The sequence below is a fragment of the Xenopus laevis genome, chromosome 2S (assembly GCF_017654675.1).
Source record: "Xenopus laevis strain J_2021 chromosome 2S, Xenopus_laevis_v10.1, whole genome shotgun sequence".
NCBI classification, from domain to species: Eukaryota; Metazoa; Chordata; class Amphibia; order Anura; family Pipidae; genus Xenopus; species Xenopus laevis.
The window spans coordinates 7592513-7664601 of NC_054374.1; the positions used below are offsets into that span (position 1 = coordinate 7592513).

The 72089-nt window shown below is 39.8% G+C and overlaps 2 protein-coding genes across 10 annotated transcripts; both read left to right on the forward strand.

The window, feature by feature from the left end:
• Positions 1-10270: 10270 nt before the first annotated feature.
• ap1s2.S (adaptor related protein complex 1 subunit sigma 2 S homeolog) lies at positions 10271-50130 on the forward strand. Of its 9 annotated transcripts, XM_041583204.1 has the most exons (7): positions 10288-10427; positions 14944-14965; positions 15480-15658; positions 23159-23267; positions 25158-25295; positions 43781-43789; positions 49610-50130. In XM_041583204.1, the coding sequence occupies exons 3-7, from the start codon at positions 15480-15482 to the stop codon at positions 49655-49657; spliced, it is 483 nt and encodes a 160-aa protein (XP_041439138.1). In that variant the 5' UTR covers positions 10288-10427; positions 14944-14965; the 3' UTR covers positions 49658-50130.
• A 15439-nt stretch (positions 50131-65569) lies between these two features.
• On the forward strand, positions 65570-69893 carry LOC108708856 (collectrin-like). Its single transcript, XM_041583286.1, has 4 exons — positions 65570-65810; positions 66106-66222; positions 69255-69347; positions 69683-69893. Exons 1-4 carry the CDS (start codon positions 65689-65691, stop codon positions 69771-69773), a joined length of 423 nt encoding a protein of 140 aa, XP_041439220.1. The 5' UTR covers positions 65570-65688; the 3' UTR covers positions 69774-69893.
• The last annotated feature ends 2196 nt before the right edge of the window (positions 69894-72089 follow it).

Here is a 72089-nt window from a genome sequence, read left to right on the forward strand (position 1 = left end):
AAGACAATGTTTCGATGATGCCTTTTGTGTTTTTTTGATAGTCTATTGATTAATGAAAAAACTTTACAGATAAAAAACACTTAATTGCATGCACTTCTACAAGAAAAAATTACCGATTTTTAAGGAGACCAATTGCAAATTGTGCTTCTGTGTGACTCTCCTCTGAAGAGTGACAGCATGGGATCCTCAAAGCAACTCTCAAAAGATCTGAAAACAAAGATTGTTCAGTATCATGGTTTAGGGGAAGGCTACAAAAAGCTATCTCAGAGGTTTAAACTGTCAGTTTCAACTGTAAGGAATGTATTTACACTTACGTATAATTCCATTTGGATGACATAACTGAATAAGTAAAACCATCTCATTCATAAGTATGCGCATCTTGTCGCACTGGAAAAATTTTCATTAGTGATGGGCGAATTTATTCGGCAGGCGCGAATTCGCGGCGAATTTGCGCGATTCGCGTCAGGCGAATAAATTCGCGAAACACCCGCGAAAATTCGCCGGTGTCAAAATTTTTTTTCGAAAAACGGGCGCCGGCGTCAAAAACGAGACGCCGGCGCAGTTTCGCAAATTTTTCGCCGTTTCGCGAAATTCGCAAATTTTTCGGCGAAGCGAAACGGCGCAAATTCGCCCATCACTAATTTTCATGATTTACATTTTTAGTGGATAGCATTTGGGGGGGCCTTATTTATCAAAATCCGAATTTTTTTGATTATTTCAATAAAAAAAAAGTCAGACCAAACTAGAACCCATGATTGAACCTTATTTATTATTAAAAAAATACGATTTAAACAGAACTGGGACAAATATGAAAAAAACTAGCAAAATTCCAAAATGTACAATTTTTTCTGAGTTTTTCCCCAAATCGCTTGATTTTTTCTGGGTTTTTCCCGAAAATCCAATATTTTTCAGATTTTTGCCCGAACAAACATGGAAAAAACATTTTTTCTATTTTTTCAGACTTTATCCCATAGTCCAGATCTTTGTCTGAAAAGCCTGAAATATTTAGATTTTTGGACTAATTCCAGCGCAAACCACAGAGACTTCCAAATAGGATTAGGACCTCTCCCATTGAATTATATGCAACCTCAGCAGGTCTGAGATGCCGGATTTTTCCCATCTATGGGGTTTAATACATTTTTTTCCCCAATAAAAATTTGGATTTTATATTTTAAAAAATTAAAATTTTTAGATTTTTTTGTCATTCTGACTTTAATAAATAGCCTCCCTTAAGTAGTTTCTGCTTCCCATGTGTTCTAATGGACACTTTAGTCATCTAAGACTCTCCTTCATTGGAGGTCAAGCCCCTTTAAGATGGTTAAGTTCACACGTCACAAAGATTGGACCTCATAAGTCATATGACCGTGGGTCCTCACAACCTTAACTTACCTGACATAGGGCTACACCTCTTATCGTGCACTTAACCTTCAAGACTATCTCAGACCTTGAGCTCTTGAAGTTTTTGACAGGGGTCCACAGTGTCTTACATTTACTGTTAAAGTGATTTTCTGCATTTCATAACTCTGCGCCTTATTTAATTGTGGAACAAGACCCCAAATTAATGAGTTTTGAATACCAAGGATTAAAGGCCCTGGAAAAAAAGCCAGACCAATTTTAAGTTCTTCAATGAGGATTACATTTTCCATTGCCAAACTTTTTCCACCTTTTTTCTATCTGGGTTCCCAAAATTTCACCATTGTAATGATTTGCAGTTGCAGAAGTACAAATTGCTGGACAGGGAATACTCATTACAAGGGAAGAAATATTGTGCTTTTTATGTTGCACCTGTACACTACAAAATAAACATTTGTTAGCACTATCTTTTGCTGTTAAAGGGGTGTCCCATTGAGGATAATGGAAAATGTCAATTTGTAATTTACTTTTCTACATGGACTTGCACAAAAATGTTGTTTCACTAATATTGTTGAGCAGCTCAAACACAATAAAAAGCCTCATGCTGAGGAAAGGGAGTGTTTTTATATTTTCTCCAACGTGTATACAATTTACTCCTGATGAAAAAAGGGGTTGAGTCTCACTGCACAAATTAGTTGTGGATTGAAATAAAAGGAAAAGTTCTAGAATAATATTTGAGAGTGCTATTCCTGTTTTTACTTTATGAATCTTATTTTTTCATTTGACTAACCTTTCTAACCTTAACATGAAATAAACATGCCGACCCCTTACCTTACAACAGCAGTGTTGTAAGCTCCACTTTCTGCAGGTCCCCTGATACAAGATAAATAAAAGACTTAGAAGAGACCTGACTGCTGTTACAGAGTCAGATCCAGAAAATTGATTTTTGATTCCATGTTGCACACAACTTTAAAACTGGAAACCGTAGAGGACATCTTTAATTCACAAAGAACTCCCAATGCCCCCAAATAAGATATTTGCAGTGTGTTAGGTAACTAAAAGGAGGACCCACCTAAAAACACACACACTGAGAAATACCCAAATTTTGTGTTTGATTCATTCCCTATACTCCTTGTTTATTTGATGGCTCTATCTGAATGCATAGTTATTTGACATCAATTTTCCAGATTAGTGGTGCCCCATAGGGGTTTGGAAGAAAGTATCCTATGTGTGCTGTATAGACCTTTCAATGGCTCTGATAGGTGCACATCAGTTACCTGCTTGGTTCACTGCAAATGATTAACACCCTTTTTTATGAATCTACAATGTCTTCCTTTACCCCACGCCCCAAAAAAAAAGATTAAAGCTTATTATTAGAAAAGGGCAACATCATAAACTAATTTCTGCCAGAACATTTTTTTTGCTCTTAAAGAATAACTTGCTATTACAGATAGTGGACTGTTAACCACAATGCTTGGGACCTGGGGTTTTCTGGATAAGGGATCTTTCCAAAATTTGTATCTTCATACCTTAAGTCTACTAGAAAGTCATGTAAACATTAAATAAACCCAATATGCTGTTGGTTTTGCTTCCAATAAGGATTCATTATATCTTAGTTGGGCTCAAGTACAAGCTACTGTTTTATTATTACAGAGAAAAAGGAAATCATTTTTAAAATCGTGGATTATTTGATTATAATGGTGTCTATGGGATATGGCCTTTCCATAATTCCAAAGTGTATGGAATAGATCTGTTTTACAAATAATTATTTTTCTTACAAGTGTTATATATATATATATATTTAATGATTTTTTAATTCAACAGCCTAATATTTTTTCTTGGCTGCAACCTACACACACATGCTGTGAGTCACTAACAGATTTCACCTGTTCTCATTGGCTGATTTCAACTTGAGTCACCAATCTGCAGTACACAACTGGCAAACATCATGCTTCCATTGTCTGAAGTAGGAATTCCATTTATATTTTAAAAGAAAAGAAGAGTCAGATCCAAACAAGAATGATAATTTTGTTTAGAATAATGGGGTAGCATATACATGTATATGTATGCTAATTAGTAGTAGGAGGTGAATTTATTTAGCGTTACAGAATTTTGGCAAGAAATGAAAGATTACTTACAATGCAAAAACAAAAATTTCCTAGATGTTATCAAAAACAAACACTGTGCCTGGAAACTGAAGCCCAAGGATTGCATTAGAATTTTAGTATGATATATAGTGTACACAATATTATAATAAAACCCATAAGACCAACTAAAGAAAATACTTGAATATTGCTCACCATGAAAATTGTCTGTGAGCGTGAGTCCTACTTCAGTATATTATTCATTTATCCAAAAAATGGGGACTATCAAGATTAGAGAGTGCTAAATTTTTCAGGAAAGCAAAGTGAGATGTTAATGCCATAAAAAAAGTTTACCAATGAGACAAGAAAAGAACAGTAACATAGTAACTCAAGTTGGAAAAGGCACACGTCCATCAGGTTCAACGGTTTATGTTTTGATAAAAATGGGGTTAATGCTAGCTGGTCCCAAGGAAGGCAAAAAAAAACTCCATCTGAAGCCTCTTCAATTTGTCTCAGAAGGAAAAAAAATCTTCCCTCCGACTCCAACAAAGGAATTGGACCAGTCTCCGGAAACAATATCAATGTATTTTCTAACTTGCCATCAAAGCCCTTCTTAAATGGAATTATAATAAGAATGGATGCCCTTGCGTCTGCTGGAAGGACCTACTGGTAAATGAAGAAGAAAGTTTTTATACGTTCCCCTCATATAGTTATACATAGTTGGCATATCTGCCATAAAGCACCTCTTCTCCAGCAGAAAAGACCCCAACTTGGCCAGTCTTTATAACTGACACTTTCCATACCCTTGCCAGCTCATTAATGGACACGGATACTCTCTAAGTCTATAATATCCCTTTTGAACCCCTGGAAACATACTCTAGATGGTGCCTAACCTGTGCTCTATGAAGGGGAAGAATGACTCTCTATTCATGAATCTATACATCTTTTAACATAACTCAAAACCTTGTTTGCCCTTGACTGCTGACTGGCATTGCTTTATACTTACTTCATCATAAAAAAGCAATCAAATTTGTCCTGGCCTATGCTCCATAAAACCATGCCGATTCCTACTCATTATGCTATTCTCTAGAACATAATCTGGAATGTGATCCCTTAAAAGACCTGCAAATGACTTGACCACCACGGATGTCACACCTACACTACTATAATTGCCAGCCTGAGATTGCAATTCCATTTAAAATAATTTTAAATAGTGTAATTACCTTAACTTTCCTCCAATCCATAGGTACCATACTTAAGTAAAGTGAGTTTTTTGAGTAAGAAGCCTGGCTAAAATGTAACTACATTTTCTTGTACAAGGGTGTAGTGCATCCATCGCTGAAGGGAGTTGAAGAAGAGTCCACCAAATTTCCCCTGAACACCAATGATGTTTTTTTTAACCCCTGTCCATCCAAGTATTTTTTTTAACTTTTATGAGGGACCCTGACCACCAATTTCTTTACTTTTATGGGGGGACCCTGACCACAAATGTTTTTTTATTATTTTAAGGGGGGGCTCTAACCACCAATGTTTTTTGTAACTTGTGGGTGGGGCCCTGTCCACACTTTTTATTTTTTGTAACTTGTATGGGAGGCCCTAGCAACCCTGGCTTCCAATGTGGGCAGCATTGATCTTTTGCCAGGACTATTATTAACTCCCAGTCTGGCCCATGGGATTGTGTCACAATTAGTGCCTCGTTTTTATTTTTGCCTTCCAGACTGTGCTGAATTATGGTGTCTCAGTTATTTAGTAATCCATGCAACATAAAAAAAATATGGAGCAGGTCATTCCCTAAAGCAGAGATTCTTAATCTACAGATCAGGAACTAAAAATGGGTCCCCATGCTGCCTTCCCGCAGGCTAGAATCTAAATCGCTGGCGGGATGGCACTCGAGCGATTTGTTTTTCTTAGTCGCCCGAAATTGACACACGAGGAAACTTCAGGTAACTTCGGAAAACAAAGGGCTCCGAGTGCCATCCCGTCGGCGATTTAGATTCTAGCCAGCGGGAAGGCAGTTTGCAGAGATTAGTCTCCTGAAGAAGACGCGATTTGTCGCCGAACGACTAAATCTCCCAAAATCTTTATGTGTGTCTTCTGTCCTTAGGGTGGATCACCATCATTTTCTAAATACAGTGAAATTTACTTCTACAACAGAAAACAGTCATTACAACCAGGTAAACATCACTAAACTAATTCTTAATTTGCGTCACCTATAAAAAGGTTAAGAAACTTTGCCCCAAATAGAACATTTAAGGCAAATGCCTTCTCAATACCACAAGCTCTCAATGTTCTCATGGAAGACACTGAGCTGTAGTGAAAATAAAGATTTATGTTCCTATTCATGCATCACCCCAATGCCCTTATCACTGGTTAATACATCACAATTTAAAACAGATCATTTTGTAGTCGGTTCCACTTTAGGAAAATGAAACAAGAGAAAGCATGAGCTCACTTGTGCATTCCTTGACTGAGACAGGCGAGTGCCTCTCAAAAACCAGTAGGCTTAGATTAATGTAAGAAGAACACTCAACCGTATAACGATAATGCTGCTATGCACACGGTATGTTAATCAGGACTGAAAGATGAAAAGGCAGCTTGGTGGGGGGAGTGTGACATTTCTATCAAACGAATGCCTTTTTATATAGTGTATATATTCCATATTCTCAAGAGAAGACAATTTGCTTGAGCACCTCTGTAGGAGAACACACCAGGCAAGAGCACAGGTACATGCTCACAGATGCAATGATTATCTTCTAACCCCTGCTGCTTTGTGGGATTGCACAGATGATTTAACAAAGAAAATACCCACATGCAAAAAGTCACAAAATGCCAGACAGTGTGAGACCAACGCACTCAACTGTCATGTGAGTTGTATCATGCCCGACAGATCTGCCTTATGGCTAGCAAAGGAATGTCTATTATGTGACCTCTCAGCTGTGGTTAAATCTGGCAGATTAAAATGAGGCCAGATTCTATAGATACAAACTGCTCTAAATAGAGTTTCAAAAACAATTCCTTTTTTTGTTCAATTTATTAAAGATGAGGGTAGCTTGAAGCACTGTAGATATTAATCTTCCTGAAGTGAAATGTTATACATAGCAGGTAAGAAATCGAGACAGGCAGATTTTGTCATGTGAAGCGACTGAATTTATCACGATCAGATAAAATTGTCTACTAATTGTTACATAGATGGGGCGTTAACAATCTTATCATTCCAACAAAATCTTCCCTACAGTCGATTGGAAAGGTTTGAAAATTTGTGTCAGAAAATAATGAAATTGGTCAGTGGACAGTAGGTTCAGATATCGTTGTTAACCGTTCATTTACTGTGCGTGCCTTTTGCAAAAGTTCTTGTAGCCTACATGACAGATATGACGAAAGTCTCCTCACATATTGTTTACCATGGAAAGGTAAAATATTTTAGAACAGGTGGCAACCCTACGTGTGGAGGATCTTGCAGCTGGGGTGTGAGCCAGAGGTGGCAGCCCCAATATCCCAGTCCAAAACTGGGTGAACTGGTAAAGAAAAAAAAAATTCCAAATTTGGAAAGAGTAGGGGTTGCAGCTGATGCCATGGGTGCATTGCCAGTGGTAAAACTAGATATTATTAGTACTATAGTGCTGCGGGTAGAGTCCTGCATGGAACCAATTACTAAGACCCGGAAGGATCCCACAACCCGAACCGCATATTTACCCATTTTGATCCACTACCCGACCCGGAACTGCAACTCGACCCGCAACCCGCTGACCAACATCAAACAGGAAGTGACATCATCAAAAGTGAGCGGGACAGAAACAAGCTTTGTAAAATTTAAAAATGACTAAAATATATACAATATAACATAAGAAACTTAGATGATGGGTTACATGGGTTTATCCTATAGGCATAGTTGTAGTTGGGAATCTGATCAGCTATTATCCTGGCTTCTGCTTTAAAAACCCAGTGGGTGAGCTTTAGCCTATAGGATAAACCCATGTAAATGGGATTTTCTTGGAGCTTGTTTGGAATTCATTCCCAGGATTCCTTTTGTTTATTTAAATCTGTATGAGGCAGTCTGCTCAACCCTAGTGACTTGTATTAGATGAGACCCGCAACCCGACCCGGATTTATAGACGCACCTGAAAATCCTACCCTCACTCCGCAGGGTACCCGCTTTTTTTGCGGGTATCCAGCAGATACCTGACCTGCTGCTGCACGGAACCAATTTATAATACCAGAACCTGACCCGGCATATTTACCCACTTTAATCCGCTACCCGACCTGCAACTGTCTTATCGGCAACCGGAAGTGATGTTGCTGCAAACCCGAAGTGACATCATCAAAGGTGTGGCGGCAACAATTTTTTTAAAATGAGTAAAATATAGACAATATAACATAAGAAATTTAGATGAGACCCGAAACCTGCATCTATACCTGCAGGGCTGTTCCTGCCATTCGGCTCTGCTAGTGCAGAAAGCGCAGTACGTGCTTCTGCGCTAGCGATGCAGCCCCTTTTGACCTGCTCCGACGCTAAACTTTTAAGCGGGGGGCGGCATCGGGGGTTGCTGCCTCAGGCGGCAGCAGCCCACAGATTGCCCCTGTATACCCACACCCAAAAATCCTACCCTCATCCCGCAGTGTACGTTTTTTTTTGTTGCTGCTGCTGGACTCTGCTAGGGTTGCCATCTTTCCTGGAAAAAATACCGCCCTTCGTATATATTGTTGCCGTTTTTGTGCAGGGTGATGGTAGTGGCGTTGGATTTGCCATGTGGAGGATCTTGCAGCTGGGGTGTGAGCCCCAATATCCCAGTCCAAAACTGGATGAACTGGTAAAGAATGTAAAAAATAATAATCTGGATTTAGAAAGAGTAGGGGTTGCACCTGCTGCCATGGGTGCATTGCCAGTGGTATTACTAGATCTTATTATTAAAATGAGTAATGTTAAATTATTAAAATGAGTAAAATATAGACAATATAACATCAAATAAGAAATTTAGATGAGACCCGCAACCCGCATCTATACCTGCACCCGAAAATCTTACCCTCATCCCGCAGGGTTAGGGTTGCCACCTGGCCAGTATTTTACCGGCCTGGCCGGTAAAGATGATGGTTGATCCCAATGTTATTAATAGTGAAAAAAGATAAATATATAGGAAGGTCAGTGATCCCAATGTTATTAATAGGGAATAAAGATAAATATATAGGAAGGTCAGTGATCCCAATGTTATTAATAGGGAATAAAGATAAATATATAGGAAGGTCAGTGATCCCGCAATGAAGATAATATATAGGAGGTCAGTGACCCACTGTTATTGATGAGGGATAAAAGGGATAAATATATAGGAAGGTCAGTGATCCCAATGATATTAATAGGGATAAGAATAAATATATAGGAAGGTCAGTGATCCCAATGTTATTAATAGGGAATAAAGATAGAATATATAGGAAGGTCAGTGATCCCAATGTTATTAATAGGGAATAAAGATAAAATATAGGAAGGTCAGTGATCCCAATGTTATTAATAGGCGAATAAAGATAAATATATAGGAAGGCCAGTGATCCCAATGTTATTAATAGGGAATAAAGATAAATATATAGGAAGGTCAGTGATCCCAATGTTATTAATTGGGAAAAAGATAAATATATAGGAAGGTCAGTGATCCCAATGTTATAATAGGGAATAAAGATAAATATATAGGAAGGTCAGTGATCCCATGTTATTAATAGGGAATAAAGATAAATATATAGAAGGTCAGTGATCCCAATGTTATTAATAGGGAATAAAGATAAATATATAGGAAGGCAGTGATCCCAATGTTATTAATAAGGGAATAAAGATAAATATATAGGAAGGTCCAGTGATCCCAATGTTATTAATAGGGATAAAGATAAATATATAGGAAGGTCAGTGATCCCAATGTTATTATAGGGAATAAAGATAAAATATATAGGAAGGTCAGTGATCCAATGTTATTAATAGGGAATAAAGATAAATATATAGGAAGGTCCAGTGATCCAATGTTATTAATAGGGAATAAAGATAAATATATAGGAAGGCCAGTGATCCCAATGTTATTAATAGGGAATAAAGATAAATATATAGGAAGGCCAGTGATCCAATGTTATTAATAGGGAATAAAGATAAATATATAGGAAGGTCAGTGATCCCAATGTTATAATAGGGAATAAAGATAAATATATAGGAAGGCCAGTGATCCCAATGTTATTAATAGGGAATAAAGATAAATATATAGGAAGGCCAGTGATCCCAATGTTATTAATAGGGAATAAAGATAAATATATAGGAAGGCCAGTGATCCCAATGTTATTAATAGGGAATAAAGATAAATATATAGGAAGGCCAGTATTTTTTTCCAGAAAAGGTGGCAACCCTACGCAGGGTACCCACTTTTTTGGCAGGTAACCTGACCTGACCCATGAGGCCCTAATTAATAAAGAAATTTCAATATATATTTGTAGAACAGAGCAACCTCTATATTGGGGGCCCTATATATTGAAATTGCTTATTAATTAGGGCCTCATGAGGCCCCTATACCTCCTGGTCCCCCCTGTAGCCCAGGGCCTGCTCAGTCTGTAATGCAATGCGTAACACAGGGGCACAGATTAGTCACGATTTAGCAGGTCACGATTTTTTTCAATAATGCCCAGGTCTTGTAACTATGGAAACGTGCCCCGGTCACTCAGTTGCAAGCGTTTAGAATTATAAATGCGACTCCGTTTGGATGGAGTCTTCCTACTTATTGCTACTAAAAGAAAAGCTCGCAAAAGAAGAATACCACCCACTAAACGTTCCAAAAACCACCTATTGCTCATGGCAGGAAACGGGGCACAAAAAACTTGAAGCGCAACGCAGGAAGTATGGCGAAACCGGAAGTGGGGCATGTGTGAGTGTAAGCGCGCTGCCTGACAGGGAGGAAGAGAGCTGGGATATGTGCTGACTGCCCCGTTATCTTATATTTAGTCCATCTCACCGGAGCACAGCCTGGGAAAGTAAGTAATATCGCTGTGACTGTGCGTGCTGACATTCTCTCATGTGCAGAGTTACTTATCTTACTTTATAACGTTTGCATCAAACCTAGGAACTCATATAAACCAATCAGGTGCTTGCCTTTACACACGTGACCAGCTAGTGGCGCCTGCTGATTGGATGCTCTTGCTATAAACCATGTAACTTGAGCAACAGTGCTGCCGCCTTCTTTAATACTCAGCATGTGATCACGTGTTTAGCCATGATGTCCATTCTGTTTGATGGGGGCTGGTGTGTTAGTCTGGTCCTCCATCCTTGGAACTGGACGAGCCCATCTGCCATTAGCTTTAGGGTAGCTCAGAGAGGAAATGTACCTTATCCCCCTATTGCAGGGCTCATGGTTGGGGTGGAGGTGTGATTAACTAGACAAAGGGAATATTATATTGTGTGACTTGTTACATATGAGGGAAATCCAACTTGCAGCCCTCCAGCACTTTTGTTTTCTGCCTGTTTTGCACTTGTTTCACTATCTTTTGTAATCAATTCACTGTCTGTATGTATAGCACATTAACCCTCTGTGTAATCAATTCACTGTCTGTATGTATAGCACATTAACCCTCTGTGTAATCCACTGTCTGTATGTATAGCACATTAACCCTCTGTGTAATCCACTGTCTGTATGTATAGCACATTAACCCTCTGTGTAATCAATTCACTGTCTGTATGTATAGCACATTAACCCTCTGTGTAATCAATTCACTGTCTGTATGTATAGCACATTAACCCTCTGTGTAATCCACTGCCTGTATGTATAGCACATTAACCCTCTGTGTAATCAATTCACTGTATGTATAGCACATTAACCCTCTGTGTAATCAATTCACTGTATGTATAGCACATTAACCCTCTGTGTAATCCACTGCCTGTATGTATAGCACATTAACCCTCTGTGTAATCAATTCACTGTATGTATAGCACATTAACCCTCTGTGTAATCAATTCACTGTCTGTATAGCACATTAACCTCTGTGTAATCCTGTAATGTATAGCACATTAACTGTCCACTGTATGTATAGCAATTAACCTCTGTGTATCAATTTGTATGTATAGCACATTAACCTCTGTGTAATCAATGTCTGTATGTATAGCCATTAACCCTCTGTGTAATCATGTCTGTATGTATAGCAATTAACAATCCACTGTCTGTATGTATCACATGTGTAATCATGTATAGCACATTAACCCTCTGTGTAATCCACTGTTGTATAGCACATTAACCCTCTGTGTAATCAATTCACTGTCTGTATAGCACATTAACCCCTGTGTAAATATTAACTGTGTATGTGTATAGCACATTAACCCTCTGTGTAATCAATTCACTGTATGTATAGCACATTAACCCTCTGTGTAATCAATTCACTGCCTGTATGTATAGCACATTAACCCTCTGTGTAATCAATTTGATGTCTGTATAGCACATTAACCCTCTGTGTAATCAATTCACTGTATGTATAGCACATTAACCCTCTGTGTAATCAATTCACTGTCTGTATGTATAGCACATTAACCCTCTGTGTAATCACTTCCTGTGTATAGCACATTAACCCTCCACTGTCTGTATAGCAATTAACCCTCTGTGTAGTCTGTATAGCACATAACAAAACACTGTCTGTATGTATAGCACATTAACTCTGTTATGTATGTATAGCACATTAACCCTCTGTGTAATCAATTCACTGTATGTATAGCACATTAACCCTCTGTAATCAATTCACTGTCTGTATAGGTGTAATCAATTCACTGTCTGTATAGCACATTAACCCTCTGTGTAATCAATTCACTGTCTGTATGTATAGCACATTAACCCTCTGTGTAATCCACTGCCTGTATGTATAGCACATTAACCCTCTGTGTAATCCACTGCCTGTATGTATAGCACATTAACCCTCTGTGTAATCCACTGTCTGTATGTATAGCACATTAACCCTCTGTGTAATCAATTCACTGTATGTATAGCACATTAACCCTCTGTGTAATCAATTTGATGTCTTTATGTATAGCACATTAACCCTCTGTGTAATCAATTTGCTGTCTGTCTGTATAGCACATTAACCCTCTCTGTAATCAATTCACTGTCTGTATGTATAGCATATTAACCCTCTGTGTAATCAATTCACTGTATGTATAGCACATTAACCCTCTGTGTAATCAATTCACTGTATGTATAGCACATTAACCCTCTGTGTAATCAATTCACTGTATGTATAGCACATTAACCCTCTGTGCAATCAATTCACTGTCTGTATAGCACATTAACCCTCTGTGTAATCAATTCACTGTCTGTATAGCACATTAACCCTCTGTGTAATCAGTTCACTGTCTGTATAGCACATTAACCCTCTGTGTAATCAACTCACTGTATGTATAGCACATTAACCCTCTGTGTAATCAATTCACTGTATGTATAGCACATTAACCCTCTGTGTAATCAATTTGCTGTCTGTATGTATAGCACATTAACCCTCTGTGTAATCAATTCACTGTATGTATAGCACATTAACCCTCTGTGTAATCAATTTGCTGCCTGTATGGTCAAAACTCTCCGATTCGAGTTTTAATTCAAATTCGGATTTTGAGATTTATCATACTCTGGCCCTTTAAGCAACTTGAATTCAACTATTCACCAGCTAAAACCTGCCGAGTTCATGTATAAGTGAATGGGTGAGCTCCAGGGACCAATTTGGACGTTAGTAGCCTTCCTGACATTCGAGTTTTTTTTCGGAGAATTGATTTTAGTCTAATTTAATATGAATTCAATTCAAGTTTTTGAGTTTGTAAAATTTGTGCGAGTTTTAGATATACAATTTTTTTTATAAAATAACCTACAAGTCGAAGTCAGAGTATTTTCGAATTTAAAGGAGTTTAAAAAAACCTCACATGAATTCGAAATCCGACCTTTAATAAACGTGCCTCCCCTGACCCATTGATAGCGCTGCCTACAGACTGCATTGGTCTTGGCACATTGGGTGCTACTTCATTAAAGGTGCTAAGAGCAGTCACCACAGAGTTAAAGATATTGGAAAACACTGACCAATTCCTATATCTAGAACTCCCTTGATGTTGACTATTTTAGTCAGTAAATATTTCATTGGAACAGCGATCCCCAACCAGTGGCTCATGAGTAACGTTGCTCTCCGACCCCTTGGATGTTGCTCCCAGTGGCCTTAAAACAAAAACAGGTTCTTATTTTTGAGTTCCAGGGTTGCATAAAACCCATGTGTATTGCCAAACAGAGGCTCCTGTAGACTACAAGACCACATAGAGGCTGCCAATAAGCAAAAGGTTTTATTTGGCACCCCAGGAACATTTTTCATGCTTATGTTGCTCTCCAACTTTTTTACATTTGAATGTGGCTCACTGTTGGAACTGAAAAAGCCCAATAAAAAGCCCAATATAACTGCCATAGTGTGCAATCCCATTATAGGTATGGGACCTGTTATAATTAGGGATGCACCGAATTCGGCCAGGATTCTGCCTAATTTGCATATGCAAATTAGGGGTGGGGAGGGAAATCACGTGACCCTTTTGTCACAAAACAAGGAAGTAAAAAAAATTTCCCCTTCCCACGCCTAATTTGCATATGCAAATTAGTACTCGGATTCGGCTCGGTATTCGGCTGAATCTTTCACAAAGGATTCGGGTTTTGGCCGAATCCAAATTAGTGGATTCGGTGCATCCCTAGTTATAATACACAAAAAACATGAATATCTTGTAAATTAAACTGTGACTAGTGATGTCATCAGTTATAAACGGTGAGTAGTGATGGCATTTTTGTCACATGACTCACAACTCACTATTATAATAAATAAAGTTCCCCTTGTTGGAAAATATGAGGATATTAGAAGTAACCTTGAAGTTCAATGACCTGTATATCATGGAACTCCTTATATTTTACAATAGGGGGTTCTTTATTTACTATATCCAGAATGCTCGGGACCTGGGGATATCCAGATAACAGATCTTTCTGCAATTTGAATCTTCATTCCTTAAGTCTACTAGAAAATCATGAAAACATTAAATAAACCCAATAGGCTGGTTTTGCTTCCAATAAGGATTAATTATATCTTAGTTGGGATCAAGTACAGGCTACTGTTATTATTACAGTGAAAAAGGAAATCATTTATTAAAATTTGGATTATTTCATTATAATGGAGCCTATTCAAGTTTTCTGGATAACGGGTTTCCGGATAAGAGATCCCATACCTGTATACTGTTAGATCTTTATCATTTATTTACATCACACAAGCATTATACAGCGCTTTACATTCATTTATAACAAACAGAGGTTTTAATTAACAAAGATTAGAAATGGCATTAGAGTGCTGATAACAAAAGCTTACAGTCTAAAGGCTTTATTGAGCATAATGTTGTCTTATTTAATTTTCTAATTCTCTGACCTCTTCTCTTGCGTGTCCAATGTAAATTCCTTTTGCACATTTTTATTATTAATCTTTATTTGACAAATCCTTTTATTTGCAGGGTTTTTTGTCTCTATAGAGAGGTAAGACGATGCATTTTTAGGAGTGTTGTTGCTATTCCTGCCAAGGTTTTTCTGAGTCTGGCTGTTCGCTTACAAGCACGCGATATGTTTGCATTGTAAATGTTTCCATTTTCCCTGGCCCTTAGGAGGTTCAATCTGTGTGCCTGACCCCCTTTATTAGATGCCCTCCCATCTCTCCTTGCTTAGTAACTCCCACAATCATTCCCCTCCTCACGTGTCACACGGCTGTAACTGGGATTTTTTTGCCAAAGCTATGCATGCTGAAAAGCCTCTGTTTGGGAACAACCTCCCTATTGTGGTGTAAAAAAAGGCTCCGCACATCCCAGATTCCAGTCCAGAGAACGTGGCTCCGGCTCCTGGTGCTTCGCAGAGATGCCTCTTGGAAGACAAGTCATTAATATTTTATTGTTTTTTTTCCCTGTACCCATTTGTGACCCTGCAAAGTGCTGAAGTGTTGCATGTCGTTCACTCACTTTGTATTCTAATTTCTCTTCTTGTTGTTGTTGTTCAACAGATGCAGTTTATGCTTTTGTTCAGCCGTCAGGGGAAGCTGCGGCTTCAGAAGTGGTATGTGCCTCTGTCTGACAAAGAGAAGAAGAAGATCACCAGGGAGCTGGTCCAGACGGTGTTAGCCCGCAAGCCGAAAATGTGCAGCTTCCTGGAATGGAGGGATCTGAAGATCGTCTACAAAAGGTTGTTCACATTCTTCTCTCTCTTTCTACAATTCTCCCCAGGATCTTTAACTACTGGGCTGCCACATTGGCCTGCAATGCAGTGCACTGGATGAGTGTTCCTTTCCCTGGGAATGGGGGAGATTGATTAACTTACTGCTCCTGATGCAGCTGCTCCTCTCCGCACATTAGTAAGGCTAACACTCCGGTCTAGGGGACATAGATCAAGGAGACAGATATGAAAGAATAGTTGTATAGAGGAACTATCACGAAAATGTAATATTAGCTTCTGCATACTGAAACAAAAAACTTTCTAAATACAATCAATTAAAAATTCTGTACTGTTACTAAAATAATCAAGTTTATGTTTACTAGTCCTCTCTCAGCATCTGTTTCTCCTCATTCTGTCTTCGTTCGGGAGTTGGGTATCAGATGAATTATTAACATTTATTTATATTGCGCCAACATATTTCACATCTTATATCTTTTGCCTACAAGATGTATTAGAAGATGTATTAGAAGGTGTATTTGAGCTCACTCTATTAAAATCACCAGACATCATGTCTCTCTACATGCAGAATTTGTGCAAAAGGCAGTTATTTTGTTAGATTTTGTTTGTACTGGAATCAGTTATTTGAGTGAGCTCTAATACATCTGCTAGGAAAGGAGCCCCCCTATAAGATATATTGGATCTAACTGTCAGTGAATAGCTGACACCCAACTGCTGCATGAAGACAGAATGAAGAGAAACAGAAAAGTGAAGATAAACTTGATTATTTCAGAAACAATGCAGAATTTTTAATTGATTGTATTTACAAAGTTTCATATTTCGGTATGAGGAATCTTATATTAATTTTCGTAATAGTTTAATTCCCATTTATAAAATATATTCTGGTGACTGGTGTGCCACTGCCACTATTTAACCATAGGCATTATCGATAGTAATTGTCATTAATATTGCATGTTTTAGAGTTTAATTAAAAGATCCATATCCAGCCATGGCAGAACTGCAAAGGTCACTTAACTAAAGTAAGTGTCCTAAGAAACATTTGCTATTATCAGGCAACATCTTAAATCGCGTGCAGTTTCAAATTATAAAATTGCATACCTCCCAACTGTCCTGTTTTTCGCGGGACAGTCCCAGTTTTGGCAGCTCAGCCGCAGTCCCGGATTGTTACTGAAATGTCTGGACTTTCTCTTTGATCTCCTGCACTGAACAGCCAGAAAAAGATAGAAAGTTTCTAAAACTTAATTGGATTTTGACAAGAGAGCCCAGAATATGTAGCAGGTACTTTTGTAACAATTTAAGATAAGCAAAGAAACAATCGTAACAATTTAAGATAAGCAGGTCTCTTGGTGAAACTGCTTAAAGGGCACCTGTCACCCTAAGAAATAATTTCAAATCCAGGGGCGTAACTATAGAGGAAGCAGACCCTGCGGCTGCAGGGGGGCCCAGGAGGTATAGGGGCCCCACGAGGCCCTAATTCATATACAATTTCAATAAATATTGGAGAAACAAGTCAACCTCTAAACATTTTGGGGGCCTGAAAAATAATTTGCTGTGGGGCCCAGTAATATCTGGTTACGCCACTGTTCAAATCCTAGTTTATGATGTTAGTCAAAGTAAAATAAACTTTACTTACATATATAAATTATTTAAATCTTGTTCCCTGCAGTCTGAGAATTCACAATCACAGCAAGCAGGAAACCGCCATTTTGTAAACACTGTTATTAAGGCAATCTTTTAATTATCTCAAAATCTTGTTTATGAACCAGAATGAGGCACCTGATGCCCATGCCCCCACACTGGTTACAAATTTAGATGGCAAGGAAGATGGGGGAAGCGAGGAGGGCAATGACATCAAGTGCAGAATGGAAAGTGAAAGTAACTGCCTGCTCCGCCTCTATGCCTATGGCATAGAGGTGGGGCAAGCAATAAATGATTGACAGCTGAGATTTTTAAATGCGTTTATAATAGATATGGATGTTTTAATAAAAAAACGTATTTGGTTTTTGTGTTCAGTTTGAAAGGGACTTCTTTTATACAGCTTTTTATGTCTGGGTGACAGGTCCCCTTTAAAGGGGTTGTTCACCTTTGAGTTAACTTTTATTATGATGCAGATAGTGATATTCTGAGACTATTTGCAACTGGTTTTCCTTTTTTATTATTTGTGGCTTTTGATTTATTTTTATTTTTTTTCAGCAGCTCTCCAGTTTGCAATTTCAGCAATCTAGTTGCTAGGGTGCAAATTACCCTAGCAACCATGTATTGATTTGAATAAGAGACTGGAATACGAAGAGGAGAGGCCTGAATAGAAAGATGAGTCATTAAAAAGTAAAAATAAAGACACATTTGTAGCCTTACAGAGCTTTTGTTTTTAAATGGGGTAAGTGACCCCTGTTTGAAACCTGGAAAGTGTCAGAAGAAAAAGATAAATAACTAAAAAAAAAAAAAGCCATAACAAATAAATAATGAAGAACAATTGAAAATTTGTTTAGAATTGGCCATTCTATAAGGTTAGGACTATATGGATGTTTTCAGCGCGATCCGACATACTGCGACAAAACGCCTGCGACAAGTCGGAGAGTCAGAGAGAAATGTCGGATGAAGTTGCAGCGTTGATCCCAGCGTCTGCATCCAACAGTCGTGTCGGATCAACGATGCAACTTTATCTAACATTTCTATCTATTTCCCTTATTACAGTTGCATGCGACTCGTCGCAGGCGTTTTGTCGCAGCGCGTTGGATCGCGCCGAAAACGTCCATGTTGTCCTACCCTTACATACTTATATGTATATGTAAACCATAGTTTGAGTCTTATCTATAAGACAACACCATTGTTCCAAATGTGAACAGAATATAAATCATAATTTGCATATTCAAATTAGGGGTGGGAAGGAGAAAACATTTTTTACTTTCTTGTTTTGTGACAAAAAGTCACGCAATGTCTCTCCCCGCCCCTATTTTGCATTTGCAAATTAGGATTCAGATTTGGTTTGGCCGGACAGAAGGATTCGGCTGAATCCGAAACCTGCTGAAAAAGGCAGAATCCAAAACCGAATCCAGTGCATCCCTACATAAAATGCATCATGCCCCTGTATTTAGCACATGCGTCAATGAGCGGTAAGTACGGGGTTGGTTTTTGCGCTTAATTGGTGCAGTTAAAGGCTATGTGAGTGCTCACCTGCCTCTGATAAAGCAGGGGGATTTTTATGTGGGAACAAACTTCTAGAGATGATAAAATGCACGTCACATGGCTCAGTAGGCTCTTTTCCATCTCTTGGAACTAGTGTTGCCTCTACAGCCTCTAATAAAGACATATATGACCTATATGTACCAGCCCTAAGCGTAAGAGTACTAGCGAGGTTTCTCTAGGCAGAAACGAATAGTTAAATAGTTAAATTGGGTTGAAAAAAGACAAAGTCCATCAAGTTCAACCCCTCCAAATGAAAACCCAGCCCCATACACACACCCCTCCCTACTTTCACATAAATTCTATATACCCATATCTATACTAACTATAGAGTTTAGTATCACAATAGCCTTTGATATTATGTCTGTCCAAGAAATCATCCAAGTCCCTCTTATAGTCATTAACTGAATCAGCATCACAACATCACCCGGCAGTGCATTCCCCAACCTCACTGTCCTGACTGTGATGAACCCCCTACTCTGTTCCTTTAAATGAAACTTCTTTTCCTCTAGTCTGAAGGGGAGGCCTCTGGTACGGTGATCCACTGTTAGTGTTAATGTTAGTGAAAGTTCATTATAAAATGCTCACGCATTGATAGCGAAACTTTGCCAGTGTTCAGATGCCGAGACGCAACTTCAGATTTTAGTGACTTAGCATAGGGGTAGCGAATTAACGGCTGGTGAAGTGTGGCGAAGCCTTCACAGGTGAAAATTGGACCTTTAGTGAATTGCTGTTTTTCCTTTTGTTCAAGTTCAAAGAAACTGAGCTATTGGCACATTGGCAATTGACATTTTTAGTTTGTACAGATCCGCTATGAACCAACAAGAACATAGAATGGTCTGTTGGAATTGATGTCAGAGCTGACATGAGTAGAAGGCCGGGCACTATAGACAAAACTGGGCAAACTACCCAACCTAATTCGGGCAAATATGGCCAGCTTTAAATATGCACTTGCAAGTTTTAATCCTAACTCACGTTTAGAGCATCGTCAAGGGCTGAACTTTTATGACCAACTATGACTGTGAACTTTTGAGGGCATGCACAACTCCGGGCCATTTGTAGAGTGCAAATCTTTCTCGGCACACTCAAAATGTATTGTGTCAGCTCTTACATCATGCAGATTTTAATAACTGTGCACAAAATACTTTTGTTGCTTGTGCAGTTCCCCAAAAAATTAGAAGGAACATCGCTTGGTGCAGTTTATTGACTGTTCCACTGTGTAGGTTTGGCGTGCAAGATGAGGCATTGGCAGATTGATGAGACTGCCTGCTGGGATGAACACACACACACAACCAGATTGCCAAGCAGAATGGTCAGAACTGGCCAGACTGCCAATCTGAAGCTGTGTAATTATGGCTTCCATGAAGGCTTAAGCCAAATATTAAAGGGGAACTATCGCGAAAATGAAAATTTAATATTAGCTTCAGCACATTGAATTAAGAAACTTTCTAAATAAAGCCAATTAAAAATTCTGTACCGTTTCTGAAATAATCAAGTTTATCTTCAATATCCCTCTCTAAGCACCTGTTTCTTCTCATTCTGTCTTCATTTAGGAGTTGGGTGTCAGATGAATGATCCAATATATCTTATAGGGGGCTCCTTTTGCCTAGAAGATGTATAAGAGCTCACTCTTTTAAAATCACCAGACATCATGTCTCTCTACATGCAGAATTTGTGCAAAAGGAACAAATCAGTTATTCGAGTGAGCTCTTATACATCTTCCCCCCCTCCCCCACCTATAAGATATATTGGATCATTCATCTGACACCCAACTGCCGCATGAAGACAGAATGAAGAGAAACAGATGCTGAGAGAGGAATAGTGAAGATAAACTTAATTATTTCAGAAATGATGCAGAATATTTAATTGATTGTATTTAGAAAGTTCCTTATTTCAATATGAGGAAGCTTATATTAAATTTTCATTTTCACAATAGTTCCCCTTTTAAAACCCCAGGAGAATGCAGTTGAAAACCTAATAACTCTTTTGAGAGCGCTTAGTATGCAGCCCTGCAGCCAGGACACGATGCTACAGTACAGGCTGACCTTACAGAGAATGGAAAATGCAAATGCGCTAGTAATGCTTTGTTGTAGAGACACCATATTATGTCCTTTTCTTTTATCTCGGATTTTTTGTTAGGGAATATAAAGGAAACCCCACATGTTGCACACAGGTTTTTCTTGTACGCACAGCCCTGCAAGCACAGCACATTTTATTTTTAGCTCCACTGTAAACAGGGACATGCTGGTTGGTACCTGCGATCTGTCCAGATCTAGCGCAACCATCGGGCTGAATTTCTAGAATTTCATATAAAAGCCGGTGCCTGGTAATGGTATATTATTATTTCGTATGGCTTGTTGGGTTACACTGAGGGCTGTGCTGGGTGTTATTCTTCTGCAGCAATGGAGGGTGGGTATATTTTGTCCTTCCCTGAGTATATACTGGATGGGCTGACCATTTTTTCAGGGCTTGGACAAATCTCCATCTGTGTTGATTTAGATTTAGTACCCTCTCACCCCAAAGGCTGGTGGAGAATGTGAGGAACTGTTTTACAGCAGGGGCACTGTTTTCTGAGCTCTCATTTAAAGGGATACTGTCATGGGAAAACATGTTTTTTCCAAAATGCTTCAGTTAATAGTGCTGCTCCAGCAGAATTCTACACTGAAATCCATTTTTCAAAAGAGCAAAAAAGAGATTTTTTTTATATTTAATTTTTAAATCTGACATGCAGCCTAGACATATTGTCAGTTTCCCAGCTGCCCCCAGTCATGTGACTTGTGCTCTGATAAACTTCAATCACTCAGAAAGTAGTTCCATCCTAAAGTGCTTGCCCAAGTCACATGACTGGGGGCAGCTGGGAAACTGACAATATGTCTAGCCCCATGTCAGATTTCAAAATTAAATATAAAAAAAATCTGTTTGCTCTCTCTCTCTCTCCCGCTTCTCTCTTTCAGGATTTTCCACCATTATCATTGCTATCTCCTGTCTCTTTGCTCACCTTGTGACCTCCCTACTTCTTCCTCATTTGTTCTCTTTGCTTTTAATTTTCAGGCTGCCATTCAATCTCCTGTGTTTTTTCTCTTCTCCTTTTACATTTATCTTTATTCTTCCTCCTTAGCCCTGAGCTTATCATCTCCCTCATGAAATCTTTTTCTGGACAGTTTTCTTCTACCCTTCCACCCGCAATTCATCTACATTGAAGCCTTTATAGTGTCTTCTTCTACAGTCTCTCATGCCTTGGCTCTCACACTGCTTGCATCCCGCATTCTTTTCAGTTGCTCTTCTCATTAGCACTTGCCATTTGTTCAGAAAGCATGCATGTGGCCTCTCTGTGTTTTCCCTGAATCCTCATCTTATCTTACTTTTTGTGTTAAGAAAACGTTTGAGAAGGAAGCTTGGCTGAGTCTGTGTCCTCCTATCGTGAACAATTCTGTTTTGATACAGCATTTTTATTTTTGTACTTTCTGGGAAAGGGAAAATCATTGTGTGTGTGATTATCCAAGAAGAAATGTAATTGCGTGTTAAACTGGTCATTTAATTCCCAATGTAGCCTGAAATTTCTGACATTAGATCATTGGGCAACACAGTGGGTGGCACATATACCTCACTGATGTCCCAAGTTTGATTCCAGCTTGGTTTGATTCTGTTGTCTTGTATAAATCAACTCCACCCTCTACGTATCAGCATCAGTATGAACATGATATATCTAATGTTATAGAAACCTTGCAACACTATGACTGATTGCTTTTTGGCAAGGACTCCAAAATGAATGTTCTGGCTTTTGGAAGGAAAAAAGGGCTGCCGAGGGGCAGCTGAAGTGTTAGAACGTGAATCAGACCCAAAAGTATTTAATCAGTTGCAGCTTTTTCTTCCGACTGTTGGCAGTTTTATAGGACAGCATAGGCTGATGTTGGTGGACAATTTACATGGTAGTGTCTAGTGATGCACCTAATCCACTATTTTGGATAAGGCCAAACCCCCGAATCCGAATCCTGGGAAAGGGAAAACATTTTTTACTTCCTTGTTTTGTGACAAAAAGTCACCGATTTCCTTCCCTGCCCCTAATTTGCATGTGCAAATTAGAATTCGGTTCGGCCGGGAAGAAGGATTCGGCTGAATCTGAATCCTGCTGAAGAAGGCCGAATCCTGGTTTCGGTGGATCCTTAGTAGTGTCACATAATACTTTATTTGCCTTTCAAATAGCACCTCTGTCTCACTAATTTAATTTTTATTTCCAGTGTGTGTTGTGAAAAGTACCTAATTTATACAGGGAAGGCTGTGGGTCTTTTACATAACAGTATCATGCCTAATTATCCTTCCTCTCTGTAGGTACGCAAGCCTCTACTTCTGCTGTGCGGTTGAAGATCAGGACAATGAGCTGATTACACTGGAAATAATCCATCGTTACGTGGAGCTTTTGGACAAGTATTTTGGCAGTGTGAGTCAAATTGCGTTCATTCAGTTCAATGCTGCATGGCAACTAGGACTTTCTCATTATAACCTCAAAAGACACTAAGGGGCAGATTTATCAAAGGCCGAGGTGAATTTTCAAATTTAAAAAATTCGAATTTCGAGTTATTTATGTTACTAGGAACATAAACTAGGAATTTCAAAGTGTATTATGTACTGTCCCTTTAAGAATTCAAATTAGACTATTCGCCATGTAAAACCTGGTGTTTTAGCCTACTGGGGACCTCCTAAAATCAATTTGGAGTCATTTGGTGGACTTTTGAGAAAAAAAAATTTTTTTTTTTTTTTTGGTGTAAAAAGCCTCAAATCGAATTCGAATATGATTCGAATTTGCAGTTCAATCCTATTCACCCGTTTTTTAAAAAAATTATTTGTAGTTATAAATTTCGGTGGGTTTTTGTTCGACTTGATGGGAGTTTTTAGAAACTCCCATAAACTCGAAATTCGACCCTTGATAAATCTGCCCCTAAATCACATTATTTGGAGTGTTAAGCTCAGATATTAATACTACGGTATGTCAGCTTTGTGTGTTTTTGAACTTAGTTTGTTTCCCAGAGCTCTGGGAACTGCTTCAGCTTACTTAATGGGTAGAAGGAAGGCAGAAGGCAGGGTTGCCAGGTTGGAGGGTTGCCAGCCAAATTGGGCTTCTAATTTAAAGCCCAGGCGGGTTTTGAAAGTACAAACAAGCCAAGGTACGGATTTGGGCTACTTTTTTGGGCCTTTGGAACCAGCCAAAGTTTTTTCTTGCCTTAATGTGCCAAGCCTGCGTCTTCCCAATGCATGTTGGGTAAAGTAGTTTTTGTTTAACAATTTGCCATCTGCCAAGTTTAATGTAAGACTACAATACCCAGCATGCAATGGGACTGACTTGTGTAGAAGTCGGGAGATACCATATTTTTGGACTCTGTACCCCAGTATTCTAACATTTTCAGATGAATTTCCTCAATTTCAGACAATTTTGGGGCAAAAATCTGCTGGCCACCAAAATGTCTAGAGGCTGAGCTGTTTTACCAATATTTATTGAAATTGTATATGTATTACGGGGGCCCCTATACCTCCTGGGGCTCCCTCTGTAGTTAGGCCCCTGGTGAAGGGACAAATCTGTCCCATTTTGATTCAAGGGAAAATTTGTGAAACAGTGAAAATTTGAAAAAAGTGTAATTAGACTTTTTTTTTTCACTGCACATATTGTGCTATTTTTAAGCTACTTTAGCTAGTTTTGGGCTTTTTTTTTTTAGCTGACTTTTGGCTGGTTTTGAAAATTAGACATGGCAACCCTGGCAGAAGGAAGGAAAAGATATCAAAAACTCTTAAAAAAAATAAAAGTAGACCAATTGAAAAGTCGCTAAGAATAACAACACAAATATACAAAATGTTCCTGGGGATGCAAAATAAGGGCTGTGATTGGCTATTTGGTAGTTCCTATGTGGACTGGCAGCCTACAGGAGGCTCATTTTGGCAGTACACTTGGTTTTTATGCAACTAAAATTGCCTCCAAGCCAGAAATTCAAAAAGAAGCACATGCTTTAAGGCCACAAGGGGTTGGTTGGGGCTCACTGTTCTATAACATTCTTAAAGTTAACTTAAAAGTGAACAAAAGCCTTAAAGGGGAAAAGGTAATTGGAAACAAACAATTGAGGAACCGGCACACAGAAATGATTGCAAAAGGGAATTGGCCCCTACGTGTTTAATGTCAGGTGACAATGATCATGTTAACAGATTAAAATGAAGAGGGTTTTCTTCCTACTCTAATTTGTGCTAATGAAAAGATTCACATAACCGTGTGTTATTATGCACTCTTGTCTCATTAAAATCTCAGTGTAATTAAAGTACACTTCCTATTGGTCTTGACTCTCAGGTGTGTGAACTCGATATCATCTTTAATTTTGAAAAAGCCTATTTTATTCTGGATGAATTTTTGCTGGGAGGAGAAGTTCAGGAGACATCCAAGAAAAACGTGCTCAAAGCCATCGAACAGGCGGATCTTCTGCAGGAGGTAAGGCCTGAAAGAGAGCTGAGGAGCAGCGTGTAGTGCCCCTACAGAACGCATTTTAGGACATCAGGAAAACACGCTCCTGCTTGTGCTCTCGTAAAGAAGAAGTATGCAGACTCGTCTCTTATTCTATTCACTTATGACTTGTCCTCAGCCCTCCCTCCTGAGCCCTCATTACAAAAGCCCTCTGTCCCCAGCCCTCCCTCCTCAGCTCGCAGCCCTCCCTCCTCCTGGGATCTCATCCCATCCTCCTCAGCTCTCAGCCCTCCCTCATCATCAGCTCTCAGCCCTCCCTCATCAGCTCTCAGCCCTCCCTCATCAGCTCTCAGCCCTCCCTCATCAGCTCTCAGCCCTCCCTCCTCAGCTCTCAGTACTCCCTCCACAACCCTCAGCCCTTCTCCTCAGCTCTCCCCAGGACTGCCATCAGAAATCGCAGGGCCCCATACGACAAAATTTCCTGGGCCTCCTGGGCTGCACCTACCGCAAGCCCCACCTACAGGTCCGCCCCCCACCACACAGTAAAAAAACAAAAAAAATATTGGTGGCTAGGGTTCCCACATGTTAATAAAAATAAAAAGATATTGGTGGTCAAGGCCCCCCATAAAAAAACATTTGTGGCCAGGGCCCCTCCATTAAAAAATATTGGTGGCTAGGACCCCACATGAGAAAAAAAAAATTGGTGGCCAAAATTGGTGGCCAGGGCCCACCCCCCACATTATGAGAAAATTGGTAGCCAGGGCCCCTTAAACGTCCATGCCTTCCTGAAGTCAGCAGCTCTCAGAAAGATGGGGGGCCTGGCTAATCAAGTAAGTGTGGTCGGGCCCCCCTTACCCTTGGGGCCCCCTACAACTCTCCCCCCCCCCTTGATGGCTGCCCTGGCTCTCCGTCCTAAGCCCTCAGCCCTCCCTCCTCAGCTCTCAGCCCTCCCTCCTCGGCTCTCAGCCTGGCTTGCGAGCTGAGGTCTGAGCACGGAGGGCTGAGGGGAGGGGATGAGGACCAAGGAGGGAGGGCTGACGAATGAGCCATGAGGGGGGAGGTTGCAACAGCAAATGTGGGCAGCATGGAGATGTGACTGCAGTTTCTTCGGCTAAGTGAGTAGAATAAGAGAAGAGTCTGCATACTTCTTCTTTACGAGAGCGCATGCAGGAGCGTGTGTTCGCCTGATGATGTCCTAAAATGCGCTCCGAATACCGATCCATCCCGCATCCTGCTCTGTGCTTCAAAGCACTACGCACGTACTGCATGTCCTTTCTCTCTTACCCCTTCTACCCTCTTATCTTTTTCTCCTTTAATGTATTTGGTATGGAATGTTAGGAGGAAATAATAATATAGACTCTTATTCTCTTGGAACAATCTTAGCATTGACTATGTTTTAACGTTCTGTGTCTGTCTACTTCTGATTTGTGTGTGCTTCTTTGCTGTTTGATTGCTGAATTCCAGAAGGTAGACTCTCTCCTTTGAGCCTGTTTCAGGTATAGTTTAACATTAACTCTTCTAAGACCTTTTTTGTTCTGCTGCTAATACTCTAAAGTAGTTCTAAGACTGTTAAAAATGAATAGACTTCTTAACTTCAGTCTCCAATGAAACACAAACTGCCTCCCTGTCTAGGAACTGCAAAAATGGTTATTGTGTTGAAGCGAGTAGCAGTTGTGATTTGTAGCTGGCTGTAGTTTCAGAAGAGTAGGGCACATTAGGGCGGTGGCCCATATAAACAAGTAGAGGGCATTCTGTTGCTAAGGGCCAACGCACATGGAGCATTGGCTCCGCTGCTCTCAGCCTGTGTGTTTTTTTGCAGACTGAGAGAAGCGCAACTGCTCTCTACACCAGCAGAGTTGAGATCATCCTGAAAATGCCTGATTTTCCATTTTCAGACCAATCACTGCTCCTTGTACGCTGTACCCGCACAAAAGCAGAAGCTGATATTCTGAATGGATCCTTGGATTTGTGGCTTATGGCTGATCCAGCACTTTCAGACTGTACTTTGGTGCTATGACTGCAATGTGCAAATTCTACAAATGACGCTTTGTACCAATCATAGTGCCGTACAACCAAGTCTTTGTATTATATTATACCCAGTCATCCCCAGTGTAAAATGGTTCAGTGGCATCAAATCACATTTATAAACAGCCTCTCTGCAGTATCCAGTAAACAACTGGTAAAATATATTTTCATATCATATCATGTCACTGTAAATGTGTATTTTCCATGTCATTGCAAGTTGCCATGTTGCAACATGTAACATGGCCATAAAACACATAAAACTTAAATAGGTCTTTCTTTTAAGGTGTTCAGACACATATGAATATACGTCTCTTAGTTACTGTCCCTTCAGTGCAAGGATTTTAAGATGACCTCCTAAATAAACACAATAGGCCTCATTTACACAATGCACATTTTTTGCACTTTGCGCGCTGCATGGTGCATTGTGTAATTAGGCGCAGGCCTCTGTGCTTCTTTACAAAGTGCGAGACCTGAAGGATTTGCCCTGGATTAAGCCCTGGCTGAAGAGGGGAGGACAGGAGAGGCATGTAGTTGTACCCTGCAGCTCACATTGGGGCCCTGTCCTTACAGCCTGAGCTTGGTGCACAGACCAGCAACCCTGGGGGACACAAGTGCTCTGTAAATTGAGCCCTAAGGGGCGCACTCTTGCACTTGTGGGGTAGTAAATGACTGCTAATATGTAAATAGGGGACATGTTCTTATATTTATATTTACATCATTGATTAGTTCTTATTACTCAAAACTGTACTTATATAGTCACGAGAGCAAAGGGTATCTCCTGACGTCCAAACTCCCACCCCTCTGCACGCATACACAAAGCTCGAAAGACGTTCCCGCACATGCGCTGATGCCGATGAGCCAGCTGATCGGGGAGCAGGTCTGGGCCAGCGTTGGGGGGGGATTTTTTCCCGGTGTCCCGCCGGCCCAGTCCGACCCTGACTAGGGTAATTTACATGAGCGTCTCAGGTGCAAAGTGCGCTGCTATGTTTTTTTGTACTTGTGACCTGGGTGCAGATGTTTGTGCTCTGGCGGCTGTAATGACAGGGCTTCCTTGTTGGGTTGTGAGTGAATGAGCACTAAGAGGCATGGTTTTGTGTCTCTTAGGGTAAGGGCACACGCTAAGATTTGGGGAGTTTTAATGCTCATTCATGCACTCCTTGTCAGGCAACTTCGGGTGACTTCGGAAAACAAAGTGATCCGAGTGCCATTCCGCAGGCGATTTAGATTCTAGCCAGTGGTTAGGCTTTTCAGGGAGATTAGTGGCCTGAAGAAGAGGCAATTCATCGTCAGGCGTCTAATCTCCCCGAACCTTCGCGTGTGTCTCTGTTATTTTGCACTTGGACACAGGACATGTACATAAGCCCTGCTATATTTTATTTCTGTTGAGGTTCTTAACTGGTAGACAATTGTGAATAGAGACAAGTAGACATAGAACCAGCCTGCCTGTACTTTGTTGTGCAAATGAGAATTTGGGGTCACAGGATAGCTTGGGGATTCTGCCCCTTCCTCCATAAACTGTCTATCCAGATACAGATCAGACAGAATACCCAAAGGGCAACTGTCTTTTCCGAGACTTTTCTGCATGGATATAAATATTTATATGCTGTGGGAATGTATAGCCCGGCATGAGACAGAAAATATTCCTTGGTGCCAACGTCTCTCAATTAATGCTGCTGATGGGCCTATTTTGTTCACTGAAATTTGCAGTTAATTACTGATTACAGTTGCAGGCTGGCGGCCAAATGTGCCAAAAATGTTTGATATGAAAAATAAATGCATGTTCATTCCAAACACTATGTACAAAAAAAAAAGAACACTGCCACATTTTTTTAAGCACAAACCCAGTAAATGGAAGCCGATTTACAAAGATTTTCTGCTTTTCAATTTAGTTTAAAATAATATTTTGGATACAGTAATATTAAAGTGAACCTGGCAAACTTGTTGATTTCCAGTGGTACCGGTATGCGATTCGTTATCCAGAAAGTTCCAGATTACGGAAAGGCTGTCTCCCATAGATTCCATTTTATCCAAATATTATGGGGGGTGCAGGGGGACCTGAGGTTAGCAGCAAGATAAAACATAATCCCCATTGTTTCCTTGTGTTATTGTTGTGCATGCGAGAAGCCTTACCCTTTAATGAGAGCAACAGGTAACTCTCAAGCAATACATATTGTAAACATTGGTTTTATGTTTGTAGGCTCAGAGTGAAGACTGGGGAGGTTATTCAGATGTTATCTTGTGAGAAGGAATAATCTGAGGGATTGGTAACTACACTGGTAACTACAATTACTGTTCTGGTGGCACGGTTACTACTGGGATACTACTGGGTGTTTTGCTAAGACTGATGCTGCATGTGATAATAATTGCCTCTTGCTGGAAAGGACATATACATTCTTTTAATCCTTGAGGGCATGCCAGTATTTGGTGAGTGGGGAATTCTCTTCTTTTAAAGGAGAAGGAAAGGTTAAAGCCTTATCAGAAAGGTCTATATAAATACACCAGTAAACCATCAAAGTAATGTTGCTCTGAGTCCTCTGTCAATAGAAACAGCACATTTCTTTCCTTCTATTGTGTACTCATGGGCTTCTGTATCAGACTTCCTGTTTTCACCTTAAACCTCCAGGGCTAGGGCTTGAGCATGCTCAGTTTGTTCCTCTCTCTTCCCTTCCTTCCTTCCTTTCCCCCTCCCTGCTGTAATCTGAGCCCAGAGCTATGAGTGAGCAGGGAGAGACTCAGGCAGGAAGTGATGTCAGACCAAGCTAATATGGCAGCTGCTATCCTAAACAAACAGAGAGAGCTTGTAGAGCTTTTTATTCAGGTATGGTAAATCATTCTACAGAATAAATATATTTATTGCAGCTGATCTATTGGCAATAAAATGCCTCTGTAGCTTTCCTTCTCTTTTAAAGGCCTGTCCACCCACAGATTAGAACAATTTCATATTTCCTGCACAATCTTTTTTCCCTTCCTGTTTTTATTCGGGCGTTAGATCATCTATAATCATCTAAATATCATCAATATCATCTATAAGAAACCTTCTCTATAGCCAGACAATTCTACACACCCACAAACTGTTTTCCACTTATCTGGCACTTGTGCATTTACACCACTAACCTGCACCCCAACATTCCAGACAGATGAACTGGGCTCGGAGAGTTAAAGGGGCAGTTTGCCTAAACCAAACGGCTAGTATGATTTAATGTATTTGCGATTCTTTTTTGTTTTTTATTTTTTTTTATAATAATAGCAGCTCTTCAGTTTGCATTTTCAGCAGCTATCAGGGTGTTCAGTTGAGCCTAGCAACCAGATAGTGGTTTGAATAAGAGACTGGCTGTCCAGATCAGTGACCCTCGTCTTGACTGAATAGAAATGTCACAATATAAGGCTGATTAGTAATTAATACACATAATTACTACATGGCAGCACAGAAACCAGTGCAATTAGCATCAGAATTGAATAATCAGCAAACCTGTAGCATCAGCTTATATTACAGCCAGGGAAGCTCATTTTCTGCTGGATAATTAGTGACGAGCCCTAAGCTTAGCTTCTCAACAGCCAATCAGAGCCCACTGAGCATGTGAGTGTCACAGACACTTTCCAAGATGGTGACCCCCTGTGACAAGTTTGAAGTCCTGGATCATTGCTGCTATTGACAAGATGAAACTTTAGCCTCGTGCAATAAGTTCATTATATAAAATATGGCATTTTGAGCCCTATTCATTTTTAGGGTTTAGCTCTCCTTTAACCCTGTTAACTCAGCACGCTGCTTGGGGTTATCTTTGACCAGTCTCTCTCCTTCTCTAATCATATTAATAATACCACCAAAACCTGTTGCTTCTTCTTCCACATTATTGCCAAGATAAGCCCCTTTCTTTCAGAAACTGCAGCCAAAACACTAATCCATGCCCTTATTTGGGTATCGACAAGCGGTACGGCTACATTCTGCAAGTTTATTGTTTTCAACTTGCCTTTTTTCACAAAAGTTTACTAAAATTCTTCTGAGTGGAATTGTGGGGGAATGAGAAAAAAACAGAAATGCATGTTGGGAAAAGAAAACTACAGGCTGAAAAACTAACATTATCATGCGTGTGGTTTCATTGGCAAATTTACATATTTAGTAAAAACGCCACGTGTGACCTTGCCCTAACTGTTGCTTTTGAATCTGAGTTGAATGCTGAGGATCAATTGCAAACTCACTGAACAGTTATATCCCGTGTGGCCCCCCCTTATAGTCACTGACTAACTCAGAGTTAGAGAGCTGAAAAGCAGGAAGTAGTGTTCTGACTATTATGTTACACATCCACTCACTCCAGCCTTTATACATTACATTTTTGGCTAACTTACTACCGTATATACTCGAGTATAAACCGTCCCGAGTATAAGCCGAGGTACCTAATTTTACCTCCAAAAACTGGGAAAGCTTATTGACTCGAGTATAAGCCTAGGGTGAGAAATGCAGCAGCTTCTGGTAAGTTTCAGTCAAAAAATTGAGGGTTTCTGCTCCCATTGGAGGTGCCGGAGTCTCGTTTTTGGATGCCAGCTACCATTCTTGGACGCCAGCGAATATTCTTGGAGACTATTCTTGACCCCGGCGACTATTCTTGGACGCCGGCGACCGTTTTTGTGCTTGACCCGAGTATAAGCCGAGGTAGAGTTTTTCAGCAGATTTTGGGGGCTGAAAAACTCGGCTTATACTCGAGTATATACGGTGTATTAGATAAATTTTTTATTTTGCACAGTCTATCTATTTACCCATTTCCTTTAAGGATAGTGCATCACGGCATCAGACTGCTCCGTTTATAAGGCTACACAGGTGCTTGTGCGTTATACGGAGAGATACTTGTGTATTCTATGAATGTGTCTAATAATAACCACAAATAAGGACTGACAATCTTCAAACATACTCTAGTCTGTAGAATGAAAAATATGCAGTTAGGGCCTATACATCTTGGTTTATTTTCATCTTGCAGATACTCGTTGTCCATATTGACTTTACACCGACGCTTTTGTGAGAGAGGGAGAGAATTTAATAAACCCAAGTAACCATTTTTGACTTACAACAATTGATTCATTCTAACCCCTTTCTCTCTGTGACATTATTTTGTCCTGTATTATCTGATTATTTCTCTTATAGGTCCGCATGTTCTCTGTACTGTATAAGCTTGTGTGTTTCTTTTGTAGCCACGGCATGAATTCTTTAATGTGCCTGTGTATTAAATGGCTCCACTCTCCATGCATGCAGAATTTCAGAGGAATTGAACTGGACTGAGCGGGGTCTGGAAGTGTCTTTGGATTGGTGGAACCATCTTGCCGCTGGCAACGCACCTCTTCTGTGTTTTGTGTTCCCATTTTGTGTTCCCATTTTGTGTTCTGTCACATTTGTCATGCACCGAGCACTCCTAAGTAGCGATGCCTGGGATTTCAGCCCTTCCAGATGTGTCTGAATCAGTAATGTCGTTCATTTTATAGAATGGAAATTTAGCTTACAAACACACAAATATATATATAAATAACATAGTATTCAGCCAGAATTAATCTTACCAATTCACAGACCTTTTCTAGTGCTGGTTAAGCGTTGTGGCACTTAGGGTAGAACTACAAGGGCGATTTTCGGTGCGCGTCCATCCGCTACGAAGCGCAGACGTCACGTCGGATGTGCCGAATCGAAAGCAAGTAATACAAATGTTGCACATAGAAGCTGATTTGATTCGACACGACTGTCGGATGAAGACGCAACATGTAGCGTTCGCATCCGTCGTGCCATGTCGGTTTAAATGTATTGCTTGCATTAGATTCGGCGCATCCGATGTGACGTCTGCGCTTCCTTTTTGTCGAAATGGATATACGTGCACCGAAAATCGGTCGTGTTGTACCCATACAGATAAACTGTGTAACCACATATACAGGTGCACACACTCACTCTATTGTTAATTACATCAAATGCTAATTAATGTGTTCCAAACCCAAACCCAAACGAAACCTGTTCAAACACCGGTAGAACAAATTTTACTCTACTTGGAGTAAAACCCACGACCCCATTGTACGAGCTAGAAGTGTTAGCAACTCAAATTTGGTTGTCCAGTAGAAAAACGGCAACATTAAGCTGTATTTACGTATAGTCTGGTAGTATGTGTTTTATTTATTGCTAAAAATGTGTATACTCCAGTCCATCAGCTATTAATACACATATCACTTGCTCTTGGTCCTAGCCTGTTGCAACTTAGTGGCACATCCATCACACAGTGCAAAAAAACAGTGCAAGGAGGCCTTGTATATTAAATGACAGGGCTCTAAGGGGCCCTACTTCCTAAGACAGTCCCTCTTTGCATGTTATGTATGTCACACGAGGAAGGGGAGATGTCTATATCCATCCGTGTGCCGCCCTCTTGTATGTTGTGCCATTAGATGTTGCCACTTCTGCATACACATCCATGGAATGATAAGAGTTGCCTGTGGTTTGCATGTGCTGGTAAAGAGCGGTTTTTCTTCCGTACATCTCACTTATCAAATGGAAAAAGGCAGTAGGCCTCATTATTTAAGGTCCTGGGCATCAGTGCAAAATGCCAGGGGTGCGCTGCTCTTTGTAGTGAACACCGGATCAAAAATCCAGCTCTTCCTCTAAAGAGCCAAGTCAGGAGGCACACTCCAGCCCTGACCTTACCGCCTACCTTAGAGCAGGTAGAAGCAGGAGGGGAGGATGTCTATGTTTTGGGCCACACTCAGTTCTAGTATAAGTAATTCTAAAACAACTGGACTTGCTGAGTAATCATTGAAGACATTTCCCTACTCATCCAAGCAGCTTCTTCAGTTCAAGAATTTATATGCCGAGAACTTCAGTTGAACTGAAGATGCTGCTCGGAGGAGTAGTGAAACGTCTTCAATAATTTCTTAAGTCCAGTTGTTTTACAGTTACTTCTACTAGATATACCATGACCTGGATGAATTAAAATCTTCATAGTCACTCAATTCTAGCTGCAGACCACAGGTACGCCTTGGTTTGCAAATGAGCACTAGTATGTATATAGAGAGAGGGAGAGAGAGAGACGACCTACATGAAAACCAACACATACAGTGACATGTAACTTCTGTTTGTTGGAAGATTGCTACTAACATTAACATATATACTTTTTGATATGTTCACATTTAGTTCTTGCTTTTATAAAATGATACTATTCCTGCGGAGACTGGAACTAAACTGCTGTGTTAACACTTTTGTTGAAAATATGAAAAAAAAATTATAAGAACTGCTAACCAATTTAATGTATTGTTATTTTGTGTATAATTTCCCTTAGGGATGCACCGAATCCATTATTTTGGATTCGGCCGAACCCCCGAATCCTTCGAGAAAGATTTGGCCGAACTGGATCCTAATTTGCATATGTAAATTAGGCATGGGAAGGGGGAAAACATTTTTATTTACTTGTTTTGTGGCAAAAAGTCACTTGATTTCCCGTCCCTAATTTGCATATGCAAATTAGGATTAGGATTCAGTTCGGCCAGGCAGAAGGATTCGGCCGAATCTGAATCCTGCTGAAAAAGGCTGAATCCTGGATTAAGTGCATTCCTAATTTCCCTACAATGACTCCTTATTCCAGTGATCCCCAACCAGTAGCTTGTGAGCAACATGTTGCTCTCCAACCCCTTGGATGTCGCTCTCAGTGGCCTCAAAGCAGGAGTTTATTTTTGAATTCCAGGCTTGGAGGCAAGTTTTGGTTGCTTAAAACCCAGATGTACTGCCAAACAGAGCCTCCTGTAGGCTGCCAGTCCACATAGGGGCTACCAATAGCCAATCACAGCCCTTATTTGGCACCACCCAGGAACATTTTTCGTGCTTGTGTTGCTCCCCAACTCTTTTTAAATCTGAATGTTGCTCACAGGTGAAAAAGGTTGGGGACCCCTGCCTTATTCAGTCTGCCGAAATTCCCACTGCCTCATTGTGTCTTTCCACAATCCTTATGTAGTCTCTCCTAGCCTTCATTTTCTGTTATAATCACCTTACTAGAAGTTAGCAGGGGTATGACCAACAGTTTGGGGAGCTCTGCCAGCCAAAAACAGCTGCTAATGGTTTTCTAAAGGCATAACAGCAGCTGGGACCAATATGTTTATTTTATTATATACTGTACAAAAAGCATTATAATACTATGAGGCAAAGGTATCATAGAGATCTCCTTGTACCCAACACAATTTAGGGTAGGGAGGCCATTTAATAAATTGTATATTCAAGGACAGGTTCAGTTAGGCACTATGCAATGCAATGCAGCCAAGGTCTGAGGCCTCAAGAAGCCCATGAGAGAGACCATCACGTAGTATCAGCCTTGAAGTGACTGCAGCAAAGTTATTTTCATCCATTTATTAAAGGGATACTGTCATGGGAAAAAAAATTTTTTTTTCAAAATGAATCAGTTAAAAGTGCTGCTCCAGCAGAATTCTGCACTGAAATCCATTTCTCAAAAGAGCAAACAGATTTTTTTATATTCAATTTTGAAATCTGACATGGAGCTAGACATATTGTCAATTTCCCAGCTGCCCCAAGTCATGTGACTTGTGCTCTGATAAACTTCAGTCACTCTTTACTGCTGTACTGCAAGTTAGAGTGATATCACCCCCCCTCCCTTTTTCCCGCCAGCAGCCAAACAAAAGAACAATGGGAAGGTAACCAGATAGCAGCTCCCTAACACAAGATAACAGCTGCCTGGTAGATCTAAGAACAACACTCAATAGTAAAATCCCATGTCCCACTGAGACTCCTTCAGTTACATTGACAAGGAAAAACAGCAGCCTGCCAGAAAGCATTTCTCTCCTAAAGTGGAGGCACAAGTCATATATCAAGTCATGTCTAGCCCCATGTCAGATTTCAAAATTGAATATAAAAAAATCTGTTTGCTCTTTTGAGAAATGGATTTCAGTGCAGAATTCTGCTGGAGCAGTACTATTAACGGATTCATTTTGAAAATATTTTTTTTTCCCATGACAGTATCCCTTTAAGGCTGAACGCTGCCTGGGGAATATACATTGCAATATGTTTGTGCATGTGTCTAGTTGTTTCCCTTACTTGCTATGGTGTAACTCTACTCCAGGAGGCCTTTAGGAGTGTAGCAGCACCACCATGTTATTACACAGTAAGCCCATATTTACCAGTACAGATTAGGAAGATGTAGGAAGCTCTTAGGATATCTCTGCATGAAGGCTGTCAGTTGTGGTCAAAAGCTTATATACAGGCCTCCTAATATATCTGTGTGCTGGAACTCATGTATATCTCATGCAAAGTGCTTGGGTGCAGTCCACATAATAACAGATGCCCATGTATTAGAGGAAAACCACGGGTTTTAAAAGATAAAAACTGTGAGTGCAGATTTCCTTCAGTTCATCGATCTGTATAGCTAGCTATCTAAGATACATGGTTGGAAAAACCAAGACCATCAAGTTCAACCTGTCAAAAACAGCCTATGAACAAGCGCTGTGTAGCTCAGATCATGTTATTAAGTTTACTTCTCCTTTATAACTATTCCTGTGGTCTTGAGTGGCTGCTGATTTCTGGTAGCTTTCCAAAAACATTCTACCACATATTAAGACCCCATTCTGTTTTTTTTAAAGAGATTATTATAAATCATAGCAGTATTGTGTAAGAAGCACCCAACATTCATGTTTAAGTCTGGGACTTTCCATGTTCCCTGCCCTGGGAGCCGGCACCATATATATTTGCTTCAGTGCTGCTCAACCTGTGAGTTGTCACCAGTAATCCTAAATAAGACGATTTTCTTAATGAAACTAGCTTAGGTATTAACATTTTTGGCAGATCTATGGAATAAGTTGCTGATATTTGCAACTCTTAATAGAGCCGTGTATGTGGAGCAATGTGCCCTGCAATATGTCCAGCACAGAAACCAAAGTTTAAAAAAATCTGCACCTAAATAAATGACATTGTCAGTGCAGCAGGTACTGAAGCCAATAATAAACTAGGGGATGAAATAACGGAGACATGGCATCAGTTTTCCTATTCAGTGATATTTTGCTAAAATGCAGCAAAACCTATGGAGCCTGGTGCCTCACTGTGTTCCTTTTTGGAGCTGTTCCTGCTTTCTTATGTTCCTTAAGCTTTATTATATTGTTTTTATTATGTATTGCCCAGCTTGCTTTCTGCCTCCGTAGCAGCCGCAGCGACAATAAAGAACATTCACATGCTTTTTGTTTCATTTGAATGCTCTTTCTTCCTCTGCAGTCGCTGGAAATATCAAAAGATATTTCAAAATATCCAGCCAGGAGCTTTTAGTGTTTTTTTATCGGATAATATAAAAATGCGTTTAGCTGCCATTAATCATTATTGTATCTGATCACACTTCTGTAATGCAGGCACCTAAAAGGGTAACAAGAGGCTAAAAAGAGGGTGATGCAGATACATATTTGTATGCATTCATAACCCACACCTTTTATATAGCCAACCAGCAGCATGGGGACTATTTATAAACCAGTGTAAAACATTTTATGCCTAGAAGTGGAGTAGAAGTTGATGCACAAAGTTTAAAGGGTCAAAGCCACATGCAGGGTAAAGTGCCCTCAATGTACTATGCATTGGTTGCAGGTTGCAGAATTGCTGCTGGTTTCGTGTTGGAGCTCAAAGACCTAGGTTTGTACCATGAATAGATAGCGTCCGACGTTTAGCAGAGTTGTATTCATAATTGGCTGATGAGGGTAAAAACATTAGCAGCCCCCTTGCTGCATTCTGTCCAGCCAGACCCCTGACAATTTACTTTTAAGGCGAGGTAGAGCCTTTTATTTGCTACTGGTTAGATTATACAGGAAGGCTAAAGAACCAGAAACTCCTATCTGACCAGTCACAAAGTGGGCTGCAAATTATAATCCCACACCTGATATATGTAATAGAAGACATTATCCTCTCTGATCCACACGTAGATTCTACTAGGAAAATATGCACCCCCGGAAGAAAGAGACAGAATCACCCATCGCTAGGGAGCCCAGTTATTAGAAGTGAAAAAATAACAGGGGAGACAAGGTATAGAGGGTAAAAGATATGCAGTGACAGCATTAGAGTCCTGCGCGGAACCAATTTCTTAAACCCGGACCCTCATACTTACCCGCTTGGATCCGCTATCTGACCCGCAAGTACCTTATCCGCAACCCCATCCGCTGACCATCAAGAAACAGGAAGTGTTGTCATTGTAAACTGGAAGTGACATCATTAGAAGTAGGCGTGATCAGAAAAAAAGGATTAAAACTCGCTATTGAGAAGACACGCAAACCCGGAGAACCGCTGACCCGCGTCTGTACCCGCTCCTGAAACTTCTACCTGCAACCCGCAGGGTTTTTTCTGGGTAACCCACGGGTACCAGACCACTGCAGGAGTCAGCATAACATCAGAGATTTTAACAAACTACACCCGTTTTGAACATGGTTTGGTCTTCTGTACCATTTTCAGAAAGCTTGAGATCAGCATCTGGGGTAATCAATGGTGGGACTCTTTTAGCTGCTACTGTCTGGCACAAAGGTCAAACCTTACCCCAACAAGGGTACATTTCTAATAAAAATGGTCATGATAGAAAACAATTTGGAATTATTTTTTAGGGTGACAGGTCCCCTTTAACTGATAACATAAATGCAGATCATTATGCATACAGTATCTTGATTAGCGTAATTAAAAACTTATGTCTGTATTGAGCATTTTGTACATGAAAAGCAACAATTCCATTGCTTGCTGAAAACGAACAGGGATTTCATAGCTTGTAAATGTTTTCGGACGGAAAACTCTTTCCGCGTCTGATATACATTTTCAGCATTTATTATATTTAATGCCATTGGGGAACCCTTGTGTATGGGTGATTTGTTTTTCTATAAAGTGAACTGTACCCATGTAGGAGTATAAAAACCCATCTTTTACCCATGTAACATGCATCATAGCTGGGCAGCTATTTTCTACGAGCTTTGCAGCCTTTGGGAATCCACAGAAAGACTCAACGGGGATCAGAACATTGCATTTTTGTGCATCGGTTCAGAAACTATTGTCGTGCCTGTATCTCATTCATAAGCAAGTGGCTATTTATCTCATTCTATATGCTGCCACTGGATTAAAGGCCTGTCTGTAAAATCATAATGAAGATCCTTACCAACTTGAAACTTCCAACAGATTGTTTTCAATTGAGTGAGAATGGTTTGTGATCATCCATTTCCTCCATTTAACAGCTCGTTCCCATAAAAGCCATGGAGTCGAAGAGCATTTATCACCAGAATCCATCGTACTCTACAGACGTCCATTAAGAAATTAGAGCTACTTTGTTTTCCCATTATGAAATGTGCCTTAAGCCATTGTGTCTTCTAGCAGTGCTTTCTTCTGAAATTGCTGACTCTGGAAAGGCTGCCAAATGGAACCACGATTAATACAGACCGTAAGGCGTCTTTTACATTTTATGAATAAGTCTAAGCACTTCCATTTAGTTGCCCAACCATCACATTTGCCAGTGTGCCTGAACAAGCTAAAATTGGTTTTATTTTTGTAATTTGTGTTTTCTTGCAAAATGACTTCTAGGTAAGGAACTCTTCCAAACAAGAGTAGAAGATGGTCACTATAAGAGAATACATTATCCTTTGACGATTATAAGATCATGCAAGCAGCTCCCTTCCCCCCCAATCCTGGTTTTATTTTGGTAACCCTTGTTTGGGTAATGTTTGCAAGACCCTTGTTTGTTGGAAATTAGTGTAAACTGCTGTATAACTTGTTGGCGCTATATAAATTATGATATTTAATAATGATAAATACCTAATGATGAAATAATATAATCTTTATGTTAATAGTACAATACCAGGGATGTGTAGAATCCTGGATTTGGTTTTCAGATTTTGGCTGAACCCAAGCCTTGTTCGGAAGGATTCTGATTAATCTGAATCATAGGGGTTATATACTAAGCTCTGAAAATTCCTGAAAAAGGTTTGATTCTTTTTTTTTTTTTATAAAATCACAAATTTTTCAGAATTTATTAAACCCCAAGGATGGAAAAGTTTGAATCAGAAAATCCAGTATCTCAGACCTGTCGAGATTGCATATAAGTCAATGGGAGAAGTCCCAATGATTTTTTGATGTGCCCTGGGTTTCGTGCAATACCCCGAAGTTTTCGGGCAGAAAGTGAAGTTTTTGCGTGAAAAATCTGAAAAAATCTAAAAATCTTATTTTTTTTCCACGCAAAGCAAATTTTCGGGAAAATGTAATAATAAATAAGCATAAAAAACCTGGATTTGATCGGAGTTTGTTGCAGAAAATGTTGGAATAAAATCTGATTTTGATAAATAACCCTTCACGTGTCTGGCTGAACCAAATTCACACCCGTGGGAAGTTATTTATCTCAACATTTTCTGCTACAAACTCCGATAAAATCCGCTCAGGTTTTTTTACACTTATTTATTATTACATTTTCCTGAAAATTTGCTTTGGGGGAAGAAATCAGATTTTCGAGATTTTTTTCGGATTTTTCACCTGAAAACTCTGATTTCTTATGGTTTTTTGGCCGAAAACTGCAGGGTATTGCACAAAACCCAGCACGCTTCTTCTCCCATTGACTTATATGCAACCTTAACAGATCTGAGAAGCCGGATTTTCAGATTCAGACTTTTCCATCCTCAGGGTTTCATCAATTCAGAAAAATTTGTGATTTTTTTAAAAGTCCGATTTTATATAAAAAAAAATCACACATTTTTCTGGATTTTTGCATTCAGACTTAAGTAAACAACCCCCTTAAAGTTTGGTCATTTCAGACCACAGGACTAGGGAAATTGCTGATTTTTTTACATTAATATGGTTAACTAGGATTAGATCATTGGCAGTTGTGTGAGGCCAAGATCATCATTGCTTTTGTCACCTGGAGATGAAAACTTCAAAGAAGCAGTGAAATATCTACTATGTAAAGTTGGCGTTAGATGACAGTTGTAGTGCAAGGAAGTTGTGTTGAGATATACTGTAAACTAACAGAGCTAAAAGACCTTTGTATAAACGTTGCCATAGGCCATGACTTGTCCTCCTTTTCGGACATTCTCCTGTGCAAACCCAGCCTTTGGACGAGCTCGCACTGCAGACTACAAGGCAACATCTGTTTTGTACAGTGTGTTCAGAATAATAGCAGTGTGTTTAAAAAAGTGAATAAAGCTCAAAATCCTTATAACAGCTTTTATTTCCATACACACAAATGCATTGGGAACACTGCACATTCTATTCCAAATTAAAACGTATCAAATTTATGTTATTCCTTTACAAACAGTGAAGAAAGGGAATATGAGGCTGTTCCAAAAAAATTCACACATCTGTGTTGCATGGAGTCCACCAGCTTCTGACACTTGTTGACTTACACAATTCTTCTGCAATTTTTGGCTTTGCCTCAGAAACAGCATAATTGATGTCACCCCACACGTTCAATATTGGATTAAGGTGCAGGGATTGGGCTGGCCACTCCATAATGTCAATCTAGTTGGCCTGGAACCAGGTCCGGACTGAGAATTAAAATAGACCCTGCAATTTCAGGAACACAGAGGCCCAATCAGCCCAAACAACCCCCACCAGCCCACTAAATACTGACTTTCTATGGCATCTTATAGCAGCCCCTCTGGCATTTGCAGAACCCACAGATTGCCGGTCCAGGCCTGCCTGGAACCAAGATGTTGCTCATTTACTGGTGTGTTTAGGGTTGTTGTCTTGTTGAATCCCCCATTTCAAGGGTATTTGCTCTTTGGCATAAGGCAACATGACTTCTTCAAGTATTTGATGTATTGAAACTGATCCATGATCGCTGGTATGAGATAAATAGTCCCAACACCACAGTATGAGAAACATCATGATGCTTGTGCCACCGGCTTTACTGTCTTCACTCTGTACTGTGGCTTCAATTCAGTGTTTGGGGGCATCTGACAAACTGTGTGTGGCCTCTAGACCCAAAAAGAACAATCTTGCTTTCATCAGTCCACAAAATGTTGTGCTATTTCTCTTTATTTACTTTAAATGTATTACCTCTGTTTGGTCACTAAAGGTCTCTGTCGTGCTTTTTGCAATGAAGACTTTGGTTCAGACCCTATAGCCAATAGACCTTCTTTTGACCGTCATTTCTCTTTAGGCCAGTCATTGGGGTATATTTATCTCTAACTTCATTCTTAAATATACCCCATTGTGTTCTTTGGCAAATTGTAAGCTCTTCAGCACATCTTTTTTTCAACAATGGGACTTTGCGAGAGCTTCTTGCCGATAGCTTGACTTCACATAGGCGTCTTCTAATTGTAACAGTATCACAGGTAACTTTAGACCTACTTTGATCTTCCTGGAGCTGATCATTGGCTGAGTCTTTGCCATTTTGGCTATTCTTCTATCCATTCCAATGATAGATTTTCTGTTCGGCCACGTCTTTCAGGTTTTGGTTGCCATATTTAAAGCATTTGAGATCATTTTAGCTGAGCAGCCTTTATTCTCTGCACTTCTTTATATGTTTTCCCCTCTCCAATCAACTTTTTAATCAAAGTACTCTGTTCTTCTGAACAATGTCTGGATTGACCCATTTTACTCAGATATCAGAGAGAAATACACTATAACCAGCAGCACAACATTTGCTCCTTCCTTCCTTAAATGAGAGGTGTAATTGACACCTGTTCTTTTCTCAGAATGAATGAGGCCACTAATTGAACTCCACACTGCTATTATTTGGAACAAGCCTCAATGAATGATTCAATGACCCGGAATTAGCAGAATGTCATGGCTGTTGGGGCTGTTTGTTTCTATTACTCTACTACACCTACTAGTAAATTATTTGCCATATAGAAATATAATTTTTACCAAACAACAGTGATTGATCAGGTAAGTGATGTTGGAAACTGCTATTTTTCTGAACACAACTGTACAAGATGTGAGTGTTTGGATAGGTACAGTAGTAGAAGATGCAGTTGGGATGCCTAGTGTGTTTTCTAAGGATCAAAGATTTTTCTCTGCGTGGGGCTCAGAAAGCTTTTTGTGCTTGAGTGCCTGGGACTATATTTAGCCTTCTAAAGTGACGTTAAATACAGCGATGGTTTATAGCGAGCCTCAGCATACCTCACTAATGTGCTCAGCCATCTGCTCCAACACACATCTGAAGTACAAGAAAGATGCCATTAATTAGCACTTACCTTTTGTAACTAATTACTTTTATAAACAAGGCACAATAATCGACTTAAATCTAAAAGAAATCAAAAGAACGTATCAGCAACCAAAAGGGACTTCAGTGATTAGAAGGTTGATATGTCTCTGCCCCTAGTTGTTCTTTACATTTCTTCTGGTACAAAAAAGAAATAACAACAAAGGACAATAACAATAATAATAATAATAACCTGGCTGCACAGAATATTTGTCATTCCCGTCGCATTGGTTTCTCCAAGTAAAAGTTAATGTAATAATATACATTTGCCTTGGGAAAACCCGTTCTAACATATTCTTTTTCTCTTTCTCTTGTCCTATGCCTTTCCATTCTAAGGATGCTAAAGTAAGTTTGTGTGTGTTTATAAAGGGATTTGCGGTATTTCTCTTGTTGTGGCTGAGATACTATAGTATTTACAAGGTATGACTGTGGCAACTTAAAATAATGTACAGTTTTTCTGAAGAAGCGACAGTTGAGTAAAGGTGGCCATAGAGAAACCATTAAAGCTGCCAACCAAATCCCCTCCAGACCAACTTGGGTCCTTGTGTGGTCCACCCAGCCAAGAATTATCTGACAGTTTGAATACCCCAATGGGTTAGGACAAAGACAGCACATTGCTATGGTCCTCTCATGATACGTCTCTATAGGCCCACAGTATGATCTGAACGTTGGCCCATGGGACAGATCATTGGATAAGCCCAGTTAAATCCATAATGTAAATTGCCAAATCAAGCAAAGATGTGCTCATTGGGTGCCATAGCAAACAATTGGATCCTTGGGTGTACGACCATCTTAACTTTGGTGATATATATATACAATACCAGCTAATGGTATATGTCATATAAAATGTTCTACAACCAGTTTAGTGAGTGCCTGGCTATCATGGTAAGGAAGAATATGTACAGACATCATTATTGCTATTTTTGGCACTAAACAAGAAAATGAAACCAGTGACTAACATTCACTTCCTGGTTCTACTGATCAGAGGAAGCTGATAAAATGTATTACCAGTCCACAGAGTAGCCCTCTGATAATGACCTGCAACAGGCTTTCTATACATTTTAATATAGTGTACTCTTAACCCATTCTTGTAAAATGTGTGAATTTGCTTCAGAAGCTCCTATATGATTTATATTAATAACCAATTTGCTGGCAGCCATTCAAGTTCCAAGAGGGCTGTATGAAATACTGTAAAGGAGATAACAGCTGAGGTATTTATGTACAGTACCGTAGTTTTAGTATATAAATGATGGGGAGCAAAGATCACATTTCTTTTATGGCTACCTACACACCTATTAAATTAAACCCTACAATATAGCACTGTTGCTGCCAACAATTGACTGATATGAACATTTTGGTGTTACTGCACTTTTAACTGACATATGCTAAAACCTATAGACTAACATTTAGGGGGTTCTTTATCAATATCCAAAATGTTCTGATCTTTACATAAAAAATGTCAGACCAAGCTAGAATCCATGATTTACCCTTATTTATGAATAAAAAAAAACACAAAAACCGAAACGTTTTCAGATTGTCGCGTGAAAACCACGACTTTTTTGGATTGTCATGCGAAAAGTCAGAAGTTTTTTCGTGAAAAAAGTCAGAAAGGTTTGGATAATCGTACGAAACCCAGCTCAGACAATAATATCTGCAAATTGCAAATAATCTGCCATTGACTTCTACAGGACCTGGACAGGTTGAAGAAGGAGTATTTTCGGATTTAGACTTTTTGGAAATAATAAATCTTGAAAAATTTGATTTTTTTTTTCTACTAAAAATTCAGATTTTAGAGTAAAAAAAAAATCTCAAATTTTTCTAGTTTTTAGCATTCAGATTTTAATAAATAAACCCCTTAGAAACTAAATACCAGCACCATAGATTCTATATTTTTGCATACAAGAGGCACTGATATGAAGCAAAGCAAATAATTAGTTTTTTTGGCATCCAGTTCAACCGTTTAATCTGCCGTTTTTCCCATGGATTTCAGATAACTGACAGTTCGTTATAATTATCATTGCTGCAGGTTATATAGTAGTTGTGCAGTTGAGTGATTCCCATTGAAACAATATTGAATGGGTTTCATTTGAAAGCTTTCTATTCCCAGTTCTGTTTGATGTTTTCATTCCGCCATTAATAAAATAAACATGGCCATTTACCACTTGGAGATATTTGTAACTGTCAGATGGAATGTTGTGGGATTTGATGGAGTCGGTGAGGCTGTCACTTGCGGCATAGGAAGGAAGAGCGTTTCTATACAATAACATTCCCAATAACGTAGTGACGGGAAGTTCAGGCACAGAGAATAAAGCTTTTATTTTGCACTATTCAAATGTGCATTCATAAACAGACCAAAGAAATTTTCACTTGCCCAACGATGGTGGAGTATTTTATCACCATCCTGGTGAAGTGGCAAAAAGTTAGGCAGAAGGCACTGTAACAATGAGAGAGTTGATGGGAAGAATGTGCAATTTATAATTTAGTTTAGAGTCTGTACAATTCTATTGTTATAATGCACAGGAGCTAGGACTGATCTAGAAAATGTATCCTGTGGCACTTAGTGATGGCAGTTATTATTTTTAGCCATGTCCACGTTACATCAATCTCAGCCCCTGTGGAGCTTACACTCTAAGATCCCTTCAGAACTGCCTGTCCAATTTCAGAAGTCTGTAACCCAAACAGGACTCTGCACTGACTGACACTACTCTAAGCCAATCACAGTCTCATCGCCCGCAGTCTCATCAAAGTCTGCCCCTTAAGCATTATCAGCTCCATCACTGAAATCACCTGTCCTACCCACCATCTGGACTTTCGAAAACACAGAGGAGAAAAACCCTAACTAGGCCTTCATCAGCCCACTTGCCAAGTTTATTCAGTCTTCTAAATATGGCATGGCCCATGGGTGATGCTTATTTGCATAATATATATATATATATATATATATATATATATATATATATATATATATATAGAGTCGTTTAGTTAATAAAAACATTTTTTCAATTTAAGTCCTGAGAGTGCGGACCTTCTTTGTGGGATAGATATATATATATATATATATATATATATATATATATATATATATATATATATATATATATATATATATAAGCAGAATGAAATTAAAGGGAAAACACAATTTGTAAAATCACATGAAATCTTCTTTCCCAGAGGGAGTTACACTTGCTCTAGCGAGTTGTTAGGCTCAGTAGGCTGAGTAGCTTTAATAGTGCAGGGCTCAATGGAACCTGGTGGTAGAAATTCCATGGTACTTGGCTGAAGGCTCTGAGCAGTTAAACAATATTGATACACAAAACTTGAATAGCGGGCAGGCACCACTCCAGTACAAAAAAATCTTTATTTTACATTATGTATAAAAGATAAAAGCCTGTCCCCAAGGACACTTAATCATGAGCCTATAAGTGTCTTGGGGGACACGAAACGCGTCAGGCTTTTATCTTTTATACATAATGTAAAATAAAGATTTTTTTTGTACTACTTAAAATTTGGGCTCCAGGATTCTACTGACTGATTTTGGCGTTCCGGAGTGGTGCCTGCCCGCCATTCAAGTTTTGTATGTTGCTCCCGTTTGCTGAAGGTCTGGGGCATGAGCACCGGGACCCACCGTGGAAAGCGGAAAGCTTGTCCCCTTATTCATAGTATTCCTGCTTCCTATGGCTTTCATTTTATGTAAACAATATCAATACCCTACTTTAAAATTCATCTCCTAGCCTTTTCTGGGTCCTGATCTACCTTTTGGGCACCCCCTGTTCTAAATCATACTTTACCTCTATAGCAAATGTCTCCTTTAATGGATAAGGAAAGGTAAAATACAAATAAAGTTGTATTTATTGCCCACAAAATGGAGAGATACATACAGGATTCCTTGCTCTATACGTTTTCCCCCCTTTCTGTAATCCAAGATCATAGTAAAAATCTTTTTAAGGTGGATATAAAAGCAAATCCATCCCTCTCGCTATCCAAATCTGTTGTAATAGGGCTCTCACATGCGCAGTAAAAATTTGGTAAGCCCTGCGCATGCGTACAATATCCTTTTCTTCCCCCATGTGAGCGGCAATATTACGGCAGCAATGGCAATGGGGGAGTACTAAATTTAGCGCATGCGCACTTCAGACAGGGACGTGACGCGCACTCGGCCAACATGGCGGCCACAAAGTATGGAAAGGGCTGAAACTTCAAGGGGACGGTGTGAGTGCAGGAGACCGAATTGGGCAGCGGTTCAGGAGGGGAGCACCTAAGCAACTTTTAAAGATAGGTTTAAAAAATTACCTTCTCCTTTAAGTTACCATGTTCGTGGCATCTCAATGCATCTTGTTGTTTATCAGCATCACAGTCTTAATCAACCTTTTTACACTAATCGTTCAGAAACTAGATTGGGAGGAGTCAGTGGTGCAAGAGGGAAGTCATTTCAAACGTTTCACGGCAGTGGTCTTTACAGATACCGTTTCAATTTCCCAAGAAGTCTCGGCAAGAGATTATTTCTTCTTTTCCGGCAGTTTAGGTGTTGGGGAAGGAGTATTTACAGAACAATATCACTGAGTTACTGCTGGGAGGTTATGGTTCTGTTTTTGCTGGACAGAGAATTGTTGGCTTGTAAACACCCTGGATTCCACTAATGATGTCTTGTGATTGGCTGATTTCCAGAGAACCATTTTTTGATGTGCGTGTGTGTTCGAGCCCATAGCTTTGCAGCCTCAAAGAGCTAAATGGATCTCAGGCAACTTACCCTGATGAACGGACTGTAATGTTTGCATAGTAAGGACATTAGATTGTAAGCTCCACTGGGACAGGGATTGATTTGAATAATGAACATGCACCTATAAGGTGCTGTGAAACTAGGCACTAACTATGTGTATGGATCCGTTATATGGAAACCCTTTTTCCAGAAATCTATGAATTCCAAAAAGCCCATAAACTCCATTTTAAAAATCCAAAATTTTTTCAAATGATTTCCTTTTTCTCTGTATTAATAAAACAGTAACTTGTACTTGATCCCAACTAAGATATAATTATTCCTTACTGGAAGCAACACCAGCCTATTGGGTTTATGTAATATTTAAAGTATGTTTTAGTCGACCTAAAGTATGAAAATCCAAATTACAGAAATCCATTATCTGAAAACCCCGCAGGATCAGAGCATTCTGGATAATAGGTCCCATACCTGTATATATATATATAATACACAAAAGCCATGAATATCTTGTAAATTATATCCTTATAAACGATGAGTTCTGATGTCATCAGTTATAAACGGTGAGTTCTGATGTCATTTCTGTCACATGACTCACTGAAACTTGTGTATTATAATAAATAAAGTACCCCCAGTTGTGAAATATGAGGATATTAGAAGTTACCTCGGAGTTCCATGACCTGTATAAAAACACTCGGCCTTCGGCCTCGTACTTTTATATGGTCATGAAACTCCTCGGTAACTTATAATATCCTTATATTTTACAAGAGGGGGTACTTTATTCACTATATGTAGACTATCATGTAAAGCAAGGCACTCACAGGACTTTATTCCAACGTTTCGGCCTTCCTTGAGACCTTTGTCAAAGTAAATATATATATAATAATAAGATGTCTAACAACCAACTGTATCTTCAGCCATCCATCTCTTGGGGTTGGCATTATCTTTTCTTCAATAGTGGTTAGAATTGGTGAGTTTCTCCATATGACATTATTCATACTTTATTTTTCTTATTTTGGATAACTTTCAGACAGTAAACAATGAGGCCATAGCTTCACGTGTGCAGATCATTCTTTTATCCATTCTGAGCCAGTCCAATAAAACAGGACCATCAAATGGGAAGCACCAAATCCCAGTACTTTTTGCAGATTCTTATCGGGAACGAATCGGAACTGGACATGAGCAGCTTGGTTTGGACTTGATGCATTTGTAGGCAAAATAGAATTTGGTTTTGGATTTGGCCAAATATTTTATAGACCACAAAAATGTTTATAAAAACATTGGCTATTAAGCATTGTGCATACTAACTGTACCCATCCAACTATTTAAAGGAACAGTATAGAACCCTAATAATAAATGAGTTGTACCTTTGAGTGCTGTTGTTTCTTGAGTGCCGCATTTATCTTCTGTCATTGCTGAAACTGACTGCCTGTTTGTTCCTGTCCCCCTTGCAGGAAACTGAGACACCACGGAGCGTTCTGGAAGAAATTGGTCTGACATAAACCTCACGTCGCCAGTGTCTCTCTGTTTGACATCAACGTTCACTGCCTTCATCTCAGTGTTAAATAATAGTGTAAACTGCTGTCTGTCAGTATTACTGTACTGCTAAGCTGCTTTATTTGGGTTCTAAAAAAGGGGACAAATCACTCCAAGAAACAAAAGGGAAAGGAACATTTCACCGAATCCATGGTGCATTCCAAGAACATTTTCTCATTTGATTTCAGATTGATGATAATCTGAAGGCACAGCTACCCCAGTTCTAATACTGCCATTGCCCCAGAGCTGAAGTTCTTATTGGCCCGCGGGACAGGAAGCCGTCATTTGAACCCCATCTTGGATCTGCGAGGTGCTGCAGATCCTTCTGACACATACAAATTCACTTTTGTTTTGGCAACCAAAGAGAAGTCATTTGCTGTTAAGGATTTTTTTTGTACTGAAATTTCTTTCAAATATTAAAAATGTTTTCCCAGTTTTAGTATTTTCCATGTGACATGTCTCTGAAGGCCAGTGCAAATACAGGAGACATTTAAGGAACATAAATGCTCGGCTCCTCCTCTGTCTAAACTTGCTCCCTGTATATTTATCCTCAGCAGATTCAATTCTTAGCTACAGTCCAGAGTCTGACTTGGTAGCGATGGCCAGAATCAGTCCAGGGAGATGTATCCATCATATTTGGATATGGCTAATTACAGGCGTATTGGATGGAGTTCTCCCAATCAATACCAGGCCAAAAATCATCCAGATATCAATCGGACATGTTTAAAGATTCTGTTGGAGTAAGGACCTCATCAGCTTGTCGATATGGTCCTCGCTCCAATGACCTATATCTTCATCATTGTAAAACGACCGTTGGGGTGGTGACATATCGGTGAGAGATCCACTTGTTTACTGACCTCACCAAACAAGTGGATCATTTAGCAGGAATACTAAAGCTGGCCTTACATTAAATTGGGAAGGCTCAGCCAAATCCCAAACGGATTCCTGGGTTAGTTTCATCCCTAATGTCATTCACAGTTCATCAAATGCCAGTTAACCACATGTGGCTTATTACAAGCCTACATGATTCATTTTTAGAATTCTTTCTTGAAACCATCCAATTCTAATGCTCCCTACATGACAATACCCCAATAAGAGACATTCAGAATATTAAAGCTTGAGGGGAATACCTGCCTTCTGTTGCATCAAGAGGTTTCCATTACAGAGGAGAAGGGAGACAGATGTGGTGGTTGATTTGATTTAACTTAAATAATCTCAGTTTTACATTTCTTGGGGACCAGTCTAAATTGGAGCAAAGTTTGATTTCAGGAATAAATCAAATGAAAGGTGGGTTCCCATGACTAACCACAAATATAAAGTCAAGGTTTAGTTGTACTTTCTGGCTCAGAAAACAAAGAGCAGCAGTGATGTGCAGGTAGCAACGCTCTTGGATTACACATCTAGGTTACTGTATGTTGTAAATGAGCAGCTACTCCAGACCAAGTTAGCAGCTTATTGGACCATGCATGGGGGACTTTCAAGGGACTGACATTGGACGTTGGAGAGATAACAGGCACCTTACAAAATCCAATTGGGGGAGGATGGAATCTGTGCATTGTTGCATTCCTTTCCCGATGAGACAACCTAGGAGTCAAACTACTTGATCAGCCCAACTTGGCCCAGCACGTGAGGGCCAAACTGAGAAAAGATTATCTTGCGACTAAAGGAGCAGATCTATTAGTGTACATCCAGGTAGAACACCAGGCCCAAACCCTACCGGCACTTTTATTTATAGACCCGCACACAACCTGACCTGCATGACATCAAGAAAGGGGGTGGGGCAGGTGTGTCTATAAATAGTGGCTACCGGAAGTAGAAGCTGACATAGTAAGGTCACAGGCAGGGAGAGCAGAAAGAAGACCTGCACATCACTATTGTCTTATATCTCACACATGTAAGGGTAACGCTAAGATTCGGGGAGATTAAGTCACCTGTCGACACATTGCCTCTTCTTCGGGCGACTAATCTCCCCAAAAAGCCTTCCTGCCGGCTAGAACCTAAATCAACAGCAGGATGGCACTCGGAGTGCTTCGTTTTCCAGAGTCGCCTCACCAGGAAACTTTGGGCAACTTCGGAAAACGAAGCGATCCAAGTGCCATCCCGCCAGTGATTTAGGTTTAGTTGCAACCAGGAACTGCCATAAAAACTGCCATAGAAAAGCAGTGTCAGTAATGACCATTCCCCCTATTCATTGGCCGTAATGCAAGACCCCAAAAACTCTTGCGAAAAGCATGGAATGAAGCTTAATTAATTATAAGGAAAATGGGTAAGTGGCTCTTTTCAAACAGTTTATTTAAAAGTATTTACAAATTCCTATTCGCATAAAAATACAAGATGTCATAATTGTGAATAATAGAAAGTATTTAGGAACACTCACGGATACAGCTTCAAGTGACTTTATTCAAGTTTTCACACAATCCCCCACATTTATGCGTTTCGCTTCTCCTTGAACCGTCGTCAGGATATATAGTGGGACATTCACTAAAAATCGTAGTTGCGCTGGCGTCCGCTTCGCCAGGCGAAGTTTCGCCAGCGCTCCGCAAATTCACTAAAATCCGAAGTTGCGCTCAGGGGTAGCGTAAGGTTGCGAAGTTGCGCTAGCGTTGATTCGCTAAGCGAAGCGAAGTTACGCTAGCAATGGTTAATTTGCATACGGCGCCAAATTTCAATGGAGGAATATGTAGCAGAACTACAAATGCCTGGGAAACCTTCAAAACATCAAATAACATTTTTATTTTGCCCTACACATGTGCCCACTGTATAGTTAAGTTTCCATGAGTCAGGAAATGTAGGGGGGAGGAGGGGAGCCCCAAAAAAAATTCGATCTTTTTCAGCCATAATATAGAAAAAACGCCAGCGTTTTTTGGGACTTAGAAAAAAATTGTAACTTTTTTTGAAGCAATCCGTATCTACTCTATTGCGCTTCGCCTGGTCTGAGGTGGCGACGGAAGTCTGGTGTAAAAGGTAGCGTTCCGAACAACGCGCGCGTTAATGAAATCGCGTAGTTACGTTTGTTGCGCAAATTCGCAAGGCATAAGGGTGCGAAGTTACACTAGCGAAGTTACGCCAGCGTCCGTTAGTGAATTTGCGAAGTAACGAAAATGCCCAACGCTAGCGAATTGACGCTAGCGTTAGGCGCTTCGGCGCATAGTGGATTTGCCCCATAGAGAGAGAGAGAGAGAGGGGATGTGTATATATATATATACATTCTGGGCATAACACTGCAACAAGAAATACAGTATATGGAGTCTTGAACGCTGGTTCAGGTTCTTTCCAACAAGCCTGGCTTGGGGACCATATAGCAATAGGGACCATCACAATCTTCAAAGAGGAGCTGAGAGAACAAATACTTATCAGTCTCACTGCAGACTCACTGGCTGTCACTGAGGAAAGTCTGTTGTTCTACTAAAGGCAAAGCTGCAACAAATAAAATCTACATTATGTAGCCTGAACCACCTGTTCATTGTGTTAAGTACTTGGAGGCATCCGTAGTGCATTACAAGAGGTGAGCAGTGAAAAAGGGGATGTTGGAGGGGTTTCAGTGGCATTTTTGTGTTCAGGCATCTTGTTCTGCTACAGCAAAGACTTCCAAGTGCTCTCTGCTCCCCCCACCACACATTAATCAGTACCCCCCCCAGCTCCTGCAAATGATCTGCAATATCCCATACAGTCATAAGTTGTATCTTATATAAAACCACACATAGGCAATTGTACACAGGTCTGTTTATGGCATTGTCCTTGATCTGCTTTGGAATTGGCTGACAAGCTTCTGTATGTTTTTTTTGATCTCGTATCCCCAGTCAATTTTATAAGGTGCAGTATAGAACATTTTCAAATGTGAAGTTCCTGAAACCACCTTGTGTGCCATTACCTACCAAGAAATCTTTTGCTGAAAAAACATAAAAGCAACTGAACATTTATTATGAATTGACCAAGCTGTGTATATAAGCCTATATTGTTATTCAGTACCTACAGTAGGTCATGATGTAGAATTGTACATTGTGTGTACATACATGGGCACATACCTAATCCATCAACTATTAGGGTATTTTTGGGCTTTTCTGACTTTTTGACCGCCTTCTTCCACGGCTTCTGGAACTGGAAGGATCTCTGATCTTGCTCCTTTGCCTTTCCTGGCTTCTAGACTGGTTCCTGCCACGGCTTCTTGACCTGGAAGTTGTTTGGCTCTTGCTCATCTCCCGACTTTTTGATTGTTTCCTGCCATGGCTTCTTGACCTGGAAGTTGTTTGGCTCTTGCACCTTTCCTGGCTTCTAGACCATTTCCTGCCACGGCTTCTTGACCTGGAAGTTGTTTGATTCTTGCACCTTTCCTGGCTTCCGGACAGTTTCCTGCCACGGCTTCTTGACCTGGATTTGTTTGGCTCTTGCTCCTCTCCCGACTTTTTGATTGTTTCCTGCCATGGCTTCTTGACCTAGAAGAACTGCTGCTCTTAATTCTCTCCTTGCTTTTTGATCGTCTTCTACCTCGGCTTCTGGACCTGGAGGAACATCTACTTGTGTTTGAGTTTTTTCTTGCTGCCATGTTTTTTCCTTTCTTGGATTCTCGATCTGTGAGAGTGGTGTTTCTTCTTGTCTTTGCTGTGGTGGTTGCTTTTCTTCCTCTTGGAATCTCCATTTCTATTATAGGAGTAATCTGGACTAGGGCTTTGATACCTTTGATAGTGCCCATGTCGGCTTGATCTGTCCTTTCTCTCAGATACTGTAGGCCTATCTGGTGATAAATGAATGTCTCTGTTGGCCTCCCAAAATTCATTATTTGGATTTTTAAACACGTGTAAGAAATTGCAGTGTTTGCCTCTGGGACATTTTTGCCTTTCAAATAAACCTGAAAAAAACCACACATTTCTAGATTAATATTTTTTTAGACTTTGATTCATATTAGTGTTTCCAGCACTTTAACGGATACTTGCATCCAGCTAAGATTTAATGAATTTAATTAATCCTTTAATTCATGTTTAAATTCTTTTTTTTTTTTTTACTTAATGTAAGGTATGGGGAACCAAATACAGAAACACTCCGGTCCTAAAAAAAAACCATCCCATAGCTGCATAATTTGACTTACCACATATGGCAGTTGCGCGTATTTATGATATTCATTAAGGTACTTGAATCTAAATGCACACAGGGATAGACGCAAAAAACTTGTGCCAAAATTATCACACAATATTTTTAATGTTGCATGATGCTTTCCAAAGTCTGATTTGCAAAAATGTGCATGAACTATTTACTGCATTCACTTTGACGCATTGACCAAAATTGTTGGAGGGTGCAAAACGTTGCGGGGCTGCAGAGATGCTGGACTTCTTGGATAAGAATGCTTTTGGGAAAGAAACATGGTTATTTGTGTTTGACACTTTTGACACTGCTTTGCACACAATTACCCTTTATATTATGTTGGTACTAGAGCCTTCAAAGAGGTGATCAGTAAATGCTACTTGCTGATTGATTGCTATAGTTACCTATCAATCTTTCCCCTTTTATTATTTTAACACCTAAGTCAACCATGTTTGGGGCTTAAGCTGGCCATAGACGCAACGTTCCGATCGTACGAATCGTGGATTCGTAGGATTTTCCGGACCGTGTGTGGAGAGTCCCGACATTTTTTGTCCGGCGGAGATCGGTCGTTTGGACGATCGGACAGGTTAGAAAATTTCTGTCGGCTGCCGATAATATCTCTGCGTGTATTGCCAATCATACGATTTTCAGTGGGAGACTGTCACTAGCTTTGGTCGGACATAACTTTCGTACGATTGCTGTCAGGGGCAGAACATCGGCTGATCTGTTCTTTTACTACTTTATTTGATCTGAATGGTAAGACTTTGATCTGAATGGTTAGTGGCGGGTCGGGAGATGGGAAAGTCCGATCGTACGTTGATTCGTACAATCGGATCTTTGAGTCTATGGCCAGCTTTAGACAGTGATATCAGTCAAGCTTTTTTGGACATGAGCAAAAAAATACTGAATTCACCTTGAAACACCAGAGTGCTGCATCTTACTTGTGATTTCATTTCTATGCATATTAGCATTAAAGGGATATTGTCATGGGAAAACATGTTTTTTTTTCAAAACACCTCAGTTAATAGTGCTGCTCCAGCAGAATTCTGCACTGAAATCCATTTTTTAAAGGAGCAAACAGATTTTTTTTATATTAAATTTTGAAATCTGACATGGGGCTAGACATAGTGTCAGTTTCCCAGCTGCCCCCAGTCATGTGACTTGTGCTCTGATAAACTTCCTTCACTCTTTACTGCTGTACTGCAAGTTGGAGTGATATCATCCCCTCCCTTCCCCCCCCCCCCCAGCAGCCAAACAACAGAACAATGGGAAGGTAACCAGATAACAACTCCCTAACACAAGATAACAGCTGCCTGGTAGATCTAAGGGTAGGGGCACACGGCGCGATTTCGCCGCAATTCTGCGCTAAGCGAGTTGTCGCTGCGTTTTTTAAGCCGAAATAGCTTTGCTAACTTTGGCGCTGGCGTCAATGCAAATCGCGGCGAAATCGCTACGCTAATTCACACGCGGCGATTCGTTTTCTATTGTCGTCCGAAGTTGCCTCGCTGGGCGTTTCCGGGCGACAGTAGAAAAAGAATCGCCGCGTGTGAATTAGCGCAGCGATTTCGCCGCGATTTGCATTGACGCCAGCGCCAAAGTTAGCAAAGCTATTTCGGCTTAAAAAACGCAGCGACAACTCGCCCAGCGCAGAATCGCGGCGAAATCGCGCCGTGTGCCCCTAGCCTAAGAACAACACTCAGTAGTAAAAACCCATGTCCCACTGAGACTGATTCAGTTACATTACAGCCTGCCAGAAAGTAGTTCCATCCTAAAGTGCAGGTACAAGTCACATGACTTGGGGCAGCTGGGAAATTGACATATGTCTAGCCCCATGTCAGATTTCAAAATTGAATATAAAAAAATCTGTTTGCTCTTTTGAGAATTGGATTTCAGTGCAGAATTCTGCTGGAGCAGCACTAGGGTTGCCGCCTTTTCTGGAAAAAATACCGGCCTTCCTATATATTTATCTTTTTTCCCCTATTAATAACAACCATCATTTTTACCGGCCACGTGGCAACCCTAAGTAGCACAATTAACTGATGCGTTTTGAAAAAAACATGTTTTCCCACGACAGTATCCCTTTAATGGAGACGGAAAGTCGCTCTTTACTTAGGGGTGGCAAAAGTTAGGCACCTCCAAGTGATTGTTTATACTTACCTCACACCCCGGGCCAGTGCTCCTATCGGCAGAAAACCGCACCAGTCCGGGATTTTTTCCATTGAGCACCATGGAGCGATCAGCTTCCTTCCTTCTTCTTTCCTCACACGGCTGCGCATATGCAGTATCGCGAAAAGGTGAATACAACTTTCTTCTCCTTTAAAGCGGTTGTTTGTATTTTATATAATCACTTAGGGGTGCCTAACGTATGGCACCCCAATTAAATATGCCATTTCTTCTCCTTTAAAGCGGTTGTTTGTGTTTTATATAATCACTTAGGGGTGCCTAACGTATGGCACCCCAATTAAATATGCCATTTCTTCTCCTTTAAAGCTGTTGTTTGTATTTTATGTGACCACAAATGAGTAAATCTTTTCTGTGTGTAACTTATTTATACATTTTATGAAAGTCGGGAATTTATTACAACAAACTCTGTCCCATGTCGGGTAATTTGCCTGAAGCAGATCGGCGTTTTACTGAGAGACCCCAGAGGGTACAGATAAGTCCTTGAAACAGTAAGAGCAGATAAGAGAGATGACGTGAAATTCATTTCGCTTTTTATCACAACAAAAAATACTGGAGTGTGAAATTTTATCAGTAGAACCCAGAGGATGCTGTCAGAATCTTTCCTCTAAATTAATTTATAACAAACTCTCTAGAGTGACAGTGACTGCAAAACATCCCCCCAAGTTACACACATTCATTTTTATTACTTGTCAAGAGATGCTTAATGTTTGTGTTATTAATCGCTCGAAAAGCAATGTCTGGATATGTACTTTGGCTCTGAACTTTTTAGATATGATGGCACTCATTATTTATAGTGGTGCTGTTTAATTAAGGTGCAGAAGCAAATACAGATATGTTAATTTTAATGGGTCTGGTTATTAGAGAATACACATTTTCAGAAACAGTAACATAAAAATGAAAGTGATTTAAAGTAATGAAAATATAATGTCCTATTGCATTGCACTGGTACAACTGGTGTGATTGCTTCAAAAACTCCACCATAGTTTTAATTATTAAGCTGCCCCCATGGCTACACAGCAGCTTGTTTATATAAACTATAGTAGTACTTATCTGTTATCTACTGTGTATCCTGTGCTTGAATGGCTGCCCCCATGGCTACACAGCAGCTTGTTTATATAAACTATAGTAGTACTTATCTGTTATCTACTGTGTATCCTGTGCTTGAATGGCTGCCCCTATGGCTACACAACAGCTTGTTTATATAAACTATAGTAGTACTTATCTGTTATCTACTGTGTATCCTGTGCTTGAATGGCTGCCCCCATGGCTACACAGCAGCTTGTTTATATAAACTATAGTAGTGCTTATCTGTTATCTACTGTGTATCCTGTGCTTGAATGGCTGCCCCCATGGCTACACAGCAGCTTGTTTATATAAACTATAGTAGTACTTATCTGTTATCTACTGTGTATCCTTTGCTTGAATGGCTGCCCCCATGGCTACACAGCAGCTTGTTTATATAAACTATAGTAGTACTTATCTGTTATCTACTGTGTATCCTTTGCTTGAATGGCTGCCCCCATGGCTACACAGCAGCTTGTTTATATAAACTATAGTAGTACTTATCTGTTATCTACTGTGTATCCTGTGCCTGAATGGCTGCCCCCATGGCTACACAGCAGCTTATAGTAGTCTTTCTGAAGCAAACACACTGGTTTCACTGGTGCTGGGCAACTGAACAATATATTTTCATTCCTTTAAAACACTTTCATTTTTGGAGTTACTGTTCTCCTTGTATGTGGAATATGATTTGCCATAGGACAGTGATATCCAACCAATGGCTTGCGAGCAGAATGTTGCTCTCAGCAGGTGCTTATTTTTAATTTCCTGACTTTCAGGTTTTTGGTTACAAAAAAAAATAAGCAGGTGTACTGCCAAATAGAGCCTCTTGTAGGCTGCCAGTCCACATAGGGACTACCAAATACTCAATCAGAGTCCTTATTTGGCACCCCAGGGACTTTTTTTAATGAACTTTTTAATTTTTTCACCCACATTTGAATATGGCTCACAGGTAAAAAAGGTTGGGGACCCCCGCCATAAGAGATACCTGCTAGAGACCATATTATAATTACAGGGACCCTTTTTTCCTCCCTGTTGCCCGTTTTAGTCTTGTATCATATGTACATAGGCATTCCATGTACAGAACACCACTCAAGGCGGCCATACGTGGGCAGATTTTGTTGTGTTAAATAGCCAATTTTGGCACAATCCTATAAATCCTCCCAGGGCTTCTTATTAGGGGCTTATTCAACAACAAAAGCACTGATGTCTATGTGGTGTTTTAACTGTGGTGTTGAGTGGGCGGGATCTGGGGTGGGCGGGGCCCCGTGATTTCTAATGGCGGCCCTGCCCAGTATATAGGCACAAATAGAGCACCAGAGTCTGTATGTCACCTTATAGGATGTGAGGTCTAGGGACACAAACCCTTGAGCTCAGGCTAGGGATGCAGACAAACCAATACAGTGAGATATCACTTAGTCGTAGGTCTATATCTTACACGTTAGGGATCATTAAGAGCACAAGCACAGTTGTGGTTGCTCAAACATGGACACAGTCTTTGCACAAATAGTTGCCATTCATTAAAGCTACATGTGCCCAGAGCCCCATCTGCAAAGTTGTGTCTAAACCTGACAACCTGCTTCACATCTCTGCTTTTCTCTTTGATCTGTGCCATGCAAAAAAGGAGAAATGAATCAGCCCTAGTGGGATGAATTAGTATTTGCCCCACCTGCCATTTAATTCTAAAATCTTAAAAGCAACTTACCCTTTATATTTTTGTTTAAACTTCATAGGGAACTGTTTAAATAGTGCAAAATAAAGTTCAGCGACAGCCATGCTGAATGCTTCCTGCTTCCAACGGGTCTTTCTTCCCCTTATCATTTAATTAGTTCTTACATGCCCCAATGATAAGGCACAAATAAATACCCAGCCAAACAATGGAATACAATTAGCATGACTGATCATAGTAATTAGTACAAAACCAATAGGTAATTGTTCCGCATAATAGTTCTCTGCACATTCATTTGTTAACAAACGATGAGCAACGTTATTCATTTTCAGCCTCCTGGCTTAGAAGAAAGACAGATGAGAAATGCAAAAGGGAATTATGGGCTCAGCCAATGAAAATAAAAAGTATCGTTCGATCATTTGAATTCTCAGTAGTCAACAAAGAGTATGATATTATTCAGTGTCCGTGCAGTATAATATGTAAAGCCTAAGCAGTAAATTATATAGTGAATAAAGTACCCACTATTTTAAATTATAAGGATATTATAAGTCACCGAGGAGTTTCATGACCATATAAAAGCACAAGACCGAAGGCACAATGTTTTTATACAGGTCATGGAACTCCAAGATTACTTTTAATATCCTCATATTTTACAACAAGGGGTATTTTATTTATTATAATACACAAGCTTTAGTGAATCATCTGACAGAAATGACCTCATTACTCACCGTTTATAACTGATGACATCACTACTCACCGTTTATAAGGATATCATTTACAAGATATTCATGGCTTTTGTGTAGGGGATACTAACACTTTCTGTAAAATTCCTGATATCTTATTCCCAGAACCCAACAGCATGGAGAATGCTCCGGGTTTACTACCACTGGAATTATGGGGGTAATGCTGCATTTTGGGTAAAAACATGGACATTCACATACAAAATCGTATTTTGCAAACTATAATGTTGCTCATTATTTGCCCTGTTATGTTTTATATATGTGAAAAGTAAATACTACTTGCTGATTTGTTGCTGTACCTGCTGGGTGCAAACTTTGCAAAGATATGGGACCTGTTAACTAGAATGCTCGACCTGGGGTTTTCCAGAAAAGAGATGTTTCTGTAATGTGGATCTCCAAACCTTAAGTCTGCTAAAAAAAAATAAAAAAACAAGTCATTTAAAAATTAAATAAACCCCATAGGCTGGTTTTGCTTCCAATAAGGATTAATTATATCTTAGTTGGGATCAAGTACAAGCGACTGTTTTATTATTACACAGAAAAAGGGGATCATTTCTGAAAATTTTAATAATTCGATTAAAATCGAGTCTATGAGATTTGAACGTCCCATAATTCAGAGCTTTCTACATAACTGGTTTCCGGATAATGGGTCCCATACCTGTATTACATTACCTTGGTTTTTGTTGGGGCGTAATAATGGGGGCAGCAGAACAAGCAAATGCTGCCAACCTTAAAAGGATGCAATTTGATTGTTTCTTTTAACGTATGTGTGTCAAACAGATCAGTTTATTCAAGATTTAAAGGAGAAGGAAAGGCTAAAACGAAGTAAGCTTTATCAGAAAGGTCTACGTATATAAATACACCAGTAAACCCTCAAAGTAATGCTGCTCTGAGTCCTCTGTCAAAAGAAACAGCACATTTCTTTCCTTCTATTGTGTACTCATGGGCTTCTGTATCAGACTTCCTGTTTTCAGCTTAAACCTCCAGGGCTTGGGCTTGAGCATGCTCAGTTTGCTCCTCTCCCTCCCCTCCCTGCTGTAATCGGAACCCAGAGCTATGAGTGAGCAGGGAGAGACTCAGGCAGGAAGTGATGTCACACCAAGCTAATATGGCAGCTGCTATCCTAAACAAACAGAGAGAGCTTCTATAGCTTTTTACTCAGGTATGGTAAACGCAGAATAAATATAGTGTTATAGATTGCACTATTATGGCTAATCTATTGGCAATAAACTGCTTTGGTAGCTTTCCTTCTCTTTTAAGGGGCTCTAAAATATATTGCCGTGGGATCCAATTACATCTAAATGCAAGAGAACAGGAATAAATATATATATAATGTCTGGCAGAGTTCTGTTCCGTGTTGCCAAGTGGATGATCGCATCCTGTTCCAGCGTACACATTATAATAGCATGAGGATACATTTAGAGAACATTTTGAGAACTGGAGTGCACTTGTATGAGAAGAATCAGACTGTTGACGGGAATTCAAGTGCCCTTGTACTGTGTGACATGAGACTCGTAGAAATGATAACAGAGATATCCAATAGCAGTGCACAGAGGCCACAGCGGAACATTATACAGTTACTTTTTGTTGTATTCTAAACCGTGCTGACCAACTGCTGACCCCCTGACTGTTATTCAATGACAATTCCTAGTAACTAGCGATGGGCGAATTTATTCCTCAGCCGCCAATTTGCGTCGAATTTCCAAGTTTTGCCGCCGCCGGAAGAATTCGCTAATCTCCCGAAGTTGCTTCATGAGGAAAGTTATGTATTGAGATTTGTATTAGATTTTATTGTTGCCTTTACATCCCCTTTACTGTTTCCAACTCCAGCTGCAGGGACAAAGATCATGGAGCCAAATTAAAACAGATAAACTGAGATTCTATTTGGAGGATTATTTTGCTGCAGCCACTGGTTCTGCAGAGTTGGAGAAAGTTTGTATTAAACAATACAAAAACTATAAAATCCACATTAGATTACATGACAACACAGGACCCAGTGCAGTCTGTATATTCTGATTATTAATCAGTCTTGCTGTATCGGCTTCTGGCAGATTTTATTTGACTTGAGCTGTTTTGATCATTTATGACGATCCCTAAGCAGCCCAGACCACACTGAGCATGTGCACAGTCTTGGTCTTCCAAAGATGTTTAACACAGTTACAAGATGGTGACCCTCTGTGGCCAACTTTAAAAGCATAAATCATTTGTTTGATAAAGTTCATGTTTATTTTTAGTATAGAAAATACAGCATTTCTAGCCTTATTCTGTTTTGAACTTTACTTCCCCTTTAAATAGGAGTTGGATGGCTTCTTAAGGTGGCCATAGACATAACACGTGTAGAGCTGAATCGTCGGATATACAGGAAGAAACAATAGAATTCTGCCTGTATCTGACGATTGTGCACTAAACAGTGGGCGATGTTCAGGTGCCTTCATAGGACCCAAATCAAAATTTTACTGGGCTGATCGAAGAGCCGACCGATATCCAAGTCTTCTACCGATATTGGTCGGCTTTTCTCCCGTCATACAGGAAGTAGTGTTCTGGCTATTATGTTACACATCCAGTCACTCCAGCCTTTATACATTACATTTTTGCCCATCTAACTATATTAGATACATTTTTTATTTTGCACAGCCTATTTATTTACCCAGTTTTTATTTTTACACTGAACCATTCCTTTAAATGCTAAACATCAATCCCCGTTGGTTTTAGGATTTAGAGTTTTATAGCAACATGGTTAATGTCACATTGAGCCTTCACCCACAGAGAGATGCCTGTGACTATGGGATATTTACAATGCACTTTAATGGCAACCACATATCCCCATGCTTGTGAGGCCCGAAAACATGTGTTTTAAAGGACAAGGAAAGGCAAAAAAATAAAATCCCATTTTTACTTTCTTTAATGAAAAATTAACCTATCTCCAATATATTTTAATTAAAAAATGTGTACCGTTTTTATAAGAAACCTGACTGTATGCAGTGAAATTCTCCCTTCATTTACTGCTGTGGATAGGAATTGTCAGACGGTCCCTAACTGCTCTGCAGGGAAACAATCATACTTATGAACAGCAGGGGGAGCCCTCGCCTTACTTCCCAATCATGCAGAACTCAAGCAGCTTTGTTTATGACGATCCCTAAGCAGCCCAGATCACACTGAGCATGTGCACAGTCTTGGTCTTGCAAAGATGTATAACAAAGTTACAAGATGGTGACCCCCTGTGGCCAACTTTGAAAACATAAATCATTTGTTTGATTAGTCTTGTGGTGCAGTAAGTTCATGTTTATATTTAGTATACAAAATACAGCATTTCTAGCCTTATTCTATTTTAGACTTTTCTTGTCCTTTAAGTAAAAGGCAGATGGCAAGTATAATATCTGACAATGGGTATTTTGGGTATTTCGGGTATTTTTCTGCTAACATAGGATCTGCTCAGTGTTACACTAGGCCTAAGTATGCTGTTTTCATCGTTATTCCCCAGGTAAGATACAGCAGTTAACATAGTCTTGATCCAGCATAGGAGCAGAAATATAGGCCTTTTTATTGTTCCATCTGAGAAATTTCCCCAAAGCTCAGCAAGCAAACACTAGAACATTGATTTTCCCTGGTGACAACTTTATTGCTGTGTGAAACGTACAAGACCAGCTTGCTCATATTCTAACATTATAGATCTGCACTTTTATCAAGAGTACAGCGCTGATTAATGCTTTTGCAATGAAAGTAACATGATCTAGAATTTGAAGGTGACTCTATCGGAATGTTTCCTTTCTTTTGCACCGACACAATCAAGAACGTTCTAAGAAGTGAAGCTGCAGCTGTTCTATCTTCCAGATCACACAACTTCACCTTACCGGTTGCCTCAAAACTATGCATAATTGATAAAGCAAGAAAGACTGGTTTTTGAACTACTAAGCCATTCTGCTTAAAGGAGAACTATGGCAAAAATGAAAATGTAATATTAGCTGCAGCATATTGAAATAAGAAAATTTTGAATACAATTGATAAAAAATTCTGTACCGTTTCTGAAATAATCAAGTTTACCTTCACTATTGCTCTCTCAGCATCTCTTCATTCTGTCTTTATTCAGCAGTTGGGTGTCAGATATTAATTGACATTTAGATCCAATATATCTTATAGAGGGGCTCCTTTTGCCTAGAAGATGTATTAGAGGTCACTCTATTAAAATCACCAGACATCATGTCTCTCTACATGCAGGATTTGTGCAAAAGGCAGTTATTTTGTTAGATTCTGTTTGTACTGGAATCAGTTATTTGAGTGAGCTCTAATTCATCTAATTCATCTGACACCCAACTGCTGCATGAAGACTGAATGAGGAGAAACAGATGCTGAGAGAGGAATAGTGAAGATAAACTTAATTATTTCAGAAACAATGCAGAATATTAAATTTATTGTATTTAGAAAGTTTTTTTCATTTTCACGATAGTTCCCCTTTAAAAGACTGCAAGACATTTCTCTGAACCCCTGTATTTTCAACCAGTGGGTCAGAAGCACGGTATCCCACAAGCCAATACCTACCACCTCTATCAGTCATTGCAGTTCTGCAAATTTCCCTGCAGTCAGTTGCGTGTAAAACCCCTTTCATTAAAAGTACTTGGGTCAAATTGTTCTCCTTGCACTTGTGTATAATTAATTAATAATTATAGTTAATTAATAGGAATGCACCGAATTCGGGCATTCGATTCTGCCTTTTTCAGCAGGATTCGGATTCGCCAAATCCTTCTGCCCGGCCATACCGAATCCGAATTTGCATATGCAAATTAAGGGCGAGGAGGGAATTGCATGAATTTTTGGAAATAAAAAAAATTTTCCCCTTCATATGCAAATTAGGATTCGGATTCGGTTAGGTATCGCAAAGGATTCGGGGGGGCGGCCGAATCCAAAATATTGGATTCGGTGCATCCTTATTAATTAATAATTTCTGAACACATGGATTATTTGGATAAAATGAAGTCTATGGGAGACGGCCTTTCTGTAATTCAAAGCTTTCTGGATAACGGGTTTCCAGATAATGGAATAAGCATAATCTACAGAGATTAAGGTCATGTGGTAAGAGACACAGTAGGAAGGAGGTCCCTGCCTGGTAGAGCGTTTCCTACTTACTGAAGACATATGGGGGACAGAATCTTTATAATTTACTGCTCCGGTCTCAGTGTTTAATGCCATAGTATTAGTCATTAATGATTTTGATTTATACAAAAAGGGTATAGCTGATTAGTAAGATAAACAAAGTTCCAGATATAAAGGGAAAATGCCTACTGAATGTTTTTCTTTCCCTCTGTTACAGTATTCGTGGAATACAGATGAAGAGTATCTCTTTAAGGCCATGATGGCTTTTGTCATGCGAATCTACACTAAAAATAACACATTTCAGTAAGTTGGCACTAATATGCAATTTCCTATTAATGATGTCTTCTCGGCATAGCCTTGTAATAGAATTTGGTTATCGGCAGAAACATATGCCTCCCTGAGCTGTACAAAGAAAGGAAACATGCCTTTCTATTGCCTACAACTCTTATTATGAAGCTCAATGGAAGTAGCACTAATCACAAATGGAAACTATACACAGAATTGGTAGATATTACATTTGATTGAATTTATATCGCAACTCTACTGTAACAGGCATTTTATATGCTAATGATTTTTATTTCTCATATTCTTCTTGCAGGATTTCTAATATTGTGCTGTGCAATTCTACAGAGAGAGTCGCATTCTGGTTTGTAGTCACGTCTCCCTCCAATGAATCCGATCCCTTGTCATATTCCGTTGTTGAGGCTGCAGTAAGGTAACAGCAAAAATGCAACGTTTTTATGAAAAGTTTTAAAGTCTCTCACCTATGATTTTAATAAAAGTGGGTTCAGATAATGAAACATTCTAGTGCTCTGTAAGCAGTCTGGTTATAAGACACTATCATATGAAGCTGCTTCCCAAGTTCTGGGTCACTGGTGGTTTTCCTAAGAGGACTGCAGTAACCAAAAGCCCTTGTGTAGCATTATCCTAAAGAAACTTGTGTTTTATAACCATCGAATTAGAACTTATCGGAGACCTAGATTTTATATAAAGCTCTTTTTGCTACCGAAAGACACTACAGTTTTTTTAAAATCGATCACTTTTACAGAATAGGCCAAAATCATTCAGAATGATGTATTTTATTTAAAGAAGACACCTACATGGGCAGTATCTAGAAAGACAAGAACTATTTCCCAAATAAATAGCTATTACACTAAAGAATATGTTGTGATATATTTTGAATTCTGCAAGCATTGGTATAATTACCGTGGCAGTAGGAGGTTCAAAGGTTGCAACTGGTTTTGCCACCAAATAGGGCCTGCAAAAAACTGTGCATGCAACATGAAGAGAATTTGCAAGTACATGTTTCGGGTGGGGGGAAAGGCCTGGGTGCAGTTTTTGTACCTAGGCCTATGGTCCCCTAGAATGGTGGGGTCCCTGCAGCCACTCTTAGGGGCAAATTCACTAAGCGCCGAAGCGCCGAACGCTAGCGTTACTTCGCTAGCGTTACTTCACTAGCGTTTGTCATTTTCGTTACTGTGCAAATTCACTAACGAACGCTGGCGTAGTTTCGCTAGTGTTACTTCGCACCCTTACGCCTGGCGAAGTTTCGCTAGCGACGTAACTACGCAAATTCACTAACGCGCGCAGTGTACTGAACGCTACCTTTTACACTAGACTTCCTTCGCCACCTCAGACCTGGCGAAGCGCAAAAGAGTAGATAGGGATTGTTTCAAAAAAAGTCAAAAAATTTTCTAAGTCCCAAAAAACGCTGGCGTGTTTTCTACATTATGGGTGATAGGCTGAAAAAGATCGAAAAAATTTTTGGGGCTCCCCTCCTTCCCCCCTACATTTCCTGACTCATGGCAACTTACCTATACAGTGGGCACATGTGTAGGGCAAAATAAAATTTTTATTTGATGATTTGAAGGTTTTCTAGGCATTTGTAGTGCTGATACGTATTCCTCCATTGAAATTTGAACTTGGCGCCGTATGCAAATTAGCCTTCGCTAGCGTAACTTCGCTTTACATAGTGAATCAACGCTAGCGCAACTTCCCAACCTTACGCTACCCCTGAGCGCAACTTCGGATTTTAGTGAATTTGCGGAGCGCTGGCGAAACTACGCCTGGCGAAGTGCGGCGAAGTTGTGCCTGGCGCAACTTCGAATCTTAGTGAATTTGCCCCTAAAGGTGGTCATTAATGGGCAGATTAAAGCTGCCGATATTGGTCCTTTAGACCGATTCTGCATCTTAAAGGGGACCCGTCACCCAAACAAAATTATTCCAAATCCTATTTTATCATGTTAGTCAAGCAAAATGAACTTTACTTACACTGTATAAATTATTTGAATATTGTTTCCATCAGTCTGGGTACTCATAATTATAGTAACCAGGAAGGAGCCATTTTGTGGACACTGTTATTAAGGAAAGCCTTGTATCATCTCAGAATCTTGTTTGTGCACCAGGGGACAGGGACCCAATGTCCATTCCCATGCACTGGTTACACAATTAAATTGTTAAGAGAACTGGGGGAATGTGGAGAGAGCAGTGACATCTAGGAAGTGCTGAATGGAAAGTGAAAGTAATTGTTTGCCCCACCTCTATGCCTAGGCATAGAGGCGGGGTTCGCAATATTTGATTGACAGCTGATATTTTTAAATGAGTTTACAACAGCTATGAATACTTTAATAAAAAAAAGAAATTGGCTTTCATGTTTAATTTAAAAAGGACTTTTATTATACAGATTTTTATGTCTGGGTGACGGGTCCACTTTAACTGCCAGTGTATGGGGGCTTCTGATAGGCTTCTGGCCAAGACATTGATCGGGAGGTTTGGTTTTACTGGCGATCGAGGGCCACATTGGCTAGTTGATACAGTCCTCATCCCGTCGGTGCCCATTCTCTTAGTTGTAATGCGATCTTTCAGTCCTACCCGATATCAACCTGCCTTTGGTGGGCCATCTGGGAAAGATTCGCTCATTTGGTGACCTCGACAAATGATTGGATGTTATCGTGTATGGCCACCTTAAGGAATATGTGGCAGTACTTCCTCAAGAAGGTGAATGTGACTATAATGAGGCAGGGGAAAAAAAGAAATGGTTTGTGTTTTTCAAAGCAGAAGTGGGGTTCAGGTGTATGGCCCTGGGGAACAGCCGTGGGAGCAGATAAACCATAATTATAGAAATGGCAAAACAAATTAACAGATCCCATACCTGTACTAGATATTTATCTGGGGATGAATAAACTGGCTTTATACAGGGATACAAAGACTGTTTTCCACTTTTGGCGGAGTCAGCAGTCCATAAGCCATAATGGTGCTCTCCTCACTAAATATCTGGTTGGGACAGCAATATATCTAGCTGATGACTGCATCAGGCTGTTCCTCCCCTAATATGTCTTTATAGTCTCCCTTGTCATCCAAACAAGTCCTGTAACTGAATAATTATATCAGCCCAATAGGGTCCACCATACGAGGAAAGTAAAAAGGGTTCCCCTAGTCAATTAAAATGAGGGGTCTGCAATTTCATAGATATAGTTGACAGGTCTAATTGTGAGCCCCCTGTCTAAAAATAACCCTGAAAAGTAAGGAAGCAAAACTCAATATTGATCATAACAACCATGTAAAAGGACCAGTAACACCAAATGATTTTTGGCCAGATATCGATTGGGCCAACTTGATCTGGAAGGGTTATGGTTTATGTTGTCCCATGTAAGGCCAGCTTTATTTACTCTCCTGTATACAGTCCTGTGCAGAAAATGCCATTGTTTATACACCCAAAATAACATCTGCCTATGCAACTCATTTTAGAAATGAAAGAAACCAGATTAACAGTGCTTTCCTCTTGCATGACAAAACCCTGGAGTTTGTTCAGATTCCACCCACATTGGCCCCTGTTTCTCAGTCTTTGAGTTCCTCATGGCTTAGGGCTCTTACACACGGCCGTTCCGACCTGCGCTCCCCTGCGTTCCGTTTTTTGGCGTTCAGCCGCAGGGGAGCGCAGGAATAGACGCAAGTAATGATTTGAAATGGGGCTGTACTCACGAAGGCGCGTGTAGGCGCCGAACGCAGGAAAAATGCAGCATGTTGCGTCTGAACCTGCGTTCGGCGCCTACACGCGCCTTCGTGAGTACAGCCCCATTTCAAATCATTACTTGCGTCTATTCCTGCGCTCCCCTGCGGCTGAACGCCAAAAAACGGAACGCAGGGGAGCGCAGGTCGGAACGGCCGTGTGTAAGAGCCCTTATTGTGTTTGGGGTGGTGGTTTGTGTTGTCGCTGTTGCAATTGCATACCTTGTGGTATCCGGAATTATACGGCACAGAAAGTGAGTAACGTACAATATAATAACAAATATTCTACTTCTAATGGTATAAATGGTCATCGCTGATGACCCATGATTTTGTGCGCATCGCTGGTCACCCATGATTTCCCAAACAGAAAAAAATTCCCTGCCCCCATAGTTATTCCACTGGGGATGCCCTTGGACTTTCATTTATGCGAGTGAACATTTCTATATAAAGGCCAAATGTCCATTGCCTTGTAAATAACCTTAAAACTGTTTGGATAGAACATAATTGGCCTTAATAAGGAAATATTATCAGTAGCTATTCTATTAAAATCCTAATAGTTACGACAGTGATGATGTTCATGCTACAGAAATATGAACGATTTCCAAGTTCACTCAATGCAATAAAGTTTTATTACAGTTAAAGATTGGTCCAGTGGTAAATATTAACAATCAATGTGTTGTAAACGTTTAAGATTAGGCAGTTTTCATGATCTTTTACTTTCTTATCATAGGATTTCATACTGTTTAGATGAATATGATGACAGGTCAAAGTTCACACAATTATGATGTATAAGGAATACATTTTTTCCTGATGACCAATGCCTCATGTTTCTGTGTTGTTCATTTTTTAAAAAAAAAGATATTAAAAAGTCAGACAGGTATTTGCATTGAAATACAAACACAAAAAACACTAAGGGGGGTATTTTACTAAACTCCGGTCTGGCTTTTTGGGGCAAAATTAAAATATTAAATTTTTTCAAATTTTTCAAGATTTATTAAAGCCCGATGTAACAAAAAGCCTGAATCCGAAAATCCGCCATCTTAGACCTGCCAAGGTTTTGTATATGTCAATGGCAAAGGTCCCTTATATATTTTGAAGTTTCTGTAGTCTGCTCTGGAATTAGCCCAAACATCTCACCTTTTCGGGCAAGAATCTGAAAAATTCGGCTTTTCAGGAAAAAGCCCAAAAAATAGAGGGATTCTGGAGAAAACTCAGAAAAAAAAAATACAATTTGGGTTTTGACTCGGTTTTATTGAGTTTTTACCCAAATTGATTAGGTCAAGCTTTTTTAATAATAAATAAGGTCAAATCGTGGATTCTAGTTTGGTCTGAATTTTTTTATTTAAAAAAAGCGTATTTATCAAAGGATGAACTTTCACTTTCACCCATTGATAAATATGCCTTTCAAAATCCCACAGAAATGACCGGAGAGTGGCGGAATTTCACTCTAGAGGACTGTGGTGATCTCTAACTTCACTCTTTGATAAATATACCCCCATGTGTTTTGTTTTCCCATGAAAAGATGAGATGAAACTAATCAATGGATGACTTAATCAGAAGCTGAGTGTTTAACTCACATTTTAATTGGTTTGGATTCCATCCATTGTTGCTGAGGTTTTATTTTCTTATCTTGCCTTTTTTTTCTTTTCACTGGAACCTGGAGGTTAATCTTTCTTTTTTTTATAAAATGTTTTTCGTCAAATTGGCACATCTAAGTGCCAAACAAACAGATAAGAGGAAAAAAAAATCCCCATTTGACACAGTCTTAGCTACTGTCTAATGACAAATCTTTGCCAGAATGTTGTAAAGGAAAGGCCAATGTGATGACTGGGCATTTATTGATAATCAGTTCTGACATTAGAAGATTAATGATTCATATCAGCACATTGTTTGTTCAGCCTGCGCCAGTAGTGACCTTTGTATAGAAGATCATAGATAGATGCACATTATCAGACTGAAAAATGAAAACTCAGTCCTGGCTAAGAGCCTACTTGTTTAAAGGAGAACTAAATCCTAAAAATGAATGTGGCTAAAACTGCCATATTTTATATAGTGAACTTATTGCACGAGGCTAAAGTTTGAGCTTGTCAATAGCAGCAATGATCCAGGACTTCAAACTTGTCACAGGGGGTCACCATCTTGGAAAGTGTCTGTGACACTCACATGCTCAGTGGGCTCTGATTGGCTGTTGAGAAGCTAAGCTTAGGGCTCGTCACTAATTATCCAGCAGAAAATGAGCTTCCCTGGCTGTAATATAAGCTGATGCTACAGGTTTGCTGATTATTCAATTCTGATGCTAATTGCACTGGTTTCTGTGCTGCCATGTAGTAATTATGTGAATTAATTACTAATCAGCCTTATATTGTGACATTTCTATTCTATGTGTACTGTATATTGTGAGTGGCTCCCTAAGCTCAGTAAGTGACAGCAGCACAGAGCATGTGAATCAGTGAATCAGCAGAAAAGAAGATGGGGAGCTACTGGGGCATCTTTGGAGACACAGATCTTTACTGCTAAAGGGCTGTGGTTGCCTTGGGCTGGTACAGAAGCACAAAACATCATGTACAACATTTC

Excerpts from the sequence above, each read along its gene's own strand:
- ap1s2.S (XM_018248405.2), top strand. Across the intron at positions 15,659-23,158 it reads CTGAAGATCGTCTACAAAAG|GTACGCAAGCCTCTACTTCT; the intron begins GTTGTTCACATT and ends TCCTCTCTGTAG. Across the intron at positions 23,268-25,157 it reads TGGACAAGTATTTTGGCAGT|GTGTGTGAACTCGATATCAT; the intron begins GTGAGTCAAATT and ends CTTGACTCTCAG.
- LOC108708856 (XM_041583286.1), top strand. The coding sequence starts at position 65,689 with ATGCCTACTGAATGTTTTTCTTTCCCTCTGTTACAGTATTCGTGGAAT. Across the intron at positions 65,811-66,105 it reads ACTAAAAATAACACATTTCA|GATTTCTAATATTGTGCTGT; the intron begins GTAAGTTGGCAC and ends TTCTTCTTGCAG. Across the intron at positions 69,348-69,682 it reads ACATTGGCCCCTGTTTCTCA|AGCCCTTATTGTGTTTGGGG; the intron begins GTCTTTGAGTTC and ends GCCGTGTGTAAG.